General features: G+C 50.0%; 1 protein-coding gene across 1 annotated transcript; it reads right to left on the bottom strand.

Annotated features, from left to right (window-relative positions):
• Positions 1-30328: 30328 nt before the first annotated feature.
• On the bottom strand, positions 30329-70333 carry LOC128893616 (T-box transcription factor TBX20-like). Its single transcript, XM_054154711.1, has 6 exons — positions 69002-70333; positions 61625-62012; positions 52262-52535; positions 41628-41795; positions 41306-41382; positions 30329-32041 (listed from the first exon to the last, which is right to left on the bottom strand). Exons 1-6 carry the CDS (start codon positions 69183-69185, stop codon positions 31534-31536), a joined length of 1599 nt encoding a protein of 532 aa, XP_054010686.1. The 5' UTR covers positions 69186-70333; the 3' UTR covers positions 30329-31533.
• Positions 70334-72089: the final 1756 nt, after the last annotated feature.

Genomic DNA, 72089 nt, shown 5'->3' with positions numbered 1-72089 from the left:
AGGATGGCACCGGTATCGATTGGCTCTCGAAACGGCGACGGGCAGCGTAGGTACGCGGCGGTCGCACGGCTGCACGTAGGTGCGAACCACAGGGCATCGTTTCGCGTGGGTGGCTCCGATGGCACCCGTGCCGCTTATTCGTCGATGCGCGCCGCGCGCTCGCTTAAGCGCCTATTAATTGATTGAATTAATTTGCCAACGCGTTACCAACGACCGTGCGGGGCCTGCTGAATTCGATAGCGTTCACCGTGCGCTCGCGGGAGAACCTGTCGTCCTTCTCTCTCGCTCGACGATCCTGCCTAACGAATCGCACGGATACGGAAGCTGCTGGGATAACAGTGAAAAATGAATCGTCGACGGAAATCAAAATTCTGTCGTTCGATGGGGCCTTCCGGATTCAAGCTTTCCGTCGTGTTAAAAGAAAGAGGCCCCCGTGGAAAGGGAACAAGGCTGTTGAACGCGGACGGTCGATTCGATATCGAGACGGGCCGATTTTTCTCGTCGAGTATCTCTCGACGAGATTAGCGACGCGCGGTAGGTCGTGCACGCGAGCGAATAGAGCTGGCTCTGTTCAGGGAGACGCGGACCAAGAGGAACCGAGAAAGGAAGCGGCACTGGCTCAGGTTTCGCCCTTCGTGGACTCGACTATCTTTCGTTTCGTGGCCCTCGATTGGGTGGCGTAGCACTTTGAACAGCGTTCTCGAGTAGCGTAGCTCGAATGTCGCTTAAGTCCGATCTAGCGAGAAATCTCGATTCCCGGGGCCTACCGAATCCCATCGCGATCATTTTGTCGTATGGGAAATTGTTGGAAAAATACTTTCCAAACGTCGCGCTACCTACCACGGTAAGGTAATTACGGTAGTAAAACCGAGTTTGACGGTTCGAGTTGAATCGCGTCTAAAACGCGTTTCGAGCTAAGGGACGACGCTTCTTTCGAGGTAATCCCAATGTTCGACAATAGGCTCGCGTGGCTGTGAAAATATTTCACAAGTTACGAGCGGTCTCGGTTGGCCTGCGTTCATCTTCCTCTTCGGACGTTTCAATGGGATTACGAAAAACCGAACACGACGGTGTCCAAGGAGAGAAAAGGAAGAGGAGCGTCTGGCTCCTCGACTCTTCGCGTAAACTTGCGCGACCGTGATCGATCGATATCCAAGCAAAAAGCATCGCTGACTGGAGATCGATTCCTCTGTCAAAACCTGACGGCTGCGGACGTCATCCGGGCGTCCCGTTGGACTCGTTTCGATTTTTCCGATCATCGACGCTAGGACGTAGATTCGAAACCGAGAACGACTACCGAAGTGGAGCGACCTTCGAAGAAAAGGATCTCCTAACCGAATAAATCGACGACAATGGGGATATGCCATGTCCACGGTTGGACTTGTCCAAATATTTGGAATCGAGAGTCCGATACGAGTGACACCGAAGAAAACGCGCGACTAGTCTGTGACGAAACGCTCGACTGCAGGTGGCCTCTACAGATGCCGGGGGATTACGGGGTTTATCCCCCAGCGGGATATTGATCCCATTGTACCCCGGCTATGAAGCCAGCGAGTGGAGTAGAATCGAGTCGAGTCTGACCTCCCACTCTGCTCGCTTTCCCGCAAGGCTCTCGACGAACTCGAGGATGCTGCGATGTACCCTCTCGGATTCGCCTCGAGTCGACTTCCTAACGCGCGTACTCCTTTCGATCTCTTCCGACTCGACCCCCATCCACCCCCAGACGACAGCGGGAAGCAAGCTGGCAATTTGCGTCGGCAGGTCCTGGGGTTAACGGGGGTGTCTCTCGACGCCTCCTTTGAAACTCGAGGATCGAACCAGCGCGACCTTTTTATTAGCTTGCCGCGCACGAGGCGTTATCGGGTTCTCTCTATACCTTAAGGTAGGGCTCCGCTTGGTCGGAATGCATAATCAATTTTTCTATTTATCGCACCCTTCCGAGACTTCGAATTTTCCCTTTAGATTCACGAAATTAATGCCAATTAATCCTCTACAGGGCGAATGTTTGTTTTCTGCAAACAACTTGCGAGGCATTTATTTTAATATTTTAAATCGTTGGTGCTGTCAGCCGTCATTAACGTTATTATCGATTGTCAGAGAGATTATATAATTAAGACGTGTACGTCATTTCGTGAGAAGACTAAAATTATTTGGTAGAAATGTCGATATATTAACAAGTGAGCTGAAAGTTATCCAGATGTATAGAGGGTTAACGATCTATATACTCTGCACGATTCAAACTTATTACGAGTGAAGTAATTCGAGCCTGAAGAGGTCGACCGAGTTCCTCTTCTTCTTGCAGACTACGGAACATAAACCCGCCAATAATGAATAATAATAATATCAGGAAATCGCCATGTTGGTTTCGCGTACGCCCCTAGTTAAAGCGACTTCCTCTCCTGCTAATTACAAGTGCGTTTCTTCCATTCGTTTACTCCATAATTTCTCGGATCGCTGAAGCTGTTACTTTCCCAGCTGTTGAGTATGCCAAACAGTTGGTTACGAACTTCTGTACGTGCGACCACCGACGGCATCAAATTTTTTAGCTAATTTAATAAGGAAGCGGAAAGATACCGACACGGGAGGCGCCATGTTTTTCTATTCTGAGAAAAGTTTTTCTTTTCTTCGCGCCTCTCGAGTGCAAAGGGTTGATACAACGCGGTACCTAATTGGAGTTCAACCCGAACGTTCGGTCCGCACGTGAAATCAGTTTCGACGATCGCGAGTAACGCGATCAGTGTAAGACGGATTGCCAACGTCGATGGAGGGGCGGAGAGAGAGCGAGGGTGTTCCGTTTCCTCGTTTTTGTATCTAATTCGGCCAAGTGGCAACGTAACAGGCAAATGAAGTTGGATGTAACTTTATTAGTGGGTACGGGGCGACGAATGCGTTGTCGGAGGGGACCTCGCCGGCATTTCTTTTGGGAAATAAGCTGTCACGTATCCGTTGGTAAACGCGAGGGGAGCCCGCCACGGATACAGGGGGAATAACAGATTAGACCTCGCTTATTCCTCAAATCGAAATATTATTCCCCGCGTTTCCCATGCTCGCTCGCCTCTACGTCAGCCCGGGCGTAATTTATTCGGCCGCGCGCGTTTGCGAGACGTCTCGATAAGAAGAGGAGCGCGCGCGCGAGATCGAAGGACGCGTTGCCCCGTAATTATCCGGCCATGAATCTCGTAAAAATTTAATTAAATTAAAAGAGGTGTCCCGGCGGTCCTTTGTCGGACGCGGTGCGACGCGACGCGTCGATGCGAGAGATCCGTCGCGTAAATTGCGCTACCTGAAAAGTGATGGACGTTGCGTAAACATCGGTGATTCTGAACCACGGGTAAAATTCTCGCCGAGTTAAAGATCCATTAAAAATCGGCGATAATGAATAAAAGATAAATTCGCCGTTCTGTTCGTGCGAAAATAAAAGCTCGACTTGGAAGAGAGCCGAGGCGTAGCAGAGGCGCAGGGAAACGAGGCGAAGGGTTTCGTGCGGAGGTAAGAGCGACGCGGTTAAAGAATTTCCGTTCGTTACAGTTGGTAAGGCGCAAACTATATCAGGAAGCGCGGCAATTGTCTTGTCGCGAGGAGAAGAGTCGCTCGCCCTAGGTGTGCAAGACTCGGCACGCAACTAACAGGAACCCGATAATTCACGGGCCCGCGAGCAGTCGCTCGACTCTCGCTTCAATTTTCTTTCGATCCGTTTTTTGTCTACTGACCGCTTCCAATTACGGTCGGAGTCGAGCAGTGATTACATTGTGATTACTTTGCGATTAGTTTCTGTAAGAAAATGCTCGGTACCTTTTGCTGATAATTAACGAGCAAAGGAAAGGCGTTTCGTACATCTTGAAAACGATCGAGTCTTTCATGATACGTCAGGAATAGGGAAAATTAATTCGATAATCAATGCTCTCTCGTTTTAGAGTTATCCTCGAAATATATTTACGTCAATTTTCAAGACCATATTCCGGATCATATTCTTTGCGCGATACTCTCGTAATTAATTATCAAAGTTAGGCCTTTTTTCAGGCTCCACGGCGGTGTTGCTGCCCCTTAAATAATTGAATGGGTTAATAAACGAATGGGCCAGGAGCGAAGAAAATTTGAGCAAAGCCGTTTCAGGTCTCGATCAGCGTTCCAACGAGTACGTGACCACTGGCAAAGTAAAATAAATAATTGACCATGGGAGGTTTGATCTGTCGAGAAGAAAGACGAGACGGGTAGCGCGAACGAGGAGGAGTGAACCGACCGATTTTCGCCCATCTTTCGTCCAGTTCTTGTCCCGCGGAGGTTGCGCGTGGACTTTAATTAAGCGTTGCTGCTCCAGCCCTCGAAAGGCAACGACGACGCGCGTCCAGATGCTGGTACGTAAATTACAGGTAAAGGTAGAAGATGCTCCGGTTCGGTTCGCCTCGGCTCGCTGCCGGCAATTAACTTGGAAGGACGAGCCGGTTCCTTCCGCCAAACGTTTCTTTTGGCTCGCTTCGTCTTCTGTCTCCGGTTCTTTAAATTCCATTTACATGCTTTCCGTCTCTGCCTTTTCTTTCGTGGCGCCATTAAATGGTCGTTGTTCGCCGGAAAAGGAAATTAATTTAATGTCTCGGCTCATAATAGTCGCGAACGATTGGTTACAAGACGCGTACGTATTTGATCGTGACGAGCAAATGTCGGTAATTACGTCGTCTCCTCTCGAACCAGCGAACCTACTAGCGTTTCAACTTCGGTTGCACGCATGGCACCGAGTTTCGCGTACTTGGCTGTTTCGGGCCGTCTGGGAGCGAGTGAATTCGTCCGAGAAGAAATTCCTTCCACCAGGAAGTATCGACGGGTAGAATTCCGGCGGGAAAGTCTCGGAAATCCGATCCGAGAGTAAATCGTCGACGATTAAATTGGTGTGGGAAAACGCGGAGCGTCGGAGGGGACGCATGGATCCGCGCGAGGAAGTCAGCGATCTCGCAGGGAGGCGAGATCGACGTTCCAAGTTAAACGGAGAAGGTTCGTCGACGTTGCGGCACGACAGCCGTTGTTCGGGGTGTCAGCCCCGTCTCCGTTTCTCTCTGGACTGGCGTGGAACGTCGCGGGGAATTGCGGCGAGATCGAGCGTCGAGGTTGCGCGCGGACGTCGATCGGTCTCCGGTCCTCCTGGCGTGGTGTGCTCTGGCGTGCATCGCCGATCGGGTGTACGTAACCGTGTCCGTTGTTCCGCTATCGAACAGAATCAACGCGCATCACGCAACGCTAATTTGTCTTCGATTGCCCCGTCCGGGGTTCGTGGCGTGGGAGACCGCTCTCTTATCCCTACTTCTTCCTTCTCCGATCGCGTTCCTAGCGGATTTCTTTCCCTGGTGGGTCGTTCCGCGTCGAATCGATCGCTCGAAGTACTCGTGGCCGGAGATTTCGATGAAATTGATATCGGTACTTTGTAGTCCACTCGAAATTGAGGGTAGTTTAAGTCATCGTTTCGTTGATCTTGCATTCGTTTGGAAAATGGGATGCGTTGGAGTGTTTGAGATATGTAGTTGCTTCATTTTCGAGGGATTTTCTTTGTTTGATGTTTACCGCGACTTCGTCGTTCTTGGGCTAGATCGAGCCCTTGGACGAATATATCGCGGGTCATCGTTAAGTTGTTCCGTGGCCATGCCGCATCATAAATAACGTTCGTTTCAATGTTAATCGTGTGCTCGGATCGGGTCTAATAAGCACAGAGGGGACGCGGTGCGCCGCCGATGCCGATTGCCGCGGATTCTGGCCGTCTCGGAAAGAGGATCGAGATGGGACAAAGGGAGGGAAAGAAAGCGAGGAAACTCGAATCAAGATGAACAAGGGAGGGCATCGGAGGGAAGAGCGAGAGAGAGACAGAGAGAGAGAGAGAAAGAGAGAGAGAGGATGGAAAGCCAGAAGAGAAGGAGAAGAAGGGCCTCTCAGCATTGTTCGCGGCCGCTCGCTCGTGACTCGTGACTCTTGCGACCCGGATGACCCCTAGCCTCAATTACCTCAGACACATCCGCCCCCTTGCACACCCTCCCGCGCGTCCCTCCTGTCTTCTCCGGCGTCCATCCGAGTCTCGTTCTCTCGTTCTACCGCCTATCTATCCGATTCTCGTCCTCGGGCCTTCGCGAGCCGATACGCGACCTTAAAAGAAACCGTGCCAGCCGTACGATCGCGACCGATCTCTGCCCCAGTCCCCATCAATCTCCGACTTTCTTCCAGACCGATCGATTGTTTTTAGTTCGGTGAAATTTCTCCGGGTCACCCCACCGATGGTTGTCATTGCGTAAAACACACGCGACGTTCGATATGGAAATTCATGGAATTTGCCCGAACTTGACTTGTCAATTCGACGTGTGCAAAGGGCTAACTCGTATCAAGCAAGTAAGCGTTTCGTACGAGTGACGGTCGAAAACGCGGGATCGTCTTCCTCCGTTCTGTTCGTGACGAATTCCTAGAATCGTCCGTATGGCTTCATAATTTCGTGGCTAGTCCCAGGAACGAACGAGGAACCGAGAACGTTCCGATAATTAGTCGAGTTTATCGGTTTACCTGACGTTATCCCGGCTCCATCTACAAGTGTTCGGAATCTAAATAGTTCGTAGCCGTGTCGTCGTAAAAACCGCGCCACCCCTCGTGACGAGTGTAGCCACGCGTGTCCACTGGTAACTTTATCGCCTCGGATAAGGATCTAAAAGAGGTCGGTAAACGAACGGGCCGAGTTTCCAGGCGAAACGTCTCGATAGCCCCGGTTCGGGAGGGCCCTGACGTTCGGGGGAACCCGATTCCCATCCTTTCCATTCTCGAGAGATCCTTCGAACGTTCAGGCGCGCGACCAGATGACGCCGATTAGCCGGGACGTTCGTTATCGCGTGCAACAACGTCGCGATCGATACTGTTGCAGAGCCTAGAGAGCTCTCCGCGAAGAGGGGAGAGTGGTGGGTGGAGGAGTAGAGAGGATTAGCAACGGGAACTAATCCTCCAAAGATCCCGTGTGATCTTCTCGCCGCGGGAAGATCCGCCCACGGGGCAACCAAGGATCAATGTGTCCAGTCGGAGAAACTCAGGGTTAGAGTAACGAGAGTCCGTGGAATCTCGGGGTCAGAGGGCGAAGGCGCTCGATATCCGAGATCCCCGAGATATCGGTGCCCGTACCAGCATCGCGCTACGCGTTCGCCGCCTCGAACCGCGATCGCATCGACGCGCTCGCTTTCAATTAAGAATTCCACCGATAATTGCGCCGAATTGTGCTTATCGTCGGCGGTTTATCTATCGCCGGAGTCGGCGCGTCTGACAGCTCGCAAATTGCGCCGAGCGCGGTTCGCAGCTCGGCGCAATTTTATGCGTTACGAGGTACCTGCCGAGGCACGAAAGCTGCGCGATGCGAATATACTCTCCGAATATCTGAACGTAAAGCAAGACTTCCGCGCCCCTTGTCGTTCGGACGAGCAAAAAGCTGCGCAAGAGGCAGACACGGCCGACGATAATGAATTCGTCGCGAGATGTGCGTTATGAAGACATCAAGGGGGACGCGATGGTGCACTGAATTGCGACGTGAAAATTACGGTTAAATTGCGAGCTGAAAACACGCTAACGACGACGATCATCCCCGGAGTGTCCTCTCGACGATTCCTAGGAAACCCCGAACGAAGGGCCTAATTCGTGCTTGTCCCCCGCGATCATCTAGAGCGGATCGTCCTAAGCGAAGTATAATTGAGGTCGTTAAAGGCATCCCCGCGCGATGGAGACTCGAGCTTTCTGCGAATATGAATTTACTCGACTCCCGAAACCTGGTCGATTGACTCGGACGCTCTTCCGCTAGACCACGCGACTGCGGTACCATCGGAAAAATCATCACCCGACGAACTCTTCCTCCGGAAACGTTTCGTACAACCACTGGACGCTATGTCGCGTTGTTGCATCCTGCGTTCGGTTCCCAGGCGGGAAATCGAGCCGGTCGGCAGCGTCCCGCGATCGGCAAGAAATATGTAACGCGACGCGAGCCGATCGGATCGAATCACGGCAGCTGCCTAAGCGTCTAGCAAAGCCGCCGCGGGCAATTTAAGAGCCGCGCGAATTACAGGGTCCGGCGTCGTTACTCGCAAAACGACGATCGGGAAAGAAAGGGTGGAAGGAGCGAGCGAGAAGCGGGATCGTTCTTACGAAATAATTGCAGATTTCGCTATCTGATCGCGACATAGATGGTCGTAAACTCAATGGAAGAAAGCTATCTGCGTCGCGTGCACCTTGGTCCCCGAAGCGTTCGCCGCTGTACGTGACCCCGAAACTTTCGACCCGCGACCTTTTCGCCCTGGTCCCGAACGATACCGCGATAAAACCTGTTAAGCTCGGAGATAATTCGCGCTCGTTTTCCCTCTATTTCAACCGTCTGACGCCGCGCTTGAAACTGTTCTCCTCGCGGCGGTAACGTCGCCGGGATCCATTTGTCCAAAGATATCTGCGCGGGCACGGGGAGACTTCGAAGGAGAAAAACGAGGGAAGACGTTGCCTGGTAAAGGAGTGGTTTCCACTACCGGGTCAGATTCTCTGGGCAGGGTGTTGGACTGGCGCGTTTGACACCGATAGAAAATCTCGCGTTCGGGTCAATCGACGTCGCCTCTGACTCGTCGCAGATCGATCAGACGCAACGGTGAATTCGTCGCTGCTCCCTATCGTCGCCGTGGCGAATTTGCTATCGCGTGGCTCCCGCCCCGCGGGAATCACGAGTCTTCCGACGCGAGGGAGACGAACTGTGTATGCCATGTTTTACACGGGCCACGTGGCGCGGATGCGTCGAATCTCTAAGTGCCGTCGTATAATGAACCCGACCGGGCACACGAGACGAACGGGTTCACGTAGAGTCGCGGTTTTTAGTACTAAACGTGACGTAAGTCGAAGAGACGGCGCGCTGGCACCTGTAATCGTAAACTCGCGCATACGTGAGTATGCGGCTGACGAGGGATGGAAACGCGGTGGAAAGAAACGAGGAGGAAAAGGCAGTTTCGCGGTCACGTGGCGGGTACGCGGCGTTGCCATGACGATGGGAGTCCGCCGTCAGATAGGCCTGGAGATGCGAAGGGTGGGCGAGGGATAAAAGCGCACGGATGAGAGATAAATGTAATGTAATGTAATGTAATGTAACGAGGGGGGAGGCGTAGCTGGGATCTTGGCAAGTGGCGTTCCATTGTGCCGCGACTAACTGACTCGGCCCAAACAATTTGTCGGCGCGTGCAAGACGAGCCCCCTTCTTGTCATCCCTAGGCAGTCGCCTGCTCGACCGATCCTCTTTTACGGGGTTGTTTGCGGACCCTGTGGGCGTGTACGTGTCATCGTACATGCGCGTTTCGCTCTTTTATCTATCGCGGCTGCAGCCTTCCGCCGCGAACAAAGGGGAGCTACCCTGTCTACCACGAAAGAGAAGAAACTGTTCCCAACCCTTTCTAACCGAGGGTAATCGCCGATGGAAATTTTCCCACAATAGAGTTCGTGAAAAACACGTGGATTCTCATACGATGGAGTAACAGGATCTCGACTACGAAACAAGTTTTAGAAGAGGAGTCTAAAGCTTACGCTCTTCTGAATTATTACATCCACTGATCTAAACAGACCGATAGCATTGGCACGCGCCTCGCCAGTTGACCCGATGCAACCTAAATCACCGCGTCGATGGCCCTTCGAGCGATCCAACGGGGGGATCCGAACGAGCAAATCTGACCCTGATTAGTTTAGCCCCCCTTGGTCGACTAAACGCAACGTTTCGTTGATCTCTTGCGAGAGGAAACCGGCTGTTCGGATAAGAAAGCTGGCTCGCGTTTAAAATTCTGCCCGCGGACGGTGGGTTATCGGGATTCCGAAGAAACACGCGAACTTGTTGGTCAAGATGCCCGACAGTTTGCCGGCGAACGTGCGGCGGACAGATGCGAGCTATCGGCGATCAGACCTGGTCCGCCAATATCCGAAATCTCGTTTCTCTTTACAGGGAACGGGTCGTTCCGTTGCAAAAACTTTTTCAATACCGGTGGAGGGTAACGCTCTCAAAGGCCCTCCGCCCTTCGATTCGTTTAGATTCAGAGTATCTCTCCAACTAATCTTCGACAAATCTCAGCTCTAACCATTTCATACAAATTGCGTATTAAATAAACAAAACAGACGTGAGCACCGCGGAAACCCGCGCGAAATTAGCCCGTCCACCTGGCGATCAACGTTCGTCTCGGTGCATACTCGCAAAAACAGGAACGCGTTAACGCGCGGATAAAAGCGCGGATAAAAGGGCGGGGGGGGTTTTTTTAGAAACGAAGGCGGCAGCGATCCGCGGAAAGGTAGGGAGAAATGCCGGAGGGACAGGAAAGGAAGAGAGAGTCTCGAAACAAAACGATCGCAACACAATTAGCCTGATTGGAGGCAGCGAGGCATCGACGCGGCACCATATCGAAACGTTAATTAGTACGTAACGATTTTGCGTGTGGACAGTGACGCAACGCGTTCCCCGCGATTCAGCGTGATTACAGGGAGTGTTGGCTGGGTGTAGATGACTGTGCAACACGGTCGTTATATGGCAATCCGCTGCCGCGCGACCATGACTCTGCTGTTTCGACGGCCCGAGGCTCCGCACGACTCTTCGTTCTCCGCTTCGCTCTCATATGCGTGTAATACGAGATGTTTATGCGTCGTGAATGATTCCGGCCAATATCAATGGGAGAACCTCGAGTGCGCGCGCACTTCCATTGGTACGTCGGGGAATATCGCTCCTCGGAACTATACTTAGCCACCGTGGCTTTTAACGTCGGGCTCCGGGTTTACTTTCGACCGAAACTCCGCTTTTTTTTTATTAATTGCGCTTTTTAAAGCGTCGACGACTCGAAGTCACGGCCGTGAAATTTGAACGCGACGTTACTATTCGTTACGAATTTCGATTCCCCCTCGCCGTGATCCGATGATCTCAGAATTCATCGAATAAGCAGCCTATTTTCGATTCGCGGTTCGCCGTTTTTACCCGAACGAGCGGTTCGCCCATCCGCGGACCGAACGACCAACCAGAACGGATGTTTTGAAACCGTTGGAGCAAAGGTAACGACCGGGGGTTGATCCAAACGAACGAGATCGTTCCGCGGTATCGATTTCGCGGGAGGATTTGTCGCGCGGTTTCCATTAACGTCGAGAGGTCGCGTAAAAATTGTGTATATACGCAAAGAGAGGTGGCTTGCTTTGCTGGCGAAGTAAGCCTCGACCGAGCTTATTATTTCGGCCGTTAAGAAAATAAACAGAAGGCAGGAAAACACGCGAGGGCCGGCCGGGGCGCGCGCGGCCACCGACGGAAATTATAGGCGGCCGAGCCAAATGGCTTGAAAAATGCTCAACCACAAATCAAGGTGCCGGTTCGTTCGGCGTGGGAGCCATCTGTCGGTTCGTCGCCGCTACTCTATATCGCTCTTCGTCCTCCCCTGCACGTATATACGCGCGTGCACACGTACACGTAAAATGTTATATATATATATTTTTTACTTTCCAGAGGCGGTCTCCGAGTTGCCGCCAGAGGCGCTACTTCCTCCCATTTACTTACTCGACCGCCTAATTATCTACCCCACCGCCCCGAAATCACCCCTCCGTTCTCTCTTCGCCAGCTACCTTTACGCCGTTCTCTTTCGAACCGAACGCGATACACCTCCTCCCACACCGTCTGCCCACTGGACGCCGACGCTGGCGATTTTTTCCGTCGTACACGCCCGGATATTACGCTTTCCGCGAATTTGCCGCCAACGATTTCCGCGCGAGATCCTCGGCTACGCCCCGACGCGGCATTACGCTCCCCGGATTATACGTTATTACGCGGCAAACGGTCCTCGATACGTACTGCTCTTTTTTTCCTTTGTTACTTTCGAACCGGGCCCGAATCGCGAACCAAGAAGCTGTTCGTCGGACGAACGTGTTTAATTTCAAACGTAGGTAAGCGCGTTTCATTTACGACAACGCGCTGTACATATTTTATTTTACGACTTCCTTAACGCCTCGGGACTAGTTTGTACGGAAACCCCCAGGCATTCTGGAATTCCGTGTTTAATTCGATCGTATCTCTCGAAAAGGGCCAAAACCTACCTATGCTCGAAACACCGAGATTACCATCGACCGTTTGCTCCGCGTGACCATTATTACTCACTCTCGGCTCTATTTTATTGCCTAGCTACGGTATCGCTATCGTTTCTGGGCATAACGTAAGATGGTTTGCGTTTTGACAGAAAATCATCGCTGCTAAGCGTTCGAGGGAAGCAGCTGCGCACCGCGGACCACTCACGGAACCGTTCTTTCTTCGGTGCAGCTTTTGACGCACGCGACAGAATGGACACTCTATAAAATTGGTCGGAGGCCGAGGGGTCGCGCGTCACGGAAACGAGCTACAGGTATACAGTTTCGTGAACGCTTTCGTAATCCTCTCCCGATCGAAACAGCAGCGTCGGTCGCGCGGATTGACGTCGGGAGCGGTCAGGAAGCGTCGACGCCGGCTAATTCGGTTCGATCGAAGCGTTTTCCGAGGGGCCAATTTCGCAGAAACGGAGTCAAGTGTCGCTCGTTCGTCGACACCCTTCTGTTCCTGCCCCCGTGGATCGCCTCTGCCCCGACACGTGTCGCGAGGTCGGAATGAAAGCCCATATCCCGACGAAATCGGAAACTGGCCGACCAATTTCGATCGATCCACTGCATCGTACTCGCGTTTTCGAGACAAAGGAGGGCTCGGTCGAACGACTGCGTGATTTATCTAACGAAATTGACGAGTAGCACTTTCAAACTTGTAGCGTTTAAGACACAAGGATCTAATTGAGAACGATTGATAATTATTGTAACGGCAGGCAGGGGCCAAGTAGAGACGAAAAAGTTACGATTTCGACCTGAGAATCTCTCGTCGCTGGTCCACTTCGGGCCAGCTGTCGCAAACCCGTCCCTGTTTCCTTAAATATGTAGAGGATAGATTCACGCTGGTCGCAACCCGTGTCGAAGATTTTGCGACAAACGTCCCGTCGCGTTTCGGTCGTTCCGTCCAGTTCGCGCTAAATAATGCATCGTCTCCGGGAGTCGGCTTTTTACTGGGAGAACGGTGCTCTGCTCTCGAGATCGTAAACATCGATACAGAGTATCCTTGCCGGTGATTCAATTTGCGGAAGGGACGCGAAACCGCAGAGTCACGTATTTCGTATCGGATTAAGGTCCGAGGTAGCCGCGTTGTCATCCGGCTGCCGGGAGGGTTAAAGTATATTTTCCCGATAGTTCCGACTCGCCGATATACCAGTCCCCGACACGGACGGAATTTCTCCGTGGAAACGATCACGTGATTATTAACCGTCGCGAACGAAGAGTGCATTTTGAAAATCTATTAACCCTTTGCGCTCGAGGCATTTTTCTATAGGACAAATCCAGTCCATTTTTATAAGAAATTTCTATGAAACCAAAAACTCTACTAGATTTTTTTTTTTCATTTTGAATGGATCATTCTCCAAGGTTGACAAATGAACGAGTGAAACTTTGGAGGCGTTTAGAGCAGTGGACGACGGGGGACACGAAAACAAAGCGGAAATCCCTTTGCTTTGAGACGCAACGCGACGGGGTGGCGTGGTCGATATTCTTGGAAGCAGGCTCACTTTGCCGAGAGAAAGTCATCAAGTTTTAACTACCGAGAGGGCTGTCTACTTGTAGAAATTCTCTAGAAGAAGGCTCGAAGAGTCGAACAGCTAACGATTCGAGAAAGTATCGCGTTAATCTAAAGGTGCGTACGCGACGAAACGGTATCGACGTTCGGAGGAAAAGCTCGTGCCAGCCTGTGCAATATCTGGAAAAGCTGGTGGTCGATCGGTGGTCCGGGGGTGGGCGTCGTGATTGGCTCTAAACGAGTGCCGACGTCGGTGGCAATAAAAACGGTGTCGTCCGGGATGCGACGCGACGCACGTGCCGGCGCGGCACAAGTGTTCCCGCCGATATTTATTAGCCCGGCTTCGACTCCTGGGGACGACCGGGCCGCGACGAGGGTGACACGCGAGTGAATTTAACGAGAGACACGCGGCGGAGAGACTGTGTCGCCTACTTGGACGGTGGCGGTCGTGGCGATGGAGCAATCGGGGTGGAGGTCGAGGGCTGGAAGAGAGCTGGTGCTCGAGGGGGTGGCTGGCACCCCTATGACGACTTCGATCGCGATTGCGAGAACGATATATCTTGATTTCACGACCCTTCGCATGGGTATCAGGTTCCACAGAAATCGGGAAACTCGGTCGAATCGAAAGGGCATTGGTAATCCAAAGCCATGGGAACTCGAACGCGTAGATTCGTCGGAGAACGCGTGACGCTGCTAATCATTGGAAATTACCACGCATCTGTGACGTTCTTCGGTCGTAAAGGGGAGCACTCGGGAATATTTACTTCAGGAACCGGCCCTTTGGGGGAAATTTTTGAAAATTAAGCTACGTTGTCGCCTGCACTCCGATCTCGTCCAAGTAAATAGCGGTTTCGGAGAAGAAAGACGTAAATGGTTCGAGCATCGTCGCCGAAGCGAACGTTTCTAAACTTTCTCTGTCCTCGTCGACCACGCCGTCGCCCCGACGACAGCGATTCTGCACGGTTGTTCGGCGACTCGAGGCTCGTTTCACGGTTCGAACAGGAAACGCGAACGCGAACAGGCTCCCGGCCAGCCGGCGTTCGGAACGTATTTTGACCTGACGGAACGGTCGATCGGGGAGAGGGACAACTCAGAACCGGACATCGAATGCTCCAAAAAGGCAGGCCACACGCAGCCACGGACACGCCTCGACGGAGCAGAGGGAGAAAGAGAGAGCGTGCTGCTATTTAGCAGCCCTTAGCGGTGATTTACTGGCAGCGGCGGAACTCTCGGCCGAGCCTGTGTAGCGAAGCTTGTCGAATCCGTGTAACGCGAGGGCTAGACGAGAGGACAGAACGACCGAGTGGGTGCGTGCGCGTAACCTATTTGGGTTTGTCGCGATACACGAGACCGAGGGGGCCACCCATGGTCGAGGGTAGACCACCCCCGGTTACGCGGACGTCTCCGTTGCGAGTTGTTCCCGTTTATGATTATTTTATTCCCAGCCTCCGGGACATCGTGTCCTCGATTGCGATCCGCGATAAAGACCTCCGACTCTCGAGTTCACTCGTCCTCGGAATTCGGAACAAAAGCATCGGCTTCACCGCCTGAGATCGATTGCCGCGCAACCCTGATGCGAGTAGCCTCTATGTATGTATCGAAGAAATTTGTTTAAATTAAATGGTACATTTGATGTATGTATTATATACGTATACATTTATATACACATACCATTTAATTTAAACACATTTCTTCGATGCATACACAGAGGGTACGAATAATTTATGGGACTGGTTGTATACACGCATCAAACAATATGAAACGTACCCTTTCTACCGTGCAATTTTATTTCAGCATTTCATTTCTGTCATCGATAACTGTTACGAGGTTTTGGTCCCTGGTTTCAGCCCCTGAATAAGAAAACGGGCCAATACAAACAAAATACGTACATCTTATTTCTCGGTCGTTTAAAACTTATCCAAAAATGAAAAGAATCGGACGCGGACACCTAATAAGCTTTCCTTGCAAGTATTCGTGTACCCATCGCTGTACAAGATGGCCGTGCGGAGAGAGCGCTACGAACGCAGTCCCTTTTGGGGGTTGTCCGTTGCTCGGAGTTCTCGCTCCGCGGAAATCAATTTGCAAGGGTAATGGACGGGTACGCGACTAATTCCACACCCGAGCTGTTCGAGTTCCGTGTAAAAAGTGCGCGAAACTTGGTCGTAAATGGGCCCGCGTCACGATCGCGGTATACCTTTTCTCGGCCACCTCTCCGTGCACGCGACGAGATTATAATTGCGCCCGATGTCAGAGTGCTGCCAACGAAATACATACTATTTCGAGCTGACAAGAACAAAGTACCATGGAACGCTCCTGGCCGGACTCCGGGTGTGACTGTTCCTTTAATCGTGTACCACTTTGTATGCGGCGTGATCGACGTTGAAATACGTTCTAATAATGGTATCGGTGACTAGCTTGGGAACCAGGTCCTGGCGGATAGAAATCCTGGCTAACGCAACACTGGAGCCGTCTTCGAAATAAAACAAAAGGTACGAGTGGACAGAGTCGACGCTGTCTAAAGGGTAAATAGATGGAAGAGTTTCGACGCGTCCATTAAAGTGTCACAGAGGAATCGGAAAACGAACGACTACGATCTGCGCGCACACCTCTGGATCGGACTCGGTGGGCAGAGTTCTTGCCTGAACTCGGTCCGGCCAGGACGAGTAGGTCTGGGCTATCGCGGCGAAGAGGATTTCGCCGACAAAGCCGAAGATTTCCCGGCTAATTACTAGGAGACTAATTGAATGCCGTTCCTCGCGCGCTCACCCGGTCGTTCCATCTTTCTCCCTCCCTCTCGAGGACCGAAACCCCACCTAACCGTCCAGCCGACTGTCCTTCTTCTCTACCTTCTCCTCCGGGACGTTCTCGTCTTCGTCCAGCTCGCAGGAAACGCGACTATTCCTTCTCAGGTGGCTTCTCAGCTTCCTTCTTGCACCTTCGAGTGGTTTCGTCGTCCTCGTTGCGGCAGCTCGCAGCCTTCTCTGTTTCTCGCCTCGGAACCACCGCTACCTCTTGCCTCGCTTCTGTTTCTCTCGTCTGGTTCTTCCTTCGTTCTTCTTCGGTCTCATTCATATTCATGCGGTGGTAATAGTCTGCCGCCTGGCCGCCGGCAGACATTACTACACTTCTTGCGCGCGTTCTCGCCACCGCGAGCCGCACCACCGACGACCTTCTTCGCTCCCAGCGAGCGGAGCTTTCTTGCGCTCTCTCGCTCTCCGTTCCGCTCGACGCTCTTACCCCTTTCGCCTTCTTTCCGTTCCCTCCTCCTCGCTCCCGCGTCAACCCCGGTGTTTATCGCAGCCCGTTCTTATTCTTCGGGGTTGCGTTCCATCGACGTGCTTTATACCCGCGCAATAGACTCGAGGATAAATAAATGAGCCGCGATAGTCGGCGAGACAAAGTTTATTAAGCTCTGGAATTCGGAGCTCCGACGGAGCCGGGAACGTATTTCGGGGCGATTTGTACGAGTGCTGGATATCTTTAATTGTTTCGGAGTTTCGAGCGATAACGCAAGCCTCGAGGGATTCGTTGAAATAAGCTCGACAGAATCCGGTAGGATGAGCCGAAGAGGAAGATCGATTATGCGAAACTCGGATTTCGAGTCTCTTTTTATCGCAGAAAGTTCCCCGGAAGACAAAGAATCGAACAATGAGAAATCGCAAAATGTTTTGGGTACGGGTTGCACTCCAATTGGTCGAGCCATAATTGACGAACGTACCCGTAACAAAAAAAAAAAAAAAAGAAATGTACACGTCGAATCGAGTAACCTCCTCTTTTTCGAGGTCGGTTGAAAACGTCCAATCCTGCTGTTTATCACGGAAACACCTGAACCGATGAGTGACGTTAGGAATTCCTACTTTTTAGCGATAACCATCGTTATTCGCACGGATTCGTTTGGTACGCGGGAATAGCGTCGGCGAGATCGACGAAAACAGGGAAAGGGAGAAACGAGAAGAGAGAGGAAATTTCCTCGAATCGTCGCCCAGACGATCTCCGAAATGCCTGCAAATTTCCATCTCGTTCTTTCGACCGAACTTCCCCCGAGTTCCGCTTTCGCGAAATTGGACGACATTCGAAATACGACGGGATAGTCTCAAATTTTCTCTCGCTATCTCGCGGCTCGCCCCTTATCTCCCGGCGAAATAAGTTCCCCGTTCTCTCTCGCCTGCGTGCTTTGCATCCACCCTCGCGACAGCTTCACGGGGGAGCCGATCGACGTTGTTTTCCGGTTCTGTTGCGCGTCTTCCGGTCTGAGTTGCATTTTTACTACCTACGTTGTTCTACCCAGTGGATTGAAAACTTTGCGCCTCGGCGCGAAAAGATGGTGCGTATTAAGAATAACGGAAAGCTTTCCATGGAAACCCTCGAAAAAAAATAATTGTGCATCAGGGTGTATCGGAAACAGTCTTCTTATTTGACTGGAAGGAAAGAAAACGATCGCTTATCCCTCGTTAAGCTTTTCGTCGTCCTGTATAGCCTTGCTTTGACTCGTCGTGACGCGTGCGGATTTACTTGAATGGGGAACACGCCCTCCTACGAAATTTTGAAAAGTCAGGTGATCGAGGTGCGGAGTTGACAGCCGACGCGACTTATCCCGTTAACGCGGCGTGAAGTTTAGCGTGAAAAGATCGTTTTCCAGGACGGGACCGATACGATGGACCTTCGGCCGCCCAATTTTTCTCACCTCCGCTGAGAATCACCGTGTTGCGACAAACGAAGAGATAGGGAAACGTCGCCCAAGATGAGAACAAATTAAACCCCTTATCCCGTCAGTAAATACAGGGTTAATCTCAATAAGAGGTCCGGGTTGATAAGCGAGTCGATCGATCTTTCTGAAATATCGTAGAACGTAGAATTTTCCGTACGTTCCGAATCCGAGGTCAAAAATAGGGGTATCAAGTGTTAAGATATAACAACGCAGGGTAAACAATTCCAACATACCGAGTAAAGAAACTGAACAGCTCGTTCCTTCGAACGACCAACTAACCCATTCGAGAATGAAAAATCGTTTAAGGAGTCGTCCTACACTTCATGGAATAGAATTCGAAGAAAACCAGCCCGACGTGTGTCGAAGAGGGATGTTATTGTCGGCGCTACGACTCCTGCGTATTCTCCCGACGGCCAACACGCCCCGGACGAACATTTTTCTCGCGGAAAACATTGTGCTTGCGGACATTGTCCTTGAGACGAAGGCAGGACGGAAAAAGGGCCGTCGTCGCTCGGTAACACCGCGTGAAGTTATCCGTGAAAAGGCCATTTTCGGGATGTAAACTCTCAAAATAGAGATCCTCCTTGCCGTGCGACAACAACGAGACGCGCCCCGTGACAGGGTTGTCCCAGCCATTTGCGTCGAGTTAACGGTTCGTTACTGAATAGAGGATCTATGCTTTATCCGACGATGAAAAGATGTTTGGCCTCGACACAGTGAAATCGTGGCTACCCGCAGGGACGTTCGACGTTTAGGCACCGTCACGTTCTCCCGTACCCAGAATCCCGAGCGCATCTTTCCCTCGCGAGAGATTCCCTTTTTTCGAGTTTCGATCGGTTCGTAATCCTTCCGCGATAAATTATACCTCGACGCCTTTTTTTCCATTTCGTTGGGCAGCCTCGTTATCGTCGTGTACATTCCCGCGCGTCGCGAGATCATCCGCTTACGGAAATTACGCAGTCGTCGACGCCGATCGAACGAATCTCGAGACGCCTAAACGGGGGATTTAAGCGGTGAAAAAATGGTTGTTCGGGGCGACGGTCCGAGTTGGACGAGCCTGGCCTCGTCGCGAAGGGCACCCAGGGGGTCGATGGGGCGCCCAGGGGTGCGTGTCGAATCGAGGGGTGGTTTTTGTCACGCTGACCGCAGCCAAGAGTCAACATTCGGCACAGCAGGCGTTGTCCCAACAATCCCAACGATCCCCGAGGATCTCGACAATGCCCAGCATCCTCTCTCCATCGACTTTCGCGTTGATATATACACGAGCTCGCGTAAACGTACGCTCTTTGGAAACTACCTCTCTACCGACTGTCGCGCTAACGAGTTTCGTAAACGTCTGTTTCGATCGCATTTAATTCCGGCATGTCTAAATGAACGTCTAGTTCTACATTTAATATTTGGTACCTTTCGCTTTAAACCTCCGACTTTCGTGAATAAAAAACTAGTGAACGAATCATTTTCAGACAACGCAGTTACGTGGTTGTACACACGCGTAAAATATGAACGTAAGGATGTGTACTTAAGGTATTACCAATCGTCGAATCATATTTCAATTACTTGAAAATTATAGAAAAAGATCAAGTAGTTAAATACTTTAATAACTCTTTAATCATATCGAGCTGTTTCAATCGTAATTCCTCGTATAATAAAACATTGAGATTATGGAACACCAGTTGATCAGGTTTTTAATAGGAAACACGGAGATCAAGAAGACTAGTTTGAGCTAAAAACTAAAAGAAGAAATGGGTATGACGCATATCCGCAAGTACACATCCAGTTACCCGTACCGGTTCCAATTTTTCATCTTACGACGTGGTTGGTCACCATGGGTATAAAAAAGAAAAAAGGCATGTCGACTCACCGATCGTAGAACATAATCGAGCAACGCGTTGGTAGCGAGTGGATGCGATCGGTGAGTGGAATACGCTGTGAAAGTCGGCAAAGTCGTCGAGAAAGTTCGCCTGGACCCGTGCATGTAGCGATCACATGTGAGGAATCTATAAAAAACAAAAAAAAAAGAAACGTTTCAATACACAGAAGACGAGTGGAATTATTTCTGGAATACACGCAGGACAACGTAAGGAGATACTTACATTTTGCTCTCGTGGAGCATCGTCCAATGCATTACTCTTCTCCGGTGATGCACTGACTCTAATACCGTCAACGAGTAATTGGATATTCGAAAATAGAAATGCAAGGAAAACGAAGTCCGAATTAAACGAAAGCAACGAAAGATCGAGATCAACGAACAAGAGACTCTAATTTCGCGATTCACAAGGTAGAGCGTCGCGATGCTCTGGCCGGATTTTACAATGCGCAATAAACACTGACTCTGTCTCGCGGATACCTAAAATGTGAACGAAAATCTATTCGGAGACATTGTGCTCCGAAACGGGCAAAAAAACTTCTACGCAAAAAAAGCACTGACTCCACCGACCGCATTGCGCGCGGCCACTAAATTCTCTGAAAAAAAGTGAAGAAAGGAAAGGATAGACGAGGTTCAAGCAAGAACACGTACGTTTTCCCGTCGTTCTTTTTCTTTTTCTGCTCGAACAGTGGTCAAGGGGGCTCTGCTTTTCTTAGAACTGCGACCATCGATCGCCCTTTGTTATTGAAAACACGGGATAAATATTTTGAGAGGCAAACGTTCCGGACGATATCTGAAAATAATACGTATTTGTGAATTTAATGGTAAAATATTAGTTACAAATATGACAAAGTACAAGTGATTCGATAAACGAAAAAAGTTACCTTCAATTTTGTTGAATCCCGTTCAAGTCGACCAGTCAGCAAAATGGCGTTGAAGACGCGTCGCTAGCAATCGTATTTCGATCATTGACCTGTAGCAGAGAAAAGCAATTTTGAAGCAGATTCGTCGAGACAGATACAGCTGTATTTCAATTATGCAATAACCGCGCTCGTAAAGCTTGCAAAAGATTGTTATTCGATTCGAAGTAACAGTATACCAATTAGCAAGAGAAGTGGCAAACGGAAAAATATGCGGGAAACCGATCTAATATTTCTTACGAGTTTACAAGCAAACGCGTATTAATATTACATGAAGGCTTTGATAGAGAATGAACGAGAACGATAGTAGCAATTATAAACGACTGTATGTTAACAAGTACTCACGCAATTACGAAACCGTCGACACGTCTGAACGTGTCAATATCCACGGAACAAATGGCGACCTTTCGATGTTTAAGCAGTTACGCGGGTGGGTGGGGGGGAAATTCCAAGCACGCACTGAAATTCGTATCTCGAAGAAAAAATTTGAACGTCGACCATCCGTGTTTCAATAACACTGTTGGCAAAAACGGTGGTCGAGGGTTGCTCGGTTATAAACTGCTACGGTTAAGGCAAGAAACAAATAAACAAGGTCAACGTTAAATTGCTTACCCGTTGTTGTATTAATTCGTCGTCGCTATATCGGCGTCGTCTATTCCACGCGACGTTTTCTCCCTGTATCTCGACGATTGAATTTAGACGCATTATAGGATTCATACGGACGTCGAGTAACGCGAATACACACTTCTCTACGTTCGTACGTTGGGTAATTACACTAATTTTAGGTATAAACTTTTAAATACGGCGTCGAAGCACTCGATTGATTTACTAACCTTACCGAAGCCGAACATAATTCCCAAAGTGACCGTGCTTAGCGCAGAGCTCGTGGGACTATTTTTCTGCGGCGTCGGTAAATCAGCGCATAGGACACCGATTTCCATATAAGGAATGAACCTTTACGAAGTGCACTACGTTCCGAAGTTCGGTATACTTGCGCGACCGCCAACGTGACTGTCTGTCGTCTAGGCACGTATCTCCGTGATTTCTGCATACTTCTAAAGTGGCTACAAGTGAGATGAGAACGATTGGACAAGACGATTCGGTATGTAAAGTTGAGCCTCTTTTTACCGTGTTCACTCTGAGAATCATTTTTGACTTTGCCAAGAAACGTCTACAAAGATGCGTTGACCAATATGGCGAACGAAGCGTCCCTTTCAATTACGTATTATTCAACGTATTCGGTAACGGATAGGAATGGAAGGGCGACGGGGGGAGAGACGATTATAGAGCTCGAATATTTTTGTAATCCGATCTCTTCGTAGCGTCCTCGAATTCGGGTGTTATATGTTTAAGCTATCGGTCATTGGGTATTCGAGAAAGTTCGTGGCGTTTCTCAACCATTTCATCGCATCGTTCTGTGATTGATCGGTCACAGCGTGATGCATCCGTGACGTCAAAATTTTGATAGAGCATTTTGTCCGTAAAAATCACGAATTTTTTCGCAAGCCACAAACTTTTTCGAATACCAAATATATCGCAAGTTTAATCGTGGGTACAAGATGGATTCGCGTCGTCTGTGGCGTGCGGGTGGGGGAGGGTGAGAGGGGGTCAGCTACATCGTCTTACTGGCGAACAGACTACAGATCTCCCTTTTACCTACTGATTTGAAAAAAAAAAAGCATACTGAACATTTTATCGACCGTAAAGGTAATAGGTAACTTGCTGATCGGATTTTCTTCGAGGATAACCCAATACTTGGTTATCTACTAATGAGGTGACATTTAATGTTCCCTTTATTGTACGTATTATGAAATATTATATCGATATTAATCGTAAAATGATTCTAATAGGTAAACGAAGATGGAACGTTACTGATATTGTCCAAGTAAAAAATATTAAATTTAATTATATGTCCAATCGCTGGCACTCGGTAAAATGTCAAAACCAGTCCTTTCGCTGATCATGGTTGAAATATTTAGAAACGAAACTTGGGTGGGCTTAGCTTTAATCGTAACGTGTCAAAATTATAAAGGGAATATTTCAACGAAACCCAGTTTAAACGCGTGTTCGAAGTCGATAGGAACCGACGAACGAGAAACTTCCGCGACTCGGTATCTTTAGATATCTTTCTCACCGCGTGACGGAAGAGAGGACGCGCCTCGCGGTGAGGATCGTGCGATAGGGAGATAACGATCGCTGTCAGTCAATCTAAATCATCGATCTAAATTGCGTTGCGCAATCTCCGTGATCCGATAAGGATGCACCTTGGCGGCCGAGCGTCTACGATCCGGCCGAGATTACGAACGAAATCCCATAAAGAAAATCGTCCTTCGCAGTCGGCCACCGAAACGGATTAGTAGCGCAAATGCGTCCTCCGTTTCAGTGAACAATTTCCCGGCCGATTACGGACCCACAGCTGATCCGCGTCCGGTAGAAAAATCGCCGATAAAAAGCCCAACGATTTAAGATAGTTCTTCTCCCAACTGTACCAGCAATAAAAACAAAACTCAAACACAGAATAATAATTTCCGTATTAAAGCTCTTAAATTATTATTCAAATACGATCTTTCATTTAAAATAGTAGCAATTACAGTCGCAATTAGTTTTTCAAGTATTACTTCGCATTTCAATTTTCGTCAGGTTAAGCCACGAGTGGGAGAGATCGACTTTTCAAATTCTTTTTGATGAAACAGCTCGCATTAAAGTCGGAGCAATCGCGAACAGTTACGACAAAAAAAAAAAAAGACGACAAAAGAAAACAATATCAGGAAAACGGAATTTTTAACAAGAAATACATCGTTATTAACATTCTCGGTGGTCTGCGCGAGTACACTCGTCAAATCATTTTGTTCTTGTCGCGCTCAAGACCAGTTAAATCGCACGAGCTTGTTAAATAGGAAAGAGCTCGAGACGATTTAACTCGTTAACTAATTAACAATAAGACGAGAAGAAAATAATTTGTCGAGTATACTCGCGCAGAGCACCGAAAAGGAAAACGCTCTCTGTATTTGAGTTTTGTTTCGATCGGTACAAGCTGCGAAAGAAAATCACCTTAAGCGCACGTCTCGCAAAACGCCACGTTAATTCGTTTTTTCGCCGAACCGTGAGAGATACTCGGTTCCGGATCGCGAGGAAGGCAATCCTGTACGAGGGCCGTCTCTCTGTTCTTAAGACCCTCTCTTGTATCAGTCGTAAATACTCGCGTACCAGCAATCTCGCGACAGAAAATTAACGCCTTTTTAACTTTCGCGAGTTTCATTGAATTTCACAAAGGGGAACTTTTCTTGTTGCATTCCTCGATGCTGTAGTGTCCCACTATAATCAATTCTCCGGCATCGAATTTTTGTTTCCCCGCTTGGAACAGAGTTGGCCCGCCTTTTAGAATGGTCCTGTAGTTTGGCGTCGCCGTAGCCGGCAACGAGTTCGACGTTATCGGCGAGTAAAAAAAAAAAAAAAAATATCGCGGTGAATCGGCGTGGTCGAGGTTCCCAGAGAGACAAAGGCTAATAAGGAGGATCTCGCTGATGAAGCATCGACGAGGTCGTAGGTCGTAACAGGTAGAGAAGGTATTCCGTGTCTTGGCGGTCGCCGGGTGGGGATGGATTAGGTCAGAACGACTGTAAATAAGGGAGGGGTAGGGGGTAGGGGGGGTGCGTGGGGTGGGGACGACGAAGCGGATAAAAAGGAGAATTTACGGTGAAAATATTTGTGCCCATTCCCATGCTAGGTAAACCATCTCGTAGGCGAGGGTGGGCCCATTGACGGTTTTGTTGAAAGTTTCTTCCATAAATCCCGCTCGCATTGTCGGACTTTCAAGAGGAAACCCGCAATGCCATTGTGACACGCCTTACGGACTGCTGTAAATAATAACCGCCCCCCTTCGACCCCGTCGTTCTCGCCCCTGCTCTCGATCTCGAAGACGACCGTTGCGACGTCTCTCCTACCAAACCAGCTTCTTCCTCCTCTTCTTCTTTTTCCCGGCTCTCTTTTTTTTTTTTTTCTTCCCTTCGACTTCTGACTTCTGCTCCTTTCTTCCGTGGCCCCTCTCGCTTCTTTTTTTCTCTCGTTCATTTTATTTTTTTTTTTTTCGTTTTCTCGATCCTTTCGCGCTCTTTTACAGCGAGTCAACGATCGCGTATATTTTGTCGAGGATCTCGCGAGCTCCATTCGTCTAGAGAAGGTTGGACGTTCCTCGACTCGCTAGAAAACGGGAGGCTATAAAATTCAATCCGGACTCCCTCCCGCTGATTGCCGCGCGTACGTCAGGTGCGAACAACGGCCATGTTAATCGTCAGTCACGTTCGGACTCTTTCGACCGTGATCCACCGGTAGTCGGAAAGATTTTATGGCGGATCGTTGCGGGTTCTTTAAAACGAGGTAAATTCTCGTAGGCTGGTTGCGAATCCAACATTTCGCGCTAAAAAATAATATGCTCAAAAATGTTCTCACGATACTGTATCGATTAAACGCTTTCAAACGTATGGAGTTATAATTGTTGGATGACAGCGCCAACTTTTGTTCTTTTCGAAGCTTGTCAGAGGCAACTCTACAATACGATGTTATTTCTGAGAAATTCGGTACGTAAAGGGTTAAAGTCACTTTAGTACGGTACGTACGTCTGGATAATTTACCCTGGATTCTAAAATATTAATTTCGGGCCAGGATTTCGCAAAAATTCTGCCTGCCGGTTGTATCCGGCGCAACGATCCCGGAGGGTCGTAAAGTTTCCAATAATATGGAAGCAATAAAATCTTGTCGAAACGTCGTGAAATCTCTTAACGCCCACGCCGTAATCAAACGTTTCCACGTTTCTATCGATGGTTCGTTTAGCGGATTCGACCGGGGAATCGCGACATTTACATAAAGCTTCAGCCGTGGGGTTTATTCGCTGTTATCACTCGTGGATGCAGCTGGCGTGCGGGTACGCGTAGAAATTTTCTTAAATAAAGTTCCGTACTACCCCAATGACTGCTCTGTAACGTTACGTTACAATAAAGCTGATCGCGCACGGGCGCAACCGATCAGTTTCAAACCATTCTGAAGTAAAGATAGCGGAGTAGGTAAAACGAGGAGCGCAAATAATTTGCAACGCTAATTTCAAATCGGTTGCGGCCGTGTGCGGTCGGCCTAAAAAGTTGATGGAGATCGTAACTCGTTAGGTCTACTTCCGAGAGGCTCAGAGTTTCCCTTTGGTTCGCGGAACGGTCGTTAGAATTTAGCCGAGACCGTGTTCCCGCGAGATTTGCGCACTGTTGGATCGTTGTCGAGCATCGGCGAGGACCGTCGTAAAATGGTTAACTGAAACGTCGTTGGTTTCGTAGGCGAACGATCGCAGCATGGGAAGAAGCGGGTAATAGAAGGTGCGTAAGAGAAGGAACGCGGTAGGCTCGGTTGCTCGATGCAGGGAGCGAAACCCGCGTGTATAGTACGGAAAGGAAGGAATATGGCGTGCGAAGGAAGGAAAAGGAAAAGGAAAAGGAAAGGGATCGGCAGCCACCCACGGAGGCGGCCCTCTTCTTCCCTCGCATTTCTGTCGTTCCGTTCCGTTCCATTCCGTTCCGTTTTCGCTTCTTCGTCCTCGTGGCCGTCGCTACCGTTCCGTGTCCGCTTCCTCGTTTCCTTTTATTTGCGTGTAGTCCTCGTTTATTTCTCCGGAGCATCGAACGAATCATCGAGCATACAGAGCACCAAAAAGGTTAAATGGAATCCAAGACGATTCCTCCGACAATCAGTTTCCTAAGAGCAAAATTGTACGAGTTAATCGTTGCGAACGTTAGACGCTCTTTCGTTGGACTCGCTAGCCTAATCCCACCGAGCGTCGGGTTTTTCACCGCGTCGAGCGGATCTAATTCACCGTCTAATTGGGGTAGAACGAACACAGGGATTCGGATCGATGGCGTTGTTCCCTTCGATGCGATAGACACCGATTAAAGGCGCGCTGAATTTCGGCGCATTACACCGCGTAATCCGACGATCGTCTAACGATCGCGAGCCACGGTCCCGACCGTGCTCTTTATCGCCCTCGAGTAATTATGGCGGATAGTCGCTCCCCGTGGAACGAATTGCCTCTACAATTTCTAGAGTATCTCTCAGACGACAACGTCTCTTGTTGCAATGTATCTTGTTTGTGGGAAAATACTTAAAAAGGCGAGAATCGCTTGCGAGGTGAAAATTGTTCGCTCTCGGCTCAGCTTTCGCGAGAATCAAGTTCGAAAATTGTTGGACGCGAGCGATCGCGAGAGCAGACTCGCTAGGGGCTAAAGGGTCGAACGTTGCGACCTCCCTGCGCGTTGATCGCGGGTCCCGACTATTTTTCACGCGTTCCTCCGATATTAATGGCGTTGTACCAGAAGACGGCGACGGTGGCCGCGACGGGGACGGGCGCGAAACGCGCGAATACGCGAGCTCGTTGGGAAGAAACCGTCGGACCCGATCCGGACGGTCCCGCGCGTCGCTACTTACTGATATTTATTGCGGCCAGAAATGTGTACGGGCCGCCATAAATCTCCGCATTCACACGGAGTTCCTAATTTACATATTCTACGGCGACTCTCTCTCTTTCTCCGCGGCGTCACCCTGGCCGCGGTGTCGACCCTCTTCTTTTTCTCCGGGCCTTCTTCTGCGACGCGCCCGGTCTCTTCTAGCATCAGCTCGGAATTTTCTCTTTTCCTGCTCGCGATGCCCGACCGGCTACCGACCGCGCGCGCGACACCCGACGGAATTCTACCACGGTCGCTCCAATGAACCGTCGATCTTCGATCAATCTCCCCGTGAGCGATCCACCCGCGCCTACCGATTAATGGCCTCTTTAAATTTTTTCTCCAGAGATCCACAATCGTCGTTGAATCAGTGATTTTTTAACAGTCTGACTAACGATTGGTTATTCTGAAAGCGAAAAAGAGAACAGGCGAGTGTCGAGCGCCTCGCGTTTCCACAGAGGAAATCTTCGAAATGTAAAGGCCGAGAGCGGGACCGTCTAAATTAAAGATTCGAACAACCGAGGCAGAGTTACGAATGACGGACATCTGTCACTGGATTTCATTAAAATCCTTTCCACGACCCGCGACATCCTCGGGCTGGTCTCCGACCGTGCTGGAATCGTGCACCCGTGCCTCATTCATTATTCATTCGTCCAATTCATCACGGCGGCAGCAACGCGCCGCGGCGCGGACCAATTTCGATCCGGACTCGAAGGACCCGTCTCCCGGATCACGGCGATCCGTTGCGATTAAAAATTGGTTATTTGGACGATCGAATCGCAAATAGTTCGAGCTGGAGTGAAATTTTTAGGATACTCGTAGTCTACCATTCCTACAAGTTACAGGTCGTCTTGTTTGTCTGGGTAATGCGCGAGGAGACTCGCTCTAAACCATCGGCGTGTACCCACTGCGAGTACGCATTGATGATTAGTAGGAAACGATTGATTTTGTCATCTGAACCGAGTCCCGCGTAAACGCGTCGCGAGGATAGGAGGAAAACGGTGGGTTCGCGAGCAAGGGCAGATAGTGGGGGTGGCGGCGGCGGTGGTGATGGCAGCGGCGGGTGGAGCGTCTTCCCCGAGAGCCTCGTAAAATGGAAATCAATTACATCTACACTTAACCACTTAAACTGGTTTCGCCACGGTCCTAAAGCCCGTTTACTCGTTGCGTGGGGATGAGCAACGCGTATGGTCGTGTACGCGAAGGGAACGTCTGGGCTCGAGGAACTGCGCGACAAAGACCGACTGCTCCGGGACGAAGGGTTCGTTCCCTTTGTAAGGACGAGGAAAGAGGATAAACAGCTACGTGGAGGAAGAGAGAGGGATCGGCTGGTGAACACCGCTAGAGGCTGCATCTTCTTCCCCCTTCGCCTTGCTTCTTCTGCTTCCTTCTTCACCGTCGTCCTCCTCCTCCGCTTCTTTTTCGCTTCCCTGGTTCTCTTAGTCGGTTTGCGGCGAGCCGCAGATCATTCGTATCAACATAATTACAAGCTCGGGAGCCGCCTCTCTGTTTCTCTCACCTCGCTCCACCCATCACGACGTAACACACGATCGCTTTCGCGCCCCGGCGAAGCCTTTCCTCTTCTTCTTCGTCTTCCTTCTTCGTCTGGTTCTTCTTCTTTTACTTCTTATCTTCCCGCACGGACGGGTTGATTTCGACGCGGCCGGATACACGATACACTTCGTGTCCTCCGACGATCTCTCGATACCACCGGAGTTATCGGATATACCTGTTCGATTACGCGAAAGACCGAAATTTACTTTCTCACGAGCCATTCTTCCTGGAACGATCGTTTCCCTTTAAGGCGGCTCCTCGTTTACCCCTCTTCGAGGATTAATCCAAAGGAAACGAGCGATGTGTTTATTTTTAGAGCTCGGTGATAGGAAAAGCGCAGACTTTTGCAATCGTTTCGTAGAAATTGCTTTTGAAACGTTGGCGATACCCTCGAGATCGACCGGTACAACGAAAGCAAAACGAGCGGCTTTCATTAATCAATCTCGCCCCTCGGACGCGACGAGCCGAAAGAGGAATAAAAATTCTCCATCCTAATTATATTAAATGATTCGAGTAGTCGAAAGCCTATTCAGGGCGAGGGATACGGCGAGCCGGGCGCAAGCAGACGTGTGCTTCTGGGCTCGGTTGAAGGGGGTCGTGAGGTGTTAGTCATGGAACGAACCGGCCTTAAACTGGCTGCATCTAAAAATAATTGCTCGTTGACAGGCCGTGAAATGAATTTATTTAATTTCGGATAGGTATAACAGAATTACACGGCAGTTGGAGGTGCGATGAAGCCTGGCTGGCGTGACGAGCCACTCGATGAGCAGAGGCCGTTGCGCCGCCTCGGGAAAGAGGAGAGAACGGGAGAACGAGACGAGGATCGTCTTGGGAGCAGGTTTTCTCAAATACTCGTCAAACGTATCTTTAAACCGACGGTTCATTCCGACGATTCGCGGCAGCCAGAAACCCATTATTACGCACTTTTCGTCGAACCACATCGTGGGCTGTTTCAAATCTAAAATTGCTCGTACCTCGAAATCGGACGGTTCTGAAAAATGAAAACTTTGCATGCGGCATCTTTAACGAGGTATCAGGGCTGGATAATTATTTGTTTCTTGTTCATTCCAAGTTAGGGATTACCTAACCTTAGGGAGTTCAAATCCGAGTAGTTTTCGTGAAATTGGAACGCTGGAAACGATGGTGTCGAATGAAGGAAGATCGTGTTAATGAAAATTCGTTTATTTCTATTCGTGCTACATCGAAGATACGCCGTTAACGCTACACGCTACCAAAAAAGACTTTATTTACAAATATCCGGCGTCTCAAGGAAAGACGCGTTAATACTATCGTGGTATATGTTACAACTATAGCGGAGTTTATCCTCCGTTTTTGTCGCGCGGTCTCCCTTTCCTCTTGTCGCGCGTATATATTACACATTCACTTCGAATCCGTTCACGGTACAACGACGAATCGATCTAATTTTCGCGCGTTAATCGCATTCCGTTTATTTACAAGTCGCTCGAGTTCCCGGGGAAAAAAGAGGGCGATTAATTAAACGTGTATTACCTGAATTACTTACGCAGACAACTTTTTATTCCATTACAATTAAATATAATAAATATTCACAGATGAACTTGTATGTTAACAAATCGAACGACGATACGAGCCCTTAATTACGAAAGTGATCCAAGTCAAAATTTAAAAAAAAAAAAAAAAAAAAAAACATGTTTATCAGTTATTTCACACAAAATTATTTTAAATTAAATCGATTCGATGTAATTTTTTGTTTTCAAGAAACGTAGGACTTTGACCACTTTTATAATTATAGGGACGTAATTGCAAAGTTATCTTTGCGATTCGAAGTTTTCCTAAAAGGTCACCGGATCCAACATTTGTTTTCGGCTCGCTGCTGAAGGTTTTTCATTCGGATAAAGAGTTTCCGCTGATTTCCAGAGGGAGACCCTCTCCTTTCCCGAGTCTCGAATCGTAAGGGTCTACGGTTACATTACGCGGACACAGAGCGAACAAGTACGGGCCATTTCCCTAAAACTAACGTAAGTAAGGCTCGACGGAGCGCCGAGAATTTCGGAGGAGGTTTCTCTCCTCCAACGCGAACGAAACGCTCGGTACCGAGCCGTGACGAGGATCGTCGACGAATTCGGAGCGCGTTGGCCAACCAGCCGAATTCCTCGTTCAAAGAAAGACGATACGATACGACACCTACTGCAAGGAGCTGCGAGCCCCTGAGCGATTCCTAGAGTCCGAGGAAATTTTCTTTGGCTGCATCTTCCTTTTTTCCTCGTCGCAAGTTCTGACGGAAAAATTCGAAGCATTTCCAGAAAAACCTCCGAAGTATCGACGAAACTTACGACGAGTCTACTCGCGGCTTCGAGCGTGAAGAAAGAGGTACGACGAGGTTACGAACGGTGAAGTTTCGAGGGTGGACGCTAATTGGGGGTGGAAGGGCGAACCCTCAGGGGTGGAGGTGTGCTCGCAGGTGGGGGATACGGGGTGTACCTCAAGGAAGGGCCCGTGGCGGTGGGAGGCGAGGATCTCCGCGAAATCATGGCAACGGGTGGCGGCTGCCAGGGCCAGGGTAGGGCAGCGGGGTAAGGAAAGGGCGCTGTGGCCGCCACGGCAGGGTAAGGGGACGAAGAGCCGGTGGTAGGCCTGGTTCCGGGGTGCGTTTGGCCGACGGTGCCGTAGAGGAGGGCCGTCGACGGCGTCATCCACGGGGGCAACGCGTGCGACGGGTTCTCGTGCTGGGATTGTTGCTGCTGCGACTGCTGGTGGTGTTGTTGCTGTTGCTGCTGCTGTTGGGCACCGAGAGCCGCGGCCGCGGCTGCCGCTGCCGCAGCCGCTGCGGCTGGCGACGACATCGCGAGGTGCTCGTACAGCCTGACTGGCGCCACTCCGCATCGGACCAGTTGCTGCTCCATCAGCTCCATAGGATCCCTGAAACAATCCAACCAAACGTTCTTTAGTCTCTTCGACAATTTTTTTGCGGGCATCTTAAAACGTTTACCGTTTTCAATGGTTATCTCTACGCCGCGTTACGAGTACAAGCGTACTCGGATAAGTTCGAAGAGCTGATCCTGTCGATGATAAATAGTAACGAAAACGGTCGCGAATAAGTATGTTGCGAGATGTAAGGATGAGGTCGATCGGGACAGGGTTAGGCTCGTCCGTCCGATCGGCCGCGAAGATGGACGTTATCGGCATCGAGTGGCCTTTTAATAGAGAATGAATCGATGATGTACCCGCCGCGGATAGAGAGAGACAATCGAAGGAGAGAGGAAGGCGCACGCCGGTAATTAAGACGACGTTTTCTCGAATCGATATCCTCGGAGAAGCCCGTCCCGGCGACGGATTAACGTGATGGATGATTTGGTGCATTAGACGCGAGCTTAATTAGGGTTAATTATCGGCGATTGTACGGCGGACGACGGCGATCCCTCGACGGTATTGGCAGGAACGCTAACGAGCGAATTATTGGCCGAGCCGTGGATGAGAACGCGCGTTTTGTCTCGTTCGTGGCGGTTCGCGTGATATTCGCGATAATTAATGGTACAGCGGTGGTATCATTGCGTGGCGGCGCGGACACGTTGCATCGTCATTTCCTACTTTCGTGATTAAGCGCGGGAGTGGTGCGTAAACACCGTGCGATTATCGCCGAGACCATCTTAATTATTAAGACTTGGTTGTTGGCCGACCAACGATTGCGGACGAGGACGACTTTCGATATTCAGGGGTCTTTAGAGTTTCGCGGCCATTTAAAATGGAACATTCTCGAGTATTGTGAAATTGGTAGACCTATGGATTTAGCGTGGCACAATTACGACGATATCCTGTGTACTATGCAAATACTGTAGCCGACCTCGCGCTCGTTTTTAAAATTATCAACAGAAAAATTGAACGTCCCGGGACACTGGATTTATTGAAATTTAATATCCCAAGTAGACGATTCACTCGAAACCGGCGTCGAATGGCACTCGTGAAAGGGAACCTCTAGATCCCGAGGTTTCTCGGGCTTTCGAGGAACCGGATGATCGATAGGAGGTATCATCGTCGTTTGGACCGCGGTGAAATTATCCGATGAGCTGCCGGGTATCAGGTTTTCTTTCGTCCACTTGACTCGACTTCGCAGAGACTACCGAATACCGAACTGCGACCGTCCATCGAGATCGTTTTCTCGGGTAGCTACGCGGGTGGGATCGGGTCTCTTCGGAACAACAGAGGAGCTCCTATTTCGAAAATCTCGGTTGTCCACGCTGGCTAGGCGTAGGTCGACCTTAACCTCTTCCCTGGGACGCTAGAATTTACTACAGCGGTGGTAGAGCTTCTAGATCAGGGGTAGCCAACCCAAACGATCTCGCGGCCACTTTCGAAATGGAGTCGTTTTAGTAGAGATTCGTGTTCGTTTATGTATATTCATCCCGAAACCCGTCTCACGATACTGCAGCGAGGATCCGACGAATTTGAGACGAACCCAGGCCGTGGAAATCAAAGCAAGACGGAGGCACCGAAGAAGCAGCGACGACGCAAAGAGGGGAATAAAAAGGCCGATCCGAGGAATAAAAAGGAAAGGTACACGAGCGAAATAAAGAGCGAGGAAGGAACAATGGATGCGGTGTGTGCAGTTGGCGCGTCTCGGTTACCACTCGACCCTTACCGCTTAACGCCTTCTAAAGTTGCTCCCGGGCCTCGCCACGTTGAAGCTATTTTCACGCCGCGTCGGAGATTTAGCTCGAAAAATATCAATTACACGATTTGTGGGCGACGAGTTACTCGGAGGAAATCCGTGCAGAGAAGAGAAGCCAGAAGGCAGAGCGGAAGGAAGGAAGAGCTCGAGAGGGCCCGAAGAAACGAGCCCTGGCTGAAAGAAGCGAGGGATTAGGGGGGCCCGGGGCTAATCGCCGTCCGCTCGAACGTGCCGGACCACACACCGCCGCGTCCGCGGCCATTCCTCTTCTGCCTCTTCTGAAATATCGCTGTCAAACGCCCCAAACTCTATTAGTCGATACGTACGATACGTCGATTCCGCCCGATCGATCGTCCCGGTCGATATTTCATCGCCGGAATCCGTGGATCTTTCGTCCATGTTCGCGACGCAACAAACATCCGTATATTTTTTTAAACCGCGATAAACACAGAAAGAAATACAGTTTTCGTAATTCCGTGTTCAACAGATACTTGGTCCACGACGCGAAAATCACTCGGTAGAGTGAGATCGAAGCATCGGCCCTAGGCCCGCCGATAATTACTTAATCGTAACTCGAGGAATGAGTCCGGAAATCGAATTACGCGCGATAGACGAAGGTGAAGCGGACGGCGAGGATCGTGCGCGCGAGCGCGCGCGCGGCACGAGTTGCACCTGTATGCGTAAAACGGAAATGATGCAGCACCCAGAGTCTCTATGCATTAACCCTGACTGCAACTCACGACGCGCCGTGGCCTCCCAGCCTTGAATTATATCCTTAATGTTTTCATAAAGCTTCCTTATGTACAGACAATAAAAGGCCTAATTACAGTGGTTCGCCGGGACGGTAAAGTCAGCCCGAGGCGGTCGCCTATTACTATTCGCGCTATGCAGGGCCTCCTGTAATCGTTACACCGTGCAATAAATATTCCTCGTCGATCCGACGAGCCGAGTATGCCGAGTTTTCCCTCGTAATGGCGCGGTTACGCTCGAAACGTACTAATTACGGGCCACCGCCGTAACCCTTCGAAGGTGTCCACCGTCGTTACACCCTTTTCCACCGCCATCGATCTGCGCAAATTGCCATCCGATATCCCGTATTTTCCGCAACTCTGTCCTTACTTTGTACTCGTTGGCCGGACTATACGAGCAATAAAAGGATAAACGTTTCCCCGCCCTTGCAATTGGGCCCTATCGACCAGTACTTGAACTGATATCGACCAGTGCTCGAACCGATCCCGATAAAACTAATTCGCGATCAAACTAATGGGACAGTTGGACGCGTTCGCCCGAACACCGTCGTTGGTCGATGTCTCCGCGAGCCACCTCAACAGCGCGCGATTCCAGGGTGAAAAAACGATCGCGGCTCGTTTCGAATCGAAATCGCGATTGCACCATCGAAAATCTGTATCGCGTGTATAGTATTTCTTTTCAGCTGTAATGCGTTGACCACGATAACATCCATGTAACGGTGTATTAATTGAATTCCAGGTGGCGAGGGTTTCCGTGCCTCAGGTCCCGGCAGGCAGACGTTCCGTAGGAAAGGTCCTGCAGGAAAAATGGAATCGTGGAGTTTTCCAGGTCCGGGGGAGAGTGGTTTGGTGAAACGGTCGTACGGGGCTCGCGATATTAGCACGGAGGGGATTCCATCGTATGGGGAGCCTGTTATTCTCCGCCTACCCCGGGGCTGACACAAGGCATTAGGTAAGTGGTAGATAATAATAGGTTACACCCCACTGATGGCCGAAGGTAGTCCATCGAGCGATGCGGCTTCGTACGACTCGCGCCGGTTTCTCTCGCACGCATATCCCGTGAACAACGAGACGGATGGGGTCTTATCGACGGTACGTGCGTTTCGCGAAAAAAAAAAAAAAACGCTTTCAACGGACGATTAATGGACAAGTGCGAAATAAATATTTCAACGGTCGACGTTTCTGCGTTCGGAATAGTAAATAGTCGGCCGTTCGCTATCGATGAGGCCCGCCTCTTTGCGTCCTCCGCGCCGTTAGAGTTCGTCGACCATCGATCGACTGAAAATTAATGTCCTCGCGCAACATGCGTGGAAAAGTCACGTTGAAATGGACTTGTCGCGCTCGGGGGGGACCGGGGAATCGCAACAGTGACCAGAGAGGATCGATGCATAAAGGGATAGCTAGCTATGAAAATTTTAAACGCGTCGACCAGCGATCTAGACGCTCCGTATCCACGAGATCCGCGTGGCTAGCCGAAACGCGTAAAAATTCTCGAGAAGGGTTTGTCGAAGATCTCGAGGCTCGACAACCCCCTGTAGGACGTACGGCGGGCAAAAGAAAAAAAAAAAAGGGAACGGTAAATGAGAAACGACCGATCGCACCGAAATACGGGTAAGAAGATTCGAAAGAAGCCGATGGTGAAGAAGCGGTGGATCGGGCACCGGGAGGGTGGAGGGGGATGGTCGAAAGAAAGGGAGAAAGGGGGCAGAGAAAGAGCGAGTGTAACAGTGAAGAAATTAATAGCCATAAAATATGAATAGAAATTAGCAGGTTCGGGGTGGCGTGACGCGTTTGCTCGCTCATTTCCTTTCGGCGCGTTGAAAAACAACAAAACAACACAAAATATGGTCGAGCCTGTAATTTACCCGGCTGCCGCCTAGCAGGCCGACGCGCGATCGAGCCGCCTCGGTGTGCACGGCTCTCACACCGACGCGACTCCGCGCCGGGGCCCCTCTTTCGACGCTCGTGTACGTGGAACCGAGCGTACCGCGAGCAGAGGAGCAAGTGTTAGTGGAGACCACGGTCGCTTCGGAGCGCGCCTTCTGCGAAGTCGACTCGGCTCGACTCTGCCGGGCCATCATCGTCGTCGCACGGTAGATATGGAAGGTAATGATCCGGTAATGACCCTGACGCGTTGGATGGCTATCCAACCAGCGGCTGGCTTAGCCGATATACGCGCGCCAGGGCTGGCTGGTACGGCGTCCAACGTTTCACCGCCACCCCTTTATATTCCCTCTTCTTCTTTCTCCCCCTTGACCGCCGCCGCCGCCACTAAAGTCCCGATGATGCACGGCGAGACCTTTGTTTTTGCGTTTTAAACGGCGGTTATTAGCTCCGTGGCGTTCTCCAGCCACCGAACGCTTCTCCTACCCTTCATCTCGGCTTCGTTTTGCTCTTTCGTCCGTCGAATCCTCGCCCACCCCCTCGTTTTTCTTCTTCGCGGACTCGCCGTCCTCGTCTATCCATCCCGGCGGTTTTGGTAACGCGGCTGACTAATGGGCCAGAGCGAACCGAGGACTTTCGGTGTCGGCGGCTACGGTCCTCTTCGACTCGGGACTCGCGCGCGTAGTAGCGTCCTTCCATCGCGAATCGGGAATCGTCGCGATAACAGGCGTAGGGACTAGGTAGGTGTCGGAGGTGCGCTCCACTTTCACTTCGTCAACTTCTTCCGAGGCGTTCAAAAAGCTTCCTCTCCGTGGATCCCACGCAGTTTGTCGCAGAGGTGAAGCAGGACTCGTCGAGGTCAAAGTAGTTGGAAATGTCCAAGTTCCTTCGGTGAACGCGAAACGAAGAAAAGAGCTGCGCCACGATCCTCGCTCGAGGACGCTCGAGAAACGAGCAAGAGAGAGGATCCGAGTGGACGGGGCAGAGAGTTCGCGAGGGGAAAAGGAGGAAGAAGAAGGCCAGAGCGGCAGCGGTAATGACAGGCCGTCCGCTCTCGAAGCTAATATAGATGAATGCCCTGCCCTCCTTGCCCTCCGGAACCAGCGGAGAGAACGTGGAATCGCTCTCTTTCCCTTCTGTCCCTCCGGACCGCGCGTCCTCTCGTCCTTTCCACTTTCGGCGAGCGACGACCGTCGGTTCCGTCGCGTCCAGGAGGAATTCGCGGACACCGTTCGTCCTAACCAAATCTACAGACTGGAAACTCGGAGAAAGCAGAAAAGTCGCACAGAGGTTGGAAAGTAACCTTCCGATTAAGAATCGAGGATCCACAGAGACGAGCGCTCGAAGCACACCTAGAACGACAGAAGCATCGTATCCAGGTGGCTGCAAGCACCCGATACTTTTCGCGGAGGACAGAGAAAGACCAGTGGATAGAGGAGCACCGTTCACCGAGCACGGGCACCCGGGCGTGGGCGGGTTCGAAAGCGATCGAGGGCTATCGAAATCGCATCGAATCGCGGATCGATGATCGGCGCGACACTCGAGAACTCCGAGACGCACCGAGCGCGATAAGAGGGCGTAGCGAGATCGCAGAAAACGGTCCGGAATCGGTCGGCCAGGAGGGAACGGAAGGGAAGCAGCGCGGCTCCAGCGGTTACGGCAGTCGTGTTTGGCTGCACGGATGCGGCTCTGGCGGCGTCCCGAGTTAATGAGAGAGCGGCCGCACGGGGCAATACGGCGCATGCTCCCGCCCACTTCACGCCGCCGCTGATAGATAGATGCCCCTCCGGCCCTTTCTCCCCCTCTTCCCTTTCAAACCTCCTTCTCACACCCTCGGCATCCCCCTCGCCCTCGCCCTCGCCCTATCCCTTTCTCTATCTCGCGCAACGATCCTCCTCCCCCGGAGTTCTTTCTCCGCTGCCCGACCATCATCACGTCCGCGTTCGCATACGTGGCCCTGCAAAAAGCCCCGAAATCGTTGTTATAAAGATATTACGGTAACTGCGAAAATTTAAGAACCGTTTATAAAAAACGCGGTCTCGCCTCGCAGCTCCAAATTTACGGCCAGCTGCCGCGAGAAACTCGAAATTGCCTCGACGCCCCGTATACGGGGTGCGCGTCCGAAGTCGACGGGCCCAAGTTTCCGTGTACGTGGGCCGGTCGAACGAGGCAAGAAAGCGCCGGCGAAGCTGGCAAGTCTTGGAAGTCAACAGCTACGGGGGAAAAATCTGATTTCGGTGCGGCAGGTGTTTTTTCGCCCATCTCGGTGCGTACCTCGACGCCCATGATACGGAACCGGCCGATACCGATGGTCCACGTACTCTTGGGTACCGATCCTATCGAGACCCGAACACTCCGAAACCTATCCTCTTTATTCCTTACGCAGAGTACTCAAAAGTCCGACGATCGCGAGAGTCGAGAGCATGGGTCGCGAGTTGCGACGGCAGCAGGTCGACCGATGCGGAATGACGCGGCAAGATTTTTCGTGATCACGGTTAGGCAGGTGCTGATTTGAGGAGGGTCGCGGTAGAACGTCCAGCGATTTCGAAACGATCGCGCGTCTGCTCGCCAAACTGCCGTGTCATTAAAGTGGTCGATCGACGACCGTAACGTCGCGTCTATCCGCCGCGAGCCGAATTTACGCTGGGCAAACAACGACCCGCGACACCGACCCTTCGGTTTCGAAACGAGTCTCTTCGCTGGACGGCCACGAAACGGCTCTTTCGCCGCGAACACGTGAACGTGTTTTACCTCGGTTTGTGCGTTTGAGGAGAAACGTTGAAAAGCTCGGAACACGCCCCACGATTCTGGGAATCGCGTTGGAGAGATCGCGTCGGGTGGCCCTCTCGAGGAAAGGACTTTTCGAGCCGAGTCTCGACACGCCTCCGATTAGCACGTGATTACCGCGCGCCGGGTCTAACGCGCTGCCCACGAGAACGAACATCGACGGTTCCGAAAATTCGGCCCGAAATGAATCGACAACCAGACAACTTTCAAAGTGAATCTAGGCTGACGTTAAGTATCGACGGGGATCAAGTATCGATATCGTTACCAATTTCCAGGACACGCAACCCTTTGTATCGACGCTCGCCTGAAATCTGGGACACGATAACGATGCGTGTCCCGGAGCACCGGTAATGGCATTTTTAATTAAACGGGGACGGTTTCAACGGCAGCGAAATTTCTTAATTATTGCTCATTTACGAGGGAACAAATTACTTAAATGTCCTGCTTGTACTCGCGAGCAGGTGTTCGACGGGAGATAGTCTAGCGACGGTAAATATAAGTACGCGCCTTTGTCATTTTTGAGGCATATCGAGGCAATTATTTTTTACTCGGAGCGAGTCCTCGTTTCTCCGGTACGATGATAGTCGCTATCCTTACGGATCACCTCCGAAACTCAGAATTCGTTAAGTACGTCACCGACCGGTTCGGACCGACCCGATGCACGATCGATGGCGACAACGAGAAAATTCACGCGGGTATAAAAATACACGCGACCGCTGTTCGAGTTAGATATCGTTTTCGCGAGTCGAAAGCACGAGACCCAACGGGAGACGACTTTATTGAGTCGCCGTTATCGATTCCCCGACACACGCTCCGTGTATACGCCGGGGCATTTGCATAAAACCTTGACTCGCGAACAGGAGATCGCCGGGATCGTGCGTTAAACGATTTAGTGGGCGTATTTGCGGCCGAGTAGCCACCGTTGGTACATGCTAATTGAAATTAAACGACTGGGTAATCTCCTACAGAGAATCTTTCGTCGATTAATCGTTGATTACCGCAGTCTTTCGGGAACGGCGTAGGTTTACATAGATCCACTTCGGTAATGAATTAGAGACTCGAACGACGGATTGCAGAAACGTTCGATAATTTCTTATATTTTAAGTGGAAGCTTAACAATTCTATGGGCATTCCTCGTGTAGCCAATTAGCATGAATTATTGGAAGAACCCTCGTTAGATGTACGTACGTCTGCCTATACACTCCGTTTCCCAGTTTATTCAGTGGAACGTTCTCGGACGGATTTTTAAACGATCAGCACCGAATAGAAGGTCGTTGTTTGGTTCGTTAATGGAGATTGCTTATCGTCGAGCGAAAGACACTCGCGTTAACCCACCGTCAATCGCAATTAATCGAACGCGATTATTTCTCGGTGAATATAGAGGCTGATAATGAGGTAGCATCCATCTGCTAAGATTAATGGAGTCGCTACCTATCGGAGCGTTACTTTGTCGCCGTTAACGATAATCCTTTGACGCAACACGCACACAAGCGTGGAAAAAAATTCTTTTCTGTCACGCGTGTATACGCCCCGGTCGTAAACGCAGACGAGAGAGAACACACGGCGAGCGAGCGAGCTAGCGAGCAGGTGCATCGTCATTCATGTAGATAGATGATCGCGGGATAACCGCGGAATCGGCCGTATGTGTGCACGCTTATTCAGGATCAAAATGTACCTTTCCTTCGACATTTAGCGTTGTATAAATTTCCACTTTTAACGAGAATCTAAGAGATCGCGCGATAATTCGGCGCGGCGTTATGATTAAGGTGCCGACGTTATAATGGCGGGTAATGATCGCTTCACTCGGCGCGCGGCCTGGCGCTCGAAACCTGCTACTTGTGCACGCCGAGAAGTCCGAGCCGAGCGGAAACGAACAATTTTTTGAATAAATTAGTATCCCTCGCTACCGGTGGAATTTACAATGCCGCAGGAAAGTCGCCGCGCTACAAAGTTCCATAACTTTGTCGCGACGGATATTATGGCTCGAGCCTCCTACTTGCAAGCGCAAATAAAATTTTCCGTTTCGGTACTCGCGAGCAAGCGGTTCGAGAAATAAGAAGGGTTGATGTACGGGTCTGCGTGCCGTGTCGTACGTACCGATCGAAGTCCGTGAGCCTGGACGAGTCTCGAAATCCCTTGGCGAACGGGTTGCTGTCGATCTTCAACTTTGTTATCTGCAAAACGATCGGTACACCTTTGGTAATCGCGTCGCGTTTGCACGCGCATTTGTAAACGAGAAACTCGACTAATTCCGCGATAACAGCCGCGTTTCGTATCGCGGTTTCTCCAGTCGCGTTATCGTCGAGCACTCGATCAGAAAATTAGTCGAGTTTCCGCGCGAACACGAGAGTGAGAGAGAGAGAGAGAGAGAGAGAGAGAGAGAGAGAGAGAGAGAGAGGCGATCATCGTTTCCACTCACCAACTGATTCTGATAGGCGGTCACCGCGGTGAAAATCGCCTCGGGGAATATGAAGGTCTTGTGCTCCTCCTTTTGAAGATCGGTTATGTGAAGATTGTTGTCGTCCGTCTGCCGACAACGGACCAAATGTATCCTCGGTTGGTATCGATGCATCGAGTTCAGGACGATCTGAAAATAGAAAACGAGAAAGTTTGAAGCCGCGGTGCCGCGCGATGATTTATGTAATCTTAATTAAAGTCACGGAAATAACTGCCAGCCGACGTATATAAATCCTGTTCGCGGTTCGAACGGTTAACAGGTGACGATGGGCTATAAGTCTCGTTCTTGGCCACTTATCATTCCTTATCTAGTAATCGATAACGGAACGAAAATAACATCGCCGATTTGCATTGCATTCAGCCGGACGTGACTTCGTTTTATAATCGTTCCATTTCGCAACAGGTACTTGCGGACAATTCCAACGGAATTAATCAACGCATGATCGTTCACGCGAGCTTTCGATTCGACATCGATATGTCGATCGGACATATTTATTTATTCCGCGAAACATTTTTGTATCGGAAACATAAAATTCCTTCGTGTCGGTCTTGGGAGTAGGATTCGAATGGTTTCGTTTAGGTTCCAATTACGCAATGGCCCTTACGGTGGGCTCCCAATTTTCCGGCCGAATCTTGCGATCGAAAGTTTTAACTTGGACTCTATTATTCCCATTGTACACCGTGCTCGAACATCGAGCCAAGGTACGTTGCGGCTATAGTCGATGGAGCGAGAGGAGAAGTTGCGTATCGATTTCCTGTCCGAAACAATGTGCCACGATGGAACAAGTTTCTCGCGCGGATATCGCATAACGCGCGCGTGTAAATCCACTGAATACTTTAATGTTGCTCGAACCTTGCCATTTCACGACACAATTGCGACTTTCGTGCGAACTGCTCGCTCGCTCCTGCGAATTCACCCGCATAGAAATAACGTTTGCCGCGCGTCAACTTCTCTTGCCGCGACGCGAGACACGGACGCGTACACGTCATCTTTCCCTCGATCTGACACGAATCGATAGTTTCGCGGTCGTGTACTAAAATCCCAATGGGTTGTTCTTCTCTCTTTGTTGCATCACTTTTTTTTTTTTTTTTTGCATTGAATTTGTTTCCAAAGAAATTCTAAAACTACGTTTCTTCGTATTTATATATATCGTTACCTAATCAACAAATCGTCACAAAATATTTACGTATCTTTATTTTTTTTTTTGGGGGGGTGGGTTGCGAAAAAGGTCACGATCATAAACGGAGTGGTGAATGAAAAAACATTTAAGAAGCCCTGATCTAAGAGAAAGGTTGTGCGAAAGAGCACCGTATAAAAGGCTAAATATTGCCAATCTCGCGACGTAATGGGTGACATTTAGAAACTGCTCTTCCTTATGTTATTAAGCACAATGGAAGCTAATGCCACGTGATCGCGTAACCTACACGCGAGCGCACCTGTGATATTTTGCATCCTTGTGTTACATTAGCATGTAATTATTTAAGTTTTAAATCACCTTCCCAGCAGAAACCATAGAGCAACCGAAATAGTACATCCCACAGATCGGTCGTCCATCCAAAATGTCGCTTTCCCGGTCTACCATCGAAACGATTTTATTCGAAGCTAACGAAAACGGCCGTGGAGCGTCAGAGTCGAAACCGGGGAACGGACACGGGTGGTAAAAGGACGGTTCGTGACCAATTCGGTGCTCCTTGATCGCGAAGAACCGAGTTCAAACCGAGCTTAAAAGTCTCGTTCGCACGACCGGATCCATCGTGTTCCTCGGAACTCGAGAAGCCGCGGCACACGCTCGAACAACACCTCTTGCACCTACGGGCACGCTCACAATCGCGTCCGATATGCCCACCCGATAAACCTGTCGTGAACGTATCCAATCGGATAACTTATTTCGTTGTCCGTTGGCCACGCCGTGGAACGAGGAAGCGCGCGTTCCTTTTTCGTACACGAAATTTTCGTGCCAAGGCGAGAAGCGTATTTCCATAGATTAGCATAGAGACTTACTCTGCCAACAGGACCACCTTTAAATAACGTAGGGAATACGTGCGTGTCGAGTCGCGCCGTGTATAAAACTATCCGAGGTGTCCGTAATTGCTTTTACCTCGCTGATTGCGTCGACGCAATTATCGCTAAAAGAGATATTCGGCGCGTAACGCATTCTTTATCGGTCACGGTTCCGTCGTGACGCGAGCGTTATCGGTCTTTCGGCAGCGTTATTAAAGTCGGGGATCGTTACGAAACTTACGGCGCATCGTGCATCCTTGGGAAAGCGTTATTAAATGCGATTTTTATTAGCGACAAGATTATCGCATGAAAATATATCTCCGATATCTGCGGCTGGGATCGCGCGTTAACACGCGGCGAGGCATCCTCCGACACGAATATACTACCGTGTCGTCGCGAAATAAACGAAAACCGGGCGCGCGACACATTCGAATATCGCGCGAAGCGACAACGTGTCGTTATCGCGTCATTCGATAATTAACTAAACGTCTCAATTCTTCTCTTTTTGTTCCGTAGCGCCGCCTGAACCGCGCCGGCCACGTTAAACTATCCGAAGCTCTTACCTTGGTCCCTGTCGAAAAATTAGTAGGCTATCAAATTTGTACGCGAAACATTTGAAATAAATTACGGAAGTTGTCCCGATAAAGGCGACTCGATACGTTTATTTTCGCAAAGCTATAACGCGACATCATCAGCGGCGGTTATGAGCATATTTCGCTTGTTAGGACTCGCGGCATGTTCTCGCGCTTACGCGTACGTTCGCGCCGTTCCCTGGCGAATCGAAATTATAGCGGTAAATAGCAGTTCGAGCACTCGGAGCAGCGCTCGTAATCGAGAACCGAGCTCGATCGACTCTCGTCGTCGGATGCGTACAATTTGCATTCAGCGATACATCAAACAACGCGGCGTCTATGTAATACACGTTGATAGCGGCATTACACGCTGGATTTATAGCCGTTTTTCTCGGTCCGTCGGCTGCGATCGATACTTACTTGTCGATCGAACGGATCTTCGACGACCAGGGGAGCGGTATTCCTTCGTGGGGCCCAACGCGAAACGGAATTTTAAAGGGTCTACTTAAACACGATGGAGGATAGTTTTTTAAATTTGTCGAGATGACAAAACGATCGAAAATTGTATCTGGTTTGGGGAATGCGGAATTCTTGAGTGGCTCAGTTTTAGGTGAGAGCTCCAAGTTGAAGCTCCGTTCGGTACAAAATCTACCGAGGTCAGAATAAATAGAAAAGAGTCATGAATTTTTCAAGCATCGATCGTCGGGGCCCTTGGGTGGACGTCTCGTTCGTCTAGTACGCCACTGTCCACGGTCACTCCGGATGGAAACGTCCCCGGATAACGTTTTGTTACTTAATCCGGCAGCAGCGACCGCTCGTTCCCCGGCCATAATTTATTTTTATAACGCGAGATTATACCGTGAAATTAATATCCGACGGCAGCCGTGCCCTCTTCTTTCGCGACGCTCGTTTATGCGACTATTTACTGTTACCGTTATCGATATCCTCGCGTCACCGATTATTATACTTAACGTTGTCTCCGCGCGTTCACGCTCGTCCTGTCTAAACTCTCGTCGGGAATATTAACGCGCGCGTTAATATTTACGTTCGCCTCGTTGCATTTATTGTCGGTCGGGTGAATATTTCGTATAGATATTTTTTCAAATCCCGATCGCGATGAATCTCCGTGTATTTTTCGGAGAGATACGCGCGATAAAAATGCGATAAATGTGTTTGCGGATAGTTTCGACTGCGGCCCTTAATTCCCTCGCTCGGAGACAGTCGTTAACGCGAACCGTCGGCGTCCTCGCAGGTGTCCGGAATGTAACCACGTAATTACGCAAGGACTACGAATTATAGACGTATCAATTAACCGGTCAAAAGGCGTAATTGGGCTCCGCTCGTCGAGGTGTTCGACGCCACTTCATTGATTTCGAACGGGCGCGCTTGAAATTCGTGGCTCCCCGTCAAGTCTACAGCCTCTCTCAAAATCAACCGCGCTCCATCCGAGCGTGGCGAGCCGAGGTCAACGAAATTTCCATCTCTCGAATATCGCCGGTCGATCGCCTACCCGTTCACTCCTACCAATTTTTTCGAAGATCAGCAACTCGATGCGGGAAGGGTTCGACGCGAAATTAGCCCGAGTCGTTTCCTTTATTTCTGTTTAACACGTTCACGCAGGCGTGGACGCCCCAAGGGGCTGTAACGGTGTTGGTAGCTACAGTAAGGGCTCAGCAACCCCCGAGTACCCGAGCTACAGGGAAGAGATGGATGAGAAGTAAGAGATACTGCAAACAGTATTGAAATAATGCAGGAGTCACGTAAGATGATAAGAAGAATGGAAACGAGCTAGTGATAAGTAAGCAGTGGTGCAACAACTTTGTATAAGTTACGCACATTAAATAAATGAACGAATGCAAGCGTGTACCACCGGTGGCTCACAGCAGCGCCCCGGCGTGAACGTGTCGGACTAACTGTTTAATATTTAGATTCGACAGAGTCTGGCATCGAGCAGATGTATCATATTTTTCACTATTCAACGGTACCAAGGCTCGAACGTGGCTCTCGATTGCGCAACGTCTCATAAATTTTTGGATAATACGCGTTGTAGACATAGTCCAGCACATTGTATTTTAACGCTTTCGACTAAGCTTGGTTCCGTTCGGAAGGTAGGATGTAATTTATCGCACCGAGATACGCGCTTCCCAATGAAAATTATGCGTCATTGTTATATAGGACGTTACGGTGGCGGTCAGAGTTATTAACATTCCTGTGTACACAGCATGGTTATCATTTTTAGCACGCTCGTAGCTAGTCTTCCTTAACCCAGTTACGGCTGACGTCCTTCCACGAGGATTAAGAATTTAATTCGAATATAATTTTTTAATCGTCCCGCATTTACAGTAGGCACGTATCGGGTCGACGGCCTTCTGGAAGGAAAGGTCACGTTAGGGATCCTGTTGACATTTAATGGTCGAGATTTTTTCGCTGTCCGCCTTTTAGTCGCAATTGGAGCAAAGCAACTGACAACTTAACTGGCGACCGACTAGATAACCGTTTCGAATGACAGGATAGACAGCTACCTGCGCATATAAATATAAAATTAATTATAGAACCGGAGCCGCGGAATCGTCCGAATAAAATTACGTCCAACTCCGGCGCGAACGATGGAAATTCTATTTCCGACGGTACGCGGCACCGTCGGAATGTCCTTCGAGTAGGAGATTGTTCTCGGCGGAGGAGAAAAAGGAAACGAAGTCTCGAATTTAATTCGTGTCCGGATAACGAGTACGCGGGTCCCGTGTACCGGACCGTAGGTTTCCGAGCGGGGAACTTTATGCCCGCACGATTATAGGTGTCTGGGATCCCGGGGTGCCCCTATCCGTTTTCTCTGCGCCGTTGGATGGTGGGACACCCCACTGCAACCTGTCAGAACTCCAATTTGCTCTACTCTGTTCGGTCCCGTTCGTGTGGATGCCACCGAACGCACACACAACCCACCTCCAAAGTCCCACGTGAGCACCAGCTAAACCAAAGCACGACATCCTTTTCCGATTCCTCTTGTTTCGAATATTTTTAAGGATCGTCGTCTCGATGGTGTCATCCTTCCGACTTATTTCTTTCGAGCACCTCTCCGCGAACAGCCGCCAAGTCGAACGGTTCTTCTCGTGGTTCGTTTCACAATTTTCGATTCTACTCGAGTATTTCGCGATATCGTTTCGAGATTTCTCCGTTCAGACGCGAGTTTCTATATCGTACCTGCGCGAACGGGGGTTTTTAACTCTTACCGTCGCCATGGTCGGCGTATGCGAATTATTCGCAGGGATGTAATGCACGCGCGAGCATACGAACGCATCCGCATAAATTTTCGTTTAATTTATCAACCCCTCGCGTCGCGACTCGCTCAGGTATTCCTACAGGAAGCCGAGACACGAAACTTAATACCCAGCGTCGGGCTAAAGGACATTCCGCTCGTGATCGTGAGAACCGGCGCTCGCCAGCGCGCTTCGTTCCGAATTCGAGGGAGGCGTTTACTTTTCAGGGGATGGAAAATCCAGATATCGATATTTTCTTCGACACAATTATCGAACGCAACGAACCAACTGCCTGTTCCGCGAGCGACGCGGACTTGGAAGCGCTACCGGCATCGATAAAAGATTAAAAGTGATTTATGGAGGCTCGGTGAATTTTTCCACTCTATCTTACCGCCAATCATCGCGCGTCGTCTATCGTTGAAGTAAAAGCTTCGATGGCCAAGTTTTTCATAGTTGATCGTGTTGATTTCATCTAGCATGCCCTTTATCGCGACGTCCCAACATTCTACGCAGGGTAGAGACAACTTCCTCAACGATTAGGTGGAAAAAGTCCTAACTTGGCGAGCTCTTAGCGAATGATGAAGGATCACCGCGCGAGCAGGTATCCGATCCTGGGAGACATTCGAGTAGTAGATCGCACAGATATCAGGGTATTCGGATACGAGAGACTCCACTGTTTGCGATAAAACGCCATATATACGCGCAGATAACAACGAGATTCGCGTTTCATCGAATCGATTCTCGCATTCGTCGCGCTTTCGTCTCCGCCGTTTAGTCAATTACACCGTAAATCTCAATTGAATGTCCGCCATCCAGCTCGGCTCGACGAATCATAAATCATTTTTAATCTCGATATTATGGCCGACCAAAGCCTCGGGGCACCTACGGCGCTACAAGTGCGCCGCGTTAAGAAATTATTAATATCCCTTGATTCCAGGCTTTTCCTTCTCGACGCTCTCGACTCGCCTAGCCACCGCCGTTCGATACGTTCTCCTCTCCGCGATGAGTCAGTCACGGTACATTGTCGGTAATGCCACGCACGGTTTGCGTTCCGCGAACGAAAAGAAATCGGTTTTTTCCCCCGTTATATTCGGAACGGAAACGTCAGGTGCGCGCGTACAGCGAGACCAGAGCCGCGGGAATTTTTATTACGACGTTTCTTATTCTCGCTCCCGACGACCGAATAAAGAGAAAAACGAATGGGAGGATCGGCGCACCGTCGCGTTCGCATTTAATTTCCATGACAAAGCCACCATCTCGCGACGAACGTAATTGACAAGTAGCACAGCGGATCCTCGATCGCAGCGAATCCCCGGAGGATATCGTTACCACGATAGCGCTCGCAAATTCCGCGATTCGAGATCGAGTTTTCGTTCGGTGACGAAGAAAAAGTTACTCGTTCTTTCCTCGTTATTCGAGATTTGTATCCCGATAAGAATGCCGGTCGCGGAGAGGAGGGCCCGAACTCGAGGCTGGTCGAATTAAACTTGATCTCGCGGTCCTCCTTGAGTCGGTGTCGCCGTCGTCCCGAAAATCGTCGCTGTTCTCGGTCGGCGAGAACGTTCGCGCCGCGTTTCGACTTAATTCGGATTTAAGAGTAGAAAAAACGTTGGTCGATCCCGAGATTCCAGCGGTCGAGTGCATCCGGTGAGAATCGCGAGAGAAGGAGCGCGCGTGAAACCTGCGCCTCCCCGCAGGTATCGCGGGAGAAAGAGGACTCGACGCGGTCGCAGGTGGATGGTTGCTTTTGGACCACCGTGTAGTAGCCAGCACGCAGGCGGGGGTCTTATAATATCGCGTCATACGAAACGATGAAATAGTGGCCGTAGCGAAGGAATGTTCCCTACCACTTGAGTCGTCGAGTTGAGTTGACTGGCGTTGCGTGGCTCTCCCTGGCTCCAGCTCCGGCTCCGCTCGGCACGACTGCTTTTAACCGGTGTGTCTGTTCCTCGCCTCGACACTCGCCTGCCTAGCTTTTTCTCCTTTTCTTTCTTTCATCTCTCCCCCTCCGCCCCGTCTCTCTCTCACTCTCTCTCGCTCTCTCTTTCTCTCGCTCTCTTTCTCTCTCTCTCTCTCTCTCTCTCTGCCCCTCGAGCTTCCTTTCGCTGGTTCTTCACGTGTATATTCGCCTACCTATCCTTCTTTATGCGCCGGTGTTCCTCGCGCACCTTCTCCAGGTACATCGAGCTCTTCTACTCCAGTTAAATCCAACCTCTCTAGGCACTCTAACGACTCCAATAGCTCGACTAAAAGCGTCGAATGAAACGAAAGAGACGAATTTCTCGCACGAAAACCTCGCGAAGCGACACCTTAGGGCCACTTGCGCGCAAGGTGGACGCGCGTCGTCCGGAGACATTACTTGGCGCCGGGAGTAGGCGGTAACGAGCGTCTAATTACGGTAGGACGAACTCGACGGTACTGTGCACCGTTCGTCCGGTGCGCAACAGCGATCGTTCCGAGCGGACGACGAGGAAACATCGTCGAGCAGCTTTCAGGCTCGACGCGAACTTGTAAACGTCTGCCGGCGATATATCACGTGGAAACGGAACGGAAAGCGGATAAACGAGCCGTAAGCGGCAGAAACGAGCAAAATACGATTTGAATCGCGGATATGCTGCGAGAACAAAGTATAGTTTGCTCGTTCCCTACGCCCGCTAGATCGAACAGTTTAATAACTGATAGACGCACTCGTAATAAACACGCTGGAAAATTCGATGGAATATCTGTTAATCTCCTCGCGCAATATAAATTGAAAGTAAACAACCAGCAACTGGAATTAAAAGGTTTGCGATTCGGCTCCTGGCAGGTAGGGCGTCAAAGAGGCAACAGATCGTTTTTCTGCGAGAATTATGTTTTACTCAAAGTTTTTATCAAGATAAGTCCTCGTCGAGGAGAGCCCCGCGGAATCTCGACGCGGAGGGCTGGCTAGCGAGAGACGGGAAGAGGCTGCGGAGAAGAGATTCAAAAGGTGCTCAACGGGCCAGGCGTGGGCTACTCGTGATCATCATGACAAAAGCTCCGGGCAAACATCCATTCAATTTATTAGCTTATAGGCACGCCGTCGTGCCTACTATACACAACCACCTACGATACCACCACCAACCGCCTATAATGCTCCTAACATTATGGCCAGTCCGCGAGTGGACGGCTCGCGCGATCCTTGCGTCGCGTCTCTCCTCTCTCGTTATGTCTACGCTCTTTTCCCGCGTTACTACTCTCTTTTCGCCATAGAGTTGCACTTTTTACGACGCTAAGTTCCCGTGGCCGCGAGATATTTCAACGGCCAAGAAAAGAAACGGACTCGAATTCCGTTCGAATAACGACACGAGTTTTTGACGTCTTATCTGCCAGGAGCCAAATCGCAGATCTTTTAATTCCACTTGCTGCTTGTTTACTTTCGATTCATATTACGTGAGAATTTCAGGATGGACATAGATAAATTTTTCTCACGTTTGAAAAATAAGACAATGACCAAGAACAATCGGCAAGAGTTATCGCCGCGGACCGTTGTTGCGTTCTCCGCGAGTATTACGTGCATCCCCGCAATAATGTCTACACGGCAAAGATTTTCAAAGACTCGTTGTCGGAGAAACCGTGGGTCGCGGTATGTGGTCCACGCCTCTCTCGACTTGCGATGGACCCTGTAGAAGACTGAGGTATTCACGGTCAGGTAAAACCGCAGCGAGCCGTCTCGTGCAGTCGTTCGGCGAAGGTCTGCGAAATTCGAAGGGGATCCGTCGCGAGCCGCGTTATTTATCGGTAAATTCACACATCCGCGCGTTTCCCCGTCAGCCGGGCGATTCGAGCGCGGCGGCGCGCGCGTAAGTTTGTCGAAAATAAGGCGGGACGACTTAACGAACGACCGATGCCAACGACGTCGACAATGCTCGCGGATTACAGTGTCGTTTTTCACGGCGCGGAATCGCGCCGTTTCGCTCACCTTGGCGTCATCGGGGACGACGTCGTTGACGAGATTTCGGACGTTCCGGCGCACCGAAAATGGCCTCGTAAAACGGATACGCCGGCGTTACCGGGGACACGTAGGCGTGGTTATCATCGACACCGCTCGTTAATCGTGGGCGTCGAAGCTGCCAGGCCCGTGAAACGTAATATTCCGTCGTCGTGTCGACCGATCGATGACAAACCAATCTTTCCGCGCGCGTGCTAAAACCTTCCGGGGGTCTCTTCACCTCTTTTTCCCATTTTACCGCTTAATTACGCTCGCGTGCGGGTTCGTTAATGGTGTCGCTACCGTTTCCACGCTGACTCCTTTCGTCGTTCCTGTCCCCCTCGTCGTCCCCCCCCCCCCGCCTCCCTGTCGTCCGCATTTTACTTTTGCTGTTATCGAATTTCACAGAGCTATCAACAGGATTAGTAGGGCACGCGTTTGTGGGAACGTTCCGCGCCAGTTGCCGCGAAACATCCTGCGGGTGTAACTCGCGTTTCGTATCGACCCGAGCCGAGTTTCACGTCCTTGCGTACAGAATTCGCGATCGTACAGCGTCGTTCGGATCGCCTCGAATTTCCCAGGACTCATCTGACGCGAACGTCGACTCGTTGGCCGAGGGTCGCGGTTTTGCGAGCTGGCGTGGGCCGAGGTTTCTTTGAATTTCGTGGTCGTAAACGTACGAAACGCGGCCGTTCGAAACGGAGTAGGATAGATTGTTCCCGGTGATCGATATTTGACCCACATGCTCGTTTTACGAGGGTGCACGAACGACCGATCGCGCGTTCGGTCGCCGCTGGGACGCGTGACGAGATTTCTTACCTGGCCGTGCTTGTCCATGTCGTTGTTGGTCAGCTTGACCTTCTCGAACGAGACCACCTGCTTTCGTAGCTGGTCCCCGGTGAACGGAGAGTCCGGGTGCACGTAGAGCCGCGCCGGCGCCGGAGGATCCGCTTTGCCAGCGACCAGCCAACAGCTTCTGTGGTACGCGTACCGGTATCGCTTGTTGTCTACTGGCACGATGTCCATCAGCACCGCGTACCTGCCCTCCGACTTCAAGCCGCTGAATGACACGCGGCAGGTAGGGAACATCCGCCTGAAAAAAATAGAGAACGTAGAGCGAGGGCACCCAGTCGCAATCGCGATGAATATTTTTTTATTCGATCGTACGATTCAAGTAGACACAGCGAGTTCCCGAGTTTGGAATCAGCCATTCAAAAGTCTCTATCGAGAAGTGAGATCCTTCCGCGACTATAAACGTCAGACCAACGATACAGTGGATAATTCCGGTCGCCAGTTGCGAGTATCGAAAAATGATTGAAGTTGGCCGCTGTACCGCCGAGCGAATAGAACATTTGACGTTTAACCTTAGCCGAGAAGCGACGCCGAGCACAACATTGCGAACGCAACAAGAACGATGCTCGCGTGCAATATCCGCGGACGTCGTTAACCCACCCCATACGTGTTCCTAAAAAAAAAAAATTAAGAAAGAACTCGAAGCGTAGCCGTGACGAGTCGGGACGTTCCTGGAATGACCGATTCGTTGGATCCGTGGTGAGTTCTCGAGTTAGAATCCAATGCAGAGGCGCGTCTAACTAGTCAGTTTGATTGAAAGGAGCGCCCGCAGGCCTTTCAAGCTTCGTTACGAGCGAGTCACCCTTGAACCTCGTTATATGCAGTCAACTTTTCAACACCTCGAGCGTCGAGGCGCACGCGCCGGCAGATGCGCGTCCTCGTTGACGTCGATGTGCCCGGGCACACCGACTTTCCTACGGCTTCGCCGTGCTCTCTTCCCTTTCTACCTTTCTCTGGGACCGATTCTCCAAGAACAACCGCGAAATTGCCTTCGAAATTCGGCGACGAACCTTCGACTGGCTCCAAGCCGTACGAACAAAATTCTTATCCGAGCACAAATTTCAAACAAGGAAAACATATTTTTCTACGTCGAGTCATCCTTGCTACGGGACATTTCCTCGGTTAATTTAACCCTTTGACGACGGACAGACTTCGACAAGCACCGGTTGTACCGGACGGCAGAAATTTTAGTCACGATGCGCGCCGAGAACGGCGAACTTTCGATTACGGACGCATTTTTCTGAAAATATATTTCAACGATCGAAAAATTGTGTTTCGTTACATCAAAACGATATTTATTTCTTTGAACCGAATCAGTATAAATATCACGAATTTAATATTAACAAGACGTTACTAATAAGCGCCCACGGTAGCCAAGTGGTTGATGAATAGAATTGTCTCGTCATGAAAAAAAAATGTCCAACCACGATACTCCCCAACTCCGAAACTTGCAGGTTTCTCGTAGATAGAGGAAAAGCTGGTCTCGCATCCGCGCTCCGAAATGAACCGACCGGAATGTCCTGGACCGTGCAATCCGCGGAACAAGTCCTGTCGAAAGACCTGCCTCCAGAATGTCTTAACCCTCCTGGAGGAACTCCCCCCGTGCATCCGGATGAGGCTGTGTCAAGAAGACCTCGCCGCGGTGTTTGGGAAAGACGTACACCACGAGAGAGAGCAGGGCTACCAAGACGTGTCGACCATGTCCGAAGATCTGGCTGACGGGGAACGTCAGAGAATCGCAGACGGGGACAAGTTGGCGGAGATATCAGAGGAAGAAACGAAAGAGGAGGAATCGAAGGAGGAATCGAAGGAGGAAGAGTCGGTTCCAACGACCGAAGACAAAAGAATTCAGACCGAGTCGACTGGATACGAGGCGTTTTCGTTGAGGATTCGGACCGTTTCCGCTCGTGCTAGGTACATGGTCGCGTTCGGATCGCGTATGTTAGGCGACGAGGATTGCTCGTGTCGCATCATCAACTTTGCCATTTATGTGGGTATTTTCTTTCTTCTGACGGCATTCGCGCGGCACACCTCCGGCTATCAATTCTTTTTGTCGAGCCAAATATGCGGACTCATTGCTATCTTGACCTGGAGGATCTCCGGGACCGTACCATTGTAACGCTCCGTTCTCTCTTTTTCTGCTCCTCTCCGACCGAGTATTCTGTTTCACGAGAGAACGATGGTAAACGTGGCGATGTCGCTCGACATTACAAACGAACCAATCGCTGGATAATTATTCGACCATCGAGCCGCGAACTCGGGAGCCTTTTGAGAGCTAGAAGTTACATCATTTCCACGAATAAAAAGACAAAAGAACAAGTGAATGAATAAATATCAAATTTGGCAGACATACTTTTTCTGATAATTATAATACTAAGTGGTCTGGAAAGTAACGTCGTTTTTTCAATTTTATATACTCGTTCGTCGCTCGTCAGCTCATTGATTTTTATCGAAAGGCTGTCCCTGCCGATAGGAATTTATTGAAAATTTATTTGAATTTAATGTAAAAAAAAAAAAAACGACGTTACTTTCCAGCCCGCCTAAAATTTGTACGAGTGGCACGGATCTCGAAAGGTTACTTTGCTAAAAATATTCCGAGGGGACCTATTTTTTCGCCTAATCGGATGTATCGCGCCCCCTTAACGATTGCGTCGAAAGCCGCACGGAACGCAACAAATCGTGCCCGTTCATCGATCGACGACCAATCGTTTCGAGCGCATTCGAGACCGCAAATGCAGCAATCGTTTCAAAGTCACCGACCGCAAGGATCGATTCACGGATGAACGAGCTTCCGACTTCCCTTCCAGCGTCGGGGAATGGCGATGATCCGTGGAGAAACGCTCCACGAAAACCGCGATCTTTCAACGCGGATCTTGTTAGACCGAGGAGCCTCGACCGCTGTGGTTCGGGTGAATGTTTGCCAACGCGCGATGAATTTTTACACGGCCAGTCTTTAGTTACGTGTTTCGCGGCGAGAAGCTCGACGTAAATGCGAGAAACTTTTAGGTTATTAACCAGTCGGCTGTGGCGCGCCTTTTTGTGATCGCGAGATATTCACGGAATAAGTCAATCACAGTCGCTGTTAAAATAATCGATCAAAAAGATGCTTTCATTTTATAAAATTGACCATTTTATTGCCACTATTTGCCATTCGTTTAACACATTTAACACATCTGACTGGCGAAGATCAAAACCGCGTCAGACATTGTATAGAATTCTCCTCCAAGTGGCCACCAATAAAGCTCGTATTTTTGTAAACTCGTTCCACGCTCCCCTGTCTATACAAATTTGTAGTAAACACCGAACGTGGCGCAATATATCATCGAGGAAATTATCCGTCGCGGAGGGTCGCCTCCCCTGTATCAAGGATAAGTGGGAATACATTCAAACCGCTATTAAGCATCGATAGCGAGTCCATCGAGTATACCCCCGATACTTGTACGTCCCTAGTTCGCGTTACGTTTCTAACCACCCCTCTGTATCCTGGGTTGCGGCAGCGGCGACCCTTTATCTTTAGCGAAAATCACGACGAACGAGTCAATTTGTCTCGAGTCGTTCTCCAAAACCAATTTAGACGAGTCCCCTCTGGCTCGCGCTGCGCGTTAAAAGTAACTGAAACGCGGATTTTAAGTTCAGCATTGTGGGAAAGGGATTTCGTCGATTTCAGGTAAGGTCTGCGAAGCGAAACCGGCCATCGGTAAAATAGCACTCCGTTGACGTTTTTATTTAATTTTACGCGGTCCAGCGCACAATTACCGGTCTGTAATAAATCTCGACGCGCGAATTAAACGCGAATTATAGGGAAACGAGGCGCGACGCGATAAAACGAAAACGCGAGGACCGATCGTCGAGCATCGAGAAAACGAAGAATCGTTTTCCCATCTGGCTCGCCCCACCCTGTCCCCTGTTTTCCTCGTTACACTGTATTTCCCTGTCAAATTAGCCAGAAACAAACAGGCCCTCCATGGCCCGTGGCTAACGAGCCCATAATCGTAGGAACACCTCGACCCCAAGCCACCCCGAACAGCCTCGAAACCACCCGTACCCGTGCGTACTACACACGCGTATTTCTACATCTGTTTCCCCGTGGCACGAGCAGGGTATACCGGGTGATTCACCTAACCAGACCGTCGTAAATTCCTCGTGAACCGTTCGTTGCGTAAACAAAATTCTTGCGAACGAGCGTTAAGTATCGTCGAGGGGGACGTAATAATTTCCCCGCCTCCAGATAAGTAAGTAACGAGTAACGAGAGCGTCGTTGTTTGCCCGTGTCGTGGCAGAGCCATCAGTTTTGGGACGGTAGAATTGGGCGAATCAGCCTGTAGGCGTTTTAGGGGTAGAGAAATGTCGGATAGGCCATCAGCCCCGAGGAGAGGGCTCGCACAAATGGATTACGGAAGCGGTGGATATTATAGCGATCCGAACACGGTCATCAGAGTTACTTAAATGTTTGCCGAGCTAACGACTTTGTCGTGCCCAGCAGCAGCTGCCGTTGCCGTTATAATTATTATGCCGCGGCACTTTAACCGCGGCGAGTAGATTTTCGACGATTTCGAGAACGGAGACGCGGTTTCTGGAACCTGCTAAATTATTCGGTAATCACGCGACGGGAACGAGACGAGATGGGGAGACGATCGAGAGACCTTTAACCTTTTGCTTTAATTCTCCGGAGTTCGAAATAGTATCCTCTGTCCGTCGTTGATTTAGCTACCCCGCGTTACGAAGCACCCCGAGAACGTACCTTCTAAACGAACCACCGTATCGCTCACGCGTTATACGTCTCCGTATCGTTTCCAGTCATTCGAAGTAAGAATTTCCGCGCGATCAACCTCCAGGTTCTTGCTTTGCGTAATGCCAGCCATTACCGTGATCTATCCGAAGGGGACCTCGTACGGAGGACTTCCTTATTTACGTTAAGTACCACGGTTGACCACAAACGATACGTTTTCTTACGCGGCGGCTATGGTTGTTCGTTCGTTGCGAAGGAATCGCACGTTTTTTTGCAACGGTCCGCGAAGTTAACGGCGAAGAGCAGCGAAACGGTTGGTCTGCCGGCCGCGACTCGCGTGTGTATTTTTCAAAGTTTAAGTAGGCAAGCGTGGACTGCGAAGCAGCGCTCGGGATAGGAGGTGTGGACGAGCAGGTCAGCGGAGAGAGAGACAGGATACCGGCGGATAGAGGGTACTCGTCACGCGAACCCTTCATCAAGGTGCCAGCAACCTACATTATACACTCACACGTGCCTCCTCGACCGGCGGGGTGAACGTGCACGTTACGCGAGAACGTGCACGGATCGCGAAACACGACGCGGACGAACCAACCGTACCAACGCTGGAATGAAAAGACGATAGAGGAACCGGCGGAGAGTAGACGGGAAGGGACCGGTAAACGTCTATTTATCCCTGTTATCCTGTCTTCTCGGCCGTAACGAAAACCCAACCGAATGAGTCCTCTATACGCGTGACCGCCACGTTGCTCCAATTGCTCGATAAAATTCAAAAATTAGTTAGCAAGTCGTCGAATATCTCGTTCGGAACTGTTTCTGCAGCCCAAGGCCGAAGCACCGGGCGATTCCCAAAGGAAAAGTCCTTTACCGGTTTGCGATCCGAAACTTTCTTACTCAGATACGAGCAATCGAAGTTTATCGACGCCATGTTTCCCGAACAGCTGATCGCGCGGCTTCCCACGTGCGCGAACTTCAACTGCTCGTATCTCGACAACCATCCCTCGGACCGCAAAATGGAAAAGGACTTTTCGATTCGTATCGGACCGAGAAATCCATCCTCCGGAGGACCCCACGTTTTTGTTTATCCGTGAACGTCGCCCTGGATTTTATACGTTTTCGATACATCTCGATATCGCTTCTCCGCGAACGAATCGAAGATACGGGTTCGTTATCGAGTCAGGTGGATCGAGGATCGACGAAAACTCGTTGATTATACATTCCCGGAGTTGAGTGACGGAGGCTCCAGGAGCCCTTCCTTAAACGACTCGAACGCATTACAACAGGGTTCGTGCTGTTCTGTTTTCTTTTCTTTTCTTTTCTCTTCTCGTCGGCAATGACGTCCCGTTCGAGTTTGCACGCACGAAATTGGCTTTGTTCGCGATACCGAAATCGAGGTCGTTGGAAGACGAGGACGGAGAGACGGGGAAAGGGAAAGAGAGAGAGAGAGAGAGAGAGAGGGAAAAACTGGCGGGTGCCAACGTGGGAAAAGGAGAGACCCCGCGAGCTAGTCCTCTAGGAAGAATCAGAGAAGTATACGGTCCTGGGCGCCCCGTGGGGCCAGACAATTCCACCTGATTGGTCCGAATTCGTATTGTCACTCGAGAGACTGACGTTTTCGTTCGACTGGGGATTTCGTGCCAAGTTTCTCGTGCTAACGACGCTATTCGTGCATCGCCGACTTCTTGATATATCGATCGTGCCCCAGGAAGAGAACGTCCGCCTGGCGACACGCCCCGGAATCATTTGGACATTTTTTTTTTTTTCTTTTTTCACCGTACAATTTTTAGGCAAGGCTCAACAACGTTCGCCAACCGACGGCGACAGTCTCTACTAACTTCTCGTTGGTTTCTCGTCGGTATACGCTTGTAATCGATTACAAACTTCCCGACGTTTCGTCGCTGTTTTATGCAGTAGAGACTCCCATATCCGAACTAATAGGGAGACGGATGAGGGGAAACGTAGCGCGGATAACAGAACGTACTAATAGAACGTCCGTATATCGGGGTATTCGGATAATGAGGGGTACGGATACGAGAGTCTCTACCGTATTTCAGGAGCAAGGGACAAAAAAGTAATTCGTCTGTTACTCGAAATTGTCGTCTAGGTAAGGACTCCGCCAGTCCCCGGCTGTTAAAACGCGCGCGAATCGGTTACTCGAGTCGGAGCTTGTTTTCAAGTAATTTATAATTAGACGTCGCGCCCGATAGGAGAGCATTTCTCGAGTGGCTTTCGATTGGCATCTACGTACTTGTTCTCCTCGCCGTATACGTACGATCCGATCGCGTGTCCTCGACTTTCAGTGATAACGCGTCAGCTTGTCCATCCGTCTGTCCGCTCCGACCGGCATCGACGAAACGTTTCGAGCACTGCCGTTAATACACGGATAAAACGATACATCGACTGTCCAAGCAATATGTACTCAGCAGACCCAAGATTATCTGTGCATACTGCTAGCGCATGGTTGAGAATTCCGTCTCGTTTAATAATTTGAAATAAGCACCTCGCTGGATCTAGTTTTACGGTAGAATATCAAAGAATCCAGGCTCCGTGGTGATCGATCGATCGATTAATACCAGTTCGCGGTGAACGCAAATCACTTTCCGTCGACCGGGATCGGTAGGTGCGTTTGGCAACGAAATCAGAGAGATACCGGTCGTCGATCGATTACATTATGGATTATTTCAATTTCGTCGGTGTAAACATCAGGTGTCGAGGATCTAGATGGCTATCTCCGCGGAATGCCATCGAGTTGAATAAACTTTCTCCGAAGTTTCCCACCGTGAAGGGTGGTGGATCCCGTACAGCCCGTTCAACCCCGTGGAAAGCAAACCCGGACAAATGACGCTAAATAGCTTCAAGGTTGGGAGTTCCCGTGTCCCGAAGGTGGACAGCGTCGGACCACTGTCCCTTGCGCGCAAATATGTATCTCGTAACTTCGACGTGGTCACGCATCCTTAGAGAGCTCGCAGCTGCGGCCTCGACTTTATTAGCATACCTATAAAAATGACCGTGTGCTCGCGAGCGCGCGGTATATCCACAAAGGGGCATAAATTGCCACGATAAATTACATCCGAAACTCCCTTAAATATCTCGTAAAACGTCAGTCAATGAAATCCATTAGTTTCGAGTACGTCGTTTCGAACTTCTGTTTGCGTTGTCGCAATTTGCCGGTTTTGCCCGTCGCTGCCCCCGAGGGCTACGAACTAGAGAGACCTGCCTTTGTTGTCGCGCGAGCGCGATAATTAATGGCCGTGAACGTAATTGCACCGTCGTAACGGCCTAACGGCGCTGTAATTGCATGCCCCCACCCCCACCTCCCTCCCACCAAACGAAAAATTTCATTTTCCCAGTTTCTTTCGTTCAAATTTGTTCGCACGTAGTAAATTCAGCCAATTAACCGCTTGCAACGGACTAGAAAACGTCCGTTCGACAGCGTCTGAACCGATCCCGTTGAAAACTAATTATCGCGTTTTATCGAGTGGAGAAAAAGGAGAAGAGGCGCTCGCGCCGTTCGTACTTTTATTTATAATAAAATAATTTATAACGGTTTGCTGTAATCGCTGAAGGTAATGACACACAACGATTCAGCGCAGGTTTCACAAAGATTTCGCCGAAGCGACGGCTCGAGTTAATCGACTTCGGAGAGTCGTAGATCGTACGCGTAGAGCGACGATGAGCCTAATTCCCACTCTGTCTGCCGCTCCGTGTCATGCATCAATGGCCAACGGAGCATGAACGAAAAGGGGAGGAAAGAAATTCGACCATCTCCCAACGCGACAATTAGCAGCTGTTGACTTCTCCTCGCAAGAGTATTCCTTTCTAACTATTACATTTTTCTTTCTTTTTTGTTTTTTTTTTTTTTTTAAACTCTAAAAGCGTATCTTAGATTGATTAACGTTTACCCAGTGTCGTTCCAACTATAATTTACCAGTATATAAATTGCCGTGCTAGCTCGACTAAACAAACATGTAAGAATTACAACGTGGCTGTTATCGAACGAATGTTTCCGGGTAATCTACCGCGACAAGTAGGTGTAAACAAATGTCAATTAACGTTAGCTGCTTGCGCGTTTGTTCGTAAAAACGTTCCGTTGGTAAGGCAAAATTACTACCTTCTAGTATCACGAGACGATGGATATCGATATCTTTACATCTCGCTATTTGTTTTTCATGGTTGCTGCAAATTCAAGCGTTCAACTCGGCCGAACCGCGAGCAATTTACTCGAACTCGAAGGTGAGAAACCTTCTTCTCCCTGGTCGGGGACTTTCCCTTTCGTGTCTCGTCGAAACCCCTCCGGTTTGCGATCATCGTCGCAATCGGTTAATTTCGAACGGAGACAAATGTCTCGGTCATCTTCCGTGCACCTGCGCGCGGGCCACGCGACTCGTCCCCAACGGAACCGACGGTGGAAACCAGAGATGGACGAAATTCTTCCCGAAACGTAAAACTTCCAAGAAAATTAAATATAGCCGTTAAATGGGTACGAAGCGCCCCTCTATCTTCTCGGTAAATTACGTCACGTTAGTCTTATTCCCAGTTAATTACCAGAATAAAATTCTGCCCGTCTCTGCTTCTCATTTAAACGCGATACGGGGCACGCCTACCTGCCAGTCTTCGTGATGATCATCTCCGTGCCAAGGTCGTTGAACTTGTCCCACAATTCCTTGGTCTCCAGATGACACTCGACGTCCCGAAGCTCGTCAGAGTTGCAACTGGTCCTAAGACGATGCTTCCGTTCGTGATCGCCGTGAGAATCTTGGCACTTCCGCGACGATGACGTCGTGGTCAGATCGTCGGGACCGTGGATCGGGCCGTCATCGACGCTGCTGCACTCCTCGACGTCCACGTCCACCTCTTCGTCCTCCTCGTTACCGGACTTGTCCGTTCCCTCGCTCTCCCCTTCGCAATTTTCCACCTCGTCGTCGGCCAACAGAGCCTCGTCCGTCACCACGGTCGCCGTCGCCACGATGTTCACCGGCGACGTCCTCGACCCTGAAACATCCACCTGAATTTACCACTCATACTTCGAGGAGCCTCTCAGGGAAACTTTAATCCATCATAGGAGGTAACACGGTGATTACGATTACAGGTCCGTGGGAAACAGGAGACGTAAGAGAACGTTCGTATTGTACCTGGGACATTTATTTTTTTGTTAATACGTACAGTCTCATAAATATTCGTACCCTCTGTGTCTATCGAACAAATTTGTTTGGATTAAATGGTAGCTTTGACGTTTTCAAGCGTATATTCGTACAAATATATTTACATATTTTTATTGTATAGAAGAGAAGGATTCTCAATTTTTCGACCGATTCTTCGGCATATTTATGTATAAATATGTAAATGCATAAGCTTATTCGCATACATACTTATAACGAAAAATTCATTTGGTAATATCAAAAACTATTATTCAATCTAGCCTGCTAGTTTAAACTCTAACATCTCACCTCAGCTCAAGTTTCTTAATCACCTCGTTCGAAGCAGAAATAAAGGATAGGAAAATATCCGACAAGCGTAAAGAAACGCGCGTTACGAAGCTGACAAATGCATTCAACGTTGACTCGAAATCGTCGGGAGAGTTTGTTTGTTTTTTTTCCCCTCTCGTCGGTGGGTTCGCGATGGAGCGTGTCGATTTAAATGAGGGAGATGTACCCGAACGATACGGAAAGCCTGGAGCCAAGGGGCAGGGGGTAATTAATCGAACCGGGCGCGCATCTGCCATCGAAGGTGGCGCCTAATTAAACCGTCAGATTTCAAGAAAGCCAATCCACCGCGCCAGTGTACACAATGTTAATTGCACCGGTCACGATACCGATCTGTTAATTTGTACTATTCCGCGCGAACAATGCGTCTTCCGGTCTCGTATCTCAAATTGGATCCGCGAGTGATACCCGTGCATTTACTCGCACACGGCGTGGCCGCGCGTGTCGCGTCTCTGATAGGAAAAAATTGCTTCTACGCGAAAAGATATCGCCCGACACGCTTTACCGGCACGGCCCATTTCTCCTCTTCACTGTTCGATTATTATACAAGTGAAAGACAGCCAAGAGGCTCGTGCGGAATCGATACCTTCGATTTTAAAAGCAACGAAGAGTTCCTCCGCTGGTTGTTCCGTTCGTGCGTTCCTCGAGGCATCGGTAGGTCCCTTATTAAGATCGAACTTACGAAGTCGGTATCGCTGTTTTCTCGCTCCACGCCGACTGTATACCAATGTTTGGTCACGCGTTCTAACGCCTCCGTCGATGCAACCGGTTTTACCCGATGGCGCGTCTATTCCTCCGCTGATTTTTAAACAAGTTCGCGAAAGTACATTTTTTTTTTTAACGAGGTCAGCTTGCACGGACGCGCAAACAAAGAGGCGAAATTACGTTGGTACCGAATTCTTTTACAGACCCAATGAATACAAATTATTTTCTCGACGAGACGTTCGAGCCCCGAATAAATAAAAAGCCCACGAATAAATCGCGACACGTCGATATTATTCGTTCTCTATTGTTGAAATAAAATTGTGTCCATCTCTGGTTAAAAATGGAGGCGAGTAGCTGCGCATCGCGTGCAGTGTTTCGCTCGTTGCGTGCGCTGGCGTGCATCTGCGTGTTCGTACGCACTCACGCAGGCCACGGCACTTGTCGTACACGCACACACCGTTTCCCTGGTCCCTCTGCCACGCCGTCAAATAACTCGCGACGCTACGTTTTGCCGGGTGCCAATAACGCGTCCAAAGAATACCGAATTATTCGCCGTTTACGCGTTTCTACGTGGCGCGCGTAACACGCGAAATTCCGCGCAATTTCCTTATTGAGCCATCGAGAGGCGAGACTGGTTTCGAACGAACGCGCGAGTCGGCTTCGTAACAGCCGTCCCGACAACCGGCGACCGTCGTGGAAAGCCCGGTGTTAAAATTAACACCTCGGCCGTGCGTGTTGCGTGCGCCACGACCTCGGCGTTCTTTCACGAACATCACGCATTCGCGGTTTTCATCTTCGATTTCTGTTTCTTTCTAGCTGCCGGTGCTCTCTCCGCCGTGCTCTTGCAATTTCAACCGTGCAAAAGGCCGAGACCAGCGTTGAGAATCGTCCGCGTCGTTAAGGGGTTACGACAGACCGATGGGCTGAGGAATAAGGTAGCCGGGAATTTTTTTGCAGAGACGGTGAGTCGTTTCGTAAAATGTTTATTTATTACTTAGAAGCGCTTGCGTTGAGCTACAAGTTGGGTAAATTTCGCGCTACACGTTGTCGCGAAAGTCTCGAAAAGACGAATCTCGATGGATTCTCAATTTTTCGACCGATCGCTCGGCAAGTGGGAGTCGCCGACACGATCGCAAATATGGCACATACGCGAACAAACACGGACGCGACGACGACCTGCTATCTAGCCGAGGTGCGCCGTGCATGTGCATTAATAACGTTGTATAACGACACGCGACGCGTCGCGTCGGTACGCCCTGTTGTTGCCTTCCTGTCGCGGCGATGAGTCGCGAATATTTGCGAAGCGTCGGAATCCGGGCGAGATTAAAGCGTTGTAACGATATGCACATTTCGGTGACAGTTTCTTGCGAAACACGGAGCCTACGCGCGCGAAGACTGACAATCGCGATGTACGGACCCCGGTAGAATAGAAGCTTTATCGTTTCGAGGACGTATAATCGTTGATCGTATTATTAGAGACACCGAGAGAATATAAAGACACCTTTTGTTTTATCGTATGGAAACGATGCCAATGAAAAGTCTCGAAATAACTGCTTTGTCGTCGGAGCTTCTAATGATTTTACCAATTATCGCATTTATAAATAACGTTCGGATAAAGTGGCGCGAGTTCGTATTCCTTCTATTTACGCAGGACGCGATTGAATTCGACTATAAAATTCAAGATGGCAATATCGGAGAACAGCGGACGACGATGACCGCCATTCTTTGACTGCCATTCGAATAATAGATCGATACACTCGTAGGTAGTACGTAAATTTAGCTACAACGGTACGAAATCTGCCCTTACTTCGAAACCTAAACGAAATCTTTCGCAAAGGATCCGAGACCAAGTGTTGCTCGAACAAGATATCCGAGGCCATCTGTTAGTTGTCGAGTCAGTGAACTCTCGCTATATCGATCGTTGTACGACATGTATGTACGTACTCGAGCAAAGAACCATCGACTCGCAAATTAAAAGGCAAGACGTGTCTGAAAGTATCGATATCGGGACACGTGCTTTCCAATCCCTTCTACGTTTCTCTCGAACCATTACTTATTTCTTCTTCTCCTTTCTTTTTTTTTTTTTTTTTTTCGAGCATGTGTAAATACCATTTTTCGAAGCAATATATTCACCGCGTAAATGGCACGCTTAAGTTGTTATAATCTGATACAAAACGAGCCAATCTATTCAGACAGTAGCGCATAGTTAATTCCAGTTAGCGCCTACTAGGCTTCCACGCGCCTACTTAAGAGCTAAACGAGATAACTGCCTTTTTATGGCGGGATTGGGCACAGTAATGAATTCCGAAAAAAAGACAAATATTCGGGTGTATCTGTCTGAAAACTAATAGTTTCCGAGATATTCAGCTCCGTTAACACGAAACTCGAGGCTAATCTTTAAACTATGCGCGTCGTCGCGTTATCTCGAACGTCGAGTACTAATGCTATTATAGTAGTTTCGACTATCGCAATATTCAAAGGGACAGTTCAGCGACTTACGACTCGAGACCGTTCAAGGTTCCTCAAGGTCATATTTAACCCTTTGCACTCGAGAGGCGACTCTCAGTCACCATTAGGTTTCACGCAGCAAATCTCTCGAGTCGCTGGCAGATACTAGAAAAAAGGCCTCGAGAAAGGGTTAATATCCTCGATCAGACGCCTCGATCGAAACCACGACGAAGACAAGAAAATATCCAAAGACGATACGCAGCGATAGAAAACAATCGAGATACGTTCTCTGCCCGGAATGTTTTGTCATTGTTTAAGAATTCGCTGCTCGGCGTTCTTTTGACAGCACACCAGAACCTTTGCTCTTCCGTTTAACCGAGCGCCGTCGACAACCATTGACGAACAATCAGTCGCCCTATGGAGATGAGTCGCTCCGAGTAAAGTCGTAGAGATCCGCGTTCGATATATTCGTATAACCATCCCGAAATCCTCTGACAATCGCAAAGTACCCAACTGGGTTTCGACGTCAGTTGGCGGTACGTGGCCAACAAAACGCTTGGAACGCGCAAAAGGAGCTGCTCGAGGACGACCGACGCACCGGAAGCTTTCCGGGCAACAGAAGGAGTTAAAGCTCTCGGTCTGCCACCAAGAGGTGGTCCCATGTTCCATGATCTTAAGGCAAGAAGAAATATGACCGAGCTACTGACGTCAGCTTCCTTTTGCCACGACCGACAGCCGACCACCCAGAATCCTGTCACCACCCAGCCATTCGAAGGACGTTGCTCAAAAGGATCGACGGAACGAGCCGAATAACGATCGCGTTACACCAGATGACTTGCCGCGCTTCTTTTCTCGATCGTTGCCCGACGCTAAACCGGGAAATGCGAGATTATACCCACCCCAGACGATGCTGGAAGACGCATCCGACGACCTTCGAAACGGAATTCTCTCTCTCTCTCTCTCTCTCTTTCTCTCGATATGGCAAAACTTGATCCTAGAAACTATTAAGAATCGCTAAATTGCCACCAGGAGGTGTAACGGTGTCGTTAAGTACGTTAATGTGATTACTGAAAGCGCAGAACGGACGTGTAAATCGAAGACAAAAACAGGAGCAATTTACGTTACCCTGTTGAGAAAGCTGTCCGTCAGTAAGAGGTGGCTTTCGTCCACGTATTGACATTAATAGCGACGTTTTCTATTTGCTCGGAGATGCAATTACTATGAAAGCGAACCTTGTCTTCCTCTCAACGATACACCAAGGTTTATGCAGATCCTATCACGGAGACTAGACGGCCCGTTTGGCTCTTCGCTGTCGCAGAAACCTCGGAGTTAGACAAAAGAAAAGACCTCATTCGTTCTATCGGCTAGTAAATGTGTGTTTCAAGAGTGATCCTTGTTTGATTGAAATTTTACACGGTTTCTCGCAATAAAACACATGTTTCACGTTTCACTAAAAACGGAGCAAGGATTTATTTGCGAGGGAATTCAGCAGTCGTTGCCTTTGGTTAGCCACGATCTGTCCAATATATTCCACGTTCCATTTTCTGCTGAAACCTTTGCACCGTCATCATCATCTAAAACAGGCACACGTCATGCCTGCCATCGGACAAGACAAAGGTGTTCCGCGAGTTTTTCTACCATGCCCATTACAGTTCCAATTGGATATTAATCTACGTTGAGATGAACACTTTTTCCTGCGACCGATAATTATATACTAATAAATTATCGAGTAATTAAAAACAGTTGAAGCAGATAATAGCGTTACTTTCGAGGAACGAAACGAGTCTTCGCGCCGAGCATTCCGCTCGCTACGGACAAAGGAGTATTTTCCTAACGTACTCGGTGTCCTTAAAACAAAGTGGCCCTCTGAATTCCCAAGCCCTGATTCACCTCGATGCTAAATCTCCGACGACTCGAATCGCGGAACACGCTCAAAGATAACCTCGATCGTTAATTTCGGTGCGAACAGGTAAAATTTACGCGGCGATCCGTTGGCAACAATTAGTCGCTTTATTTTCTGCTCGGCTGGTGCTCCCGTTTCGGACGCTAATTATCATCTGACCCCCCGCCAAGTGTCTTTTTCGACCCGGCAGTCGGCGATTCTATTTTCGCGCCTCTGATAGATCGGCGCTTTTGTAATTAAACTGACACCGGCCGGTCAACGCCTGATCTAATGGACTTCGGAGGCTATCTCGGCCCGGCTAAATTCGCGACGATCGCGGACGATTGTTTTATCGTCGAATCGGGAGCGATTAACGGAGGAAAAGCCTGTCGTCACGTGGCATTGTTTCAAGCACGTGCTCGTTGCTCTTCAGGCCGAGAAGATCGGAACGATACAGCGGGAGCTGTTAACCTGCGAATTTAAGAGATGGACGACTGTAATAACGTTCTCGAGATCTCTCCACCTATCCCACGAAACGCTCGTTGATTTCAAGCCACATACTCCGCGTTTGACGCGTTAAAATGCACTCGGAGCCGTGCACCGTCGGGCAGAGGACGGTTACCCTCGCTTGCACGGTGCACCGCGAATCGACGGCATTCTATTCGGAGAGTAGACGAGTAAATCTTGTATAATACTCTATCTCGATGTTTATTCACTTGTACATCCGTTCGTGTGAATTTTACTCGTTCAACGCGAAACTTAATTCGATCGAATAACTCGTCAATCGTAACTCGTGTTTATCTTTCGAACGTTTCTGTTTCGACAAGAATTTTGTCCACCTCCGCGGTTCACGAAGGACCCTCGAAACGGACGATTTCCGAGAACGCTATCCTACCGAGAACTAGCGTTTGAATAGCTCTCAGGGGTATCCTGCTCGTGCCAGACCGACGGGAGAGAACCCTGTCGCAGATAAATCTGATAATCTCCATCCAAAGCCGAACGACCCGAATTAACCGATCCTCATCGTATCGGCCACTTTTACGTTTCAATTAGTCTTTTCGATCGAACGATTCGCCAACGAGGGCGAGTCGTACTCGATTCCATAGGGGATGAAGTCATCCCGTTGGGTGTGAGATCAAGAATGTCACGGGCTAATATCTCTGTCGCTACAAGGGACTGGGATCTCGATCGTTATCGCACCTTTTCTTATTCTTCGCGCGGGTTAACCAGCGCGAAAGGGTAACCCTCGGAAATCTACCAAACAGGTGGTAGAAAAGAACGAATTATACTCCAAAACGTTTTCAAGTAAAATCCCTCCCGTTTCGCCCCTGATCGGCGTCACGAGGGCCCGATACAACGTATCGCCTATCGTTTGATATGGCGTAGCCATTTCTCCTGTTCAATTTCACATTCTAGGAGGTAAAGAATTTAAAAAAAAAAAAAAAAAAAAAAAAAAAACTCACGGTGATCGAGAGCAGAGTTGGCGACGAATTCTCTGGCAGTTGGACATTCCAAGTTGGTATTAGCAGTAGCAGCAGTGTTGCCAATGCCCTGCAGGTGGTAATGCCCGAAGGACGGACCCCTGGGCGCCATGATGGCCGCGATGCTGAAGTCTGTCGCTTTTCCCCTTTCCCCCTTCGTAGGCATCCCTTCTCGCGCGACGACACTTTGATTTCAATGTTTCCGGCTTGTTTCTCCGGCGTTCACCCGACCTCTTCTGTCCGACGTTCAACGTCTTGCTCCGTTTCCGAACGTTTATCACTTCGTTCCGAGATTACGCGATATCACCACCGTCACTCGCGACCGGACGCGATACGATCCCCTTTCGCGGTCAGTCTTACGTCGACGTGTCGACGACAAGCGGCGGGCACCTCCGATTCCCATCGACTTTCCTCCGTGATCGTTGGGACCGCGCGACGAGTACAACTTCGAATCGGGATTTAGAAGAGCTTTTTGCGATGCGGTACGAGTAATAAATACTGTTATTATTATTCGGCGACCCGCGACCACGTCGCCACGAACAATCGAACGATCGTCGCGCAAAGGAGCCTCGATCGGCGAGACGTTGGTGCGGACAGGACGCTGCTCGAAAACGCTACGGCTAGGATCGGCGCGGCGCAGAACGAAAGCGTCTGCGCTGCTCGACTTCCCGGACTCCACTGGGCCGCTACTCCTCCTCCCACGCGAACCGCTCGCCCCACCAAGCTAACGCAGCAACGGCGCACCGACCTGGCCGTTCACAACGTCCCGATAACGAGACGACACCAAACCGAACCGAGGAGTCCGACAAAGAGGAACAGTGCGCGCGCCCCTGCTGGGCGTTACCTCTTCCAGCCCCCTCGACCGTCGAGGCGGTCGTCCCGGCTCGCGAGGGAACGAGGCACCGCGTCACGTGACGGCTCCTATCCCAGACCTAACCCAGACCTAACCCGCGGAACCGGGATACGTAGGAAACCGCGACAAAGGGCGGGGGCGATTCCATCCTGGCCACGCCTCCTGGTTATCCACCGACACGACCACCGCCGATACCTTCGACCATCGCCGCTACCACCACCACCACCACCACCACCACCTCGTACTCCCAGCACCGATAGCGTAGGTATCTCGAAGCGGCGTGGCCGCGCAACGACGAAAGAGAGATCGATCGACCCCTCGCGCACCGGATGCCCGGCGTTCTCGTACGTATCTACGTCTGTACCACGACTGTATGCACAGTGGCGTAGGACCACGCTCGAAGACATCTCGAATATGCCATCTGGGGACGTTTCCTGTCGGGCCATTCGCTTGGAACATGGCTGGAATTTTTGATCCGGTTGATTATCAACAGCATAACGTGTGATTTTTTTGGTGGCGGATACTCGAATCGCACCGAACACACGTTTTGGAGTAACACGGAATGATACACGCAAGGACTCATCACGTTGGTGACTTGACTAGTCTAGAACGAGTACGAGTCTGGAATATATCCGTGAAACGTGATCGATAGCTACCGTTATCTATCGGAACGATAATGAACGAGACGCAACTATTCAAAGGAACACAGAAATAGAGGAGTATTAATTGATCGATAGATGCTTACTTCCGCTACAGCAACGACCTAAACTACGACCGAGTCTATACCGTCCTTACAAATGGAAGATACGTTTTAGTTGTGGAAGGTTCCTTCGTCGATTGGCGATTACGCCAATGGCGTTGGCCCAGGCGTCGCGATATACGTATCCACACCGACTGCTAATAGAGGCGTATTCCGTGTTTGGTCGACTTTCCAGGTGGAAGCTCGCGTCGCGTTCGCTCGCGTTGAGAATTTATTTAAGCTCGACCTACGCGAGTTCACCGGCACGCGATCCGCTAAAAGCTCGTGGAAAGAATCGAGCGAACGCCCCTGGCGTTTACGTTGAATCGTCGAAGGTGGTCTTCCGTCATAGACGTCGTCGCCTCGCCAGTGGTCATTCGGCGTCTTTTCTCGCCGAGGATTTTCTCTCTCGATTTCATCTTTATCGGAAAAAATATGGTTCTTGCTCACTTTCTTTTTTTTACACCTCATCAAACATCGAGCAAACCAACGAGCGGTGCTCGAACGTAAAGGAAAATGAAACGAAGACCGTTGGGAAGGTATCCAGCATATCTCGATCGATCAAACGTCGAAGGATCCAAACTGTCGCTTGTAGTAAAATCACCAGTACGCCGCGGTTACGATTGCGGAGAGTGCGGTTTCACCGCATTGGTCGGATCTTGGAGTGCACCGAGGGGAGATTTACGGCGTGTGTTTAGGCACTTAGCCGGTCTACCTTGCCCCTCTTTATTATACTAATTTCTCGGGCACGTCAAAATACCTATCGTGTACCGGCCTCCTGAATTCTATTCGACACGCTGGGTGCCCCCGTAGTCGAGCGCATAAAGGATCCCCATCCCGTATAAAATATGGAGACCCCCATCCTCCCTCCAACCTCTCCTTCTTCTTCAGGTAGCTGAAAAGACGACGGCGCGCCTCGAGAGGAGTCTTTCCGAACCGCAGGAACGAACGAGCTTGTCCCCGGACCCCCCGTTCGCTTTGGCATTCGAATGTTTTTAAGGCGGTTGCGGATGCTCCGAGGTGTCACCGTCGCCTTTCAAATTCGTCACCCGTGGTGAAACTCGCCATTTAGCTCGCTACAACTGTATCCACTTAACTGGGTTTCGCGCGGTACGCGCTACCAATCGGCTCCAGTCGTTGCTCCGAGTCTATACCTGCGGTTAGGAATTGGGCAACCACCACGATTTTCAGCTCGTACCGATCCGTCAGTGTTGGCCACGATTGCGATTGGGGTGGAGTGCCAGTTACGAACAAGGCTCGCGATGATACTCGGATGTTAAAGCCTAGAAGCAAACGTCATTCCAGGGTTCGTGTTTAAATTTTGCTGCGCGACGTCGATTAAAAGCGCATGATTCGAGGATCGATCGGCGCTGCACGTCGAATTTGGCGCTCCTGGGTGCTCCTGGGTATTTCCAGGACTGTTGTTGCGTTACCATCAGCAAAATTACTCGCACGGTACGATGGCTCGCGGCTTCGTT

This window comes from Hylaeus anthracinus, unplaced genomic scaffold (assembly GCF_026225885.1).
Source record: "Hylaeus anthracinus isolate JK02 unplaced genomic scaffold, UHH_iyHylAnth1.0_haploid 3, whole genome shotgun sequence".
Lineage (NCBI taxonomy): Eukaryota > Metazoa > Arthropoda > Insecta > Hymenoptera > Colletidae > Hylaeus > Hylaeus anthracinus.
The sequence above is the reverse complement of the archived record's forward strand: the minus strand, read 5'-3'. Positions and strand labels throughout refer to the sequence as shown.

What these genes read in the sequence shown, in the direction of transcription:
- LOC128893616 (XM_054154711.1), bottom strand. Translation starts at nt 69,185, where the DNA reads ATGCCTACGAAGGGGGAAAGGGGAAAAGCGACAGACTTCAGCATCGCG. An exon ending in ATCATCACGAAGACTGGCAG is followed by an intron (nt 52,536 to 61,624) that starts GTAGGCGTGCCC and finishes TATTTTTTTCAG; the next exon opens with GCGGATGTTCCCTACCTGCC. An exon ending in ACATGGACAAGCACGGCCAG is followed by an intron (nt 41,796 to 52,261) that starts GTAAGAAATCTC and finishes TTCTATTTTCAG; the next exon opens with ATCGTCCTGAACTCGATGCA.